The sequence below is a fragment of the Urocampus carinirostris genome, chromosome 2 (genome assembly GCF_059441175.1).
Source record: "Urocampus carinirostris isolate Australia breed hairy pipefish chromosome 2, RoL_Ucar_1.0, whole genome shotgun sequence".
NCBI classification, from domain to species: Eukaryota; Metazoa; Chordata; class Actinopteri; order Syngnathiformes; family Syngnathidae; genus Urocampus; species Urocampus carinirostris.
This window is the reverse complement of record NC_142350.1, coordinates 56,395,993-56,468,081: the sequence shown is the minus strand read 5'-3', so window position 1 is coordinate 56,468,081 and position 72,089 is coordinate 56,395,993. Positions and strand designations below refer to the sequence as shown.

The 72,089-nt window shown below is 38.8% G+C and overlaps 4 protein-coding genes across 5 annotated transcripts in view; all 4 read right to left on the bottom strand.

Annotated features, from left to right (window-relative positions):
* Positions 1-4,407, bottom strand: part of tbrg4 (transforming growth factor beta regulator 4) — a 15,276-nt gene extending 10,869 nt beyond the window's left edge. The window contains exons 1-3 of the mRNA XM_088327228.1: positions 4,203-4,407; positions 2,623-3,101; positions 1,493-1,813 (exon numbers count right to left, since the gene is read on the bottom strand). Coding sequence (XP_088183354.1) covers positions 1,493-1,813; positions 2,623-3,018 — 717 coding nt within the window. The 5' untranslated portion in view covers positions 3,019-3,101; positions 4,203-4,407. The remainder of the gene's footprint in view (positions 1-1,492; positions 1,814-2,622; positions 3,102-4,202) is intronic.
* Positions 4,408-11,378: 6,971 nt separating this feature from the next.
* LOC148372644 (DENN domain-containing protein 3-like) lies at positions 11,379-34,149 on the bottom strand. The gene is made up of 28 exons (XM_088328076.1): positions 34,035-34,149; positions 31,703-31,845; positions 31,447-31,636; positions 29,846-29,938; positions 29,525-29,640; positions 29,329-29,438; positions 28,221-28,332; positions 28,027-28,146; positions 27,852-27,950; positions 26,281-26,400; positions 26,016-26,131; positions 25,791-25,946; positions 25,606-25,702; positions 24,681-24,784; positions 24,321-24,478; positions 24,074-24,233; positions 23,055-23,250; positions 21,535-21,706; positions 19,057-19,316; positions 18,809-18,979; positions 17,093-17,222; positions 16,012-16,119; positions 15,783-15,922; positions 15,004-15,164; positions 13,785-13,918; positions 13,590-13,708; positions 12,002-12,139; positions 11,379-11,929 (listed from the first exon to the last, which is right to left on the bottom strand). The coding sequence occupies exons 2-28, from the start codon at positions 31,784-31,786 to the stop codon at positions 11,711-11,713; spliced, it is 3,783 nt and encodes a 1,260-aa protein (XP_088184202.1). The 5' UTR covers positions 31,787-31,845; positions 34,035-34,149; the 3' UTR covers positions 11,379-11,710.
* Positions 34,150-36,584: 2,435 nt separating this feature from the next.
* Positions 36,585-52,825, bottom strand: LOC148372643 (polyamine-transporter SLC45A4-like). The gene is given in 15 exon segments (XM_088327226.1): positions 36,585-37,995; positions 37,998-38,222; positions 39,539-39,607; positions 40,207-40,337; positions 40,777-40,857; positions 40,956-41,055; positions 41,183-41,302; positions 41,385-41,633; positions 41,725-41,880; positions 41,958-42,616; positions 43,697-43,876; positions 43,958-44,146; positions 48,184-48,437; positions 48,515-48,560; positions 52,680-52,825. Coding segments are annotated over 13 exon segments (2,439 nt in total). The 5' UTR covers positions 48,401-48,437; positions 48,515-48,560; positions 52,680-52,825; the 3' UTR covers positions 36,585-37,932.
* A 3,768-nt stretch (positions 52,826-56,593) lies between these two features.
* Positions 56,594-70,947, bottom strand: gpr20 (G protein-coupled receptor 20). 2 transcript variants are annotated; one of them, XM_088328075.1, is made up of 7 exons: positions 70,927-70,947; positions 70,745-70,859; positions 62,917-63,166; positions 62,584-62,850; positions 60,717-60,961; positions 60,444-60,654; positions 56,594-57,944 (listed from the first exon to the last, which is right to left on the bottom strand). In XM_088328075.1, the coding sequence occupies exons 3-7, from the start codon at positions 63,118-63,120 to the stop codon at positions 57,750-57,752; spliced, it is 1,122 nt and encodes a 373-aa protein (XP_088184201.1). In that variant the 5' UTR covers positions 63,121-63,166; positions 70,745-70,859; positions 70,927-70,947; the 3' UTR covers positions 56,594-57,749. The 2 variants fall into 2 exon arrangements, with proteins under 2 accessions (XP_088184201.1, XP_088184199.1); XM_088328073.1 differs by having other exon boundaries at positions 70,745-70,944.
* Positions 70,948-72,089: the final 1,142 nt, after the last annotated feature.

The following is a 72,089-nucleotide window of genomic DNA, read 5'->3' as shown; positions in this document are numbered from 1 at the left end:
TCCCGTCCATGCAAAGTATCTACATCGATCGAACTAGAAAACGGACACGAAAAATTATAGACGATCCCGGTCACCCTGCTCGCAGGTACTTTGATTACCTGCCGTCAGGTCGCCGTCTTCGCTCCATTGCGAGCAAGACTTCACGTCTTAAAGGAGAGTTTTTACCCTTCCGCTATCCGTATGTTCAACGGGAATTGATTTAGGTTATTATGTAAAGTATTATTATGACAACGGCGTTCCTCCGACCTATACTACTCTATTCCAGTTTTGTTATTTACATAGTCTTTCTTTTTAAACTATTCCATATAATTACCTTGTATTATACACTACAATATATTTTTCACTCTATTCTTTTTATTCTTTTAAATCTATTATTTTATCATTATTGAGTGTCCGCGTGTCGTCTGTGTACATTGTTACACAGAATGACAATACAAGGAAATTATTATTATTATTATTATGGTTAATACTGGCTGAATAAATAAATACAATACAAACTGTAGAGATAGGAAAGTCAATTCTACTTAAGTGTAACTTGTTTGTGAACTAAGGCGCGTCATTGTAATTTTTAAGCAGACTTGTTTTATTTGTCTTCATCAAATTTATGGTCCATCGAGTCTGACTGATCGAGACGCTCAACAATCACTACATCGAAATTTCAAGCAGTTTTCATACCCTGAAAACCCAACACCATAATTTCAGCATTTTCAGGCCTTTCAGACCTCTTAACAAACCTTGAATGATCACCTTTAAAACAAAGCTGGTATCCGCACTGATACCATGCGTTATGACTCACTCAACCCCTTCGAAAAAGTTTGAAATTAAACCACCTATTTTGGTATCGACAGTATCGACGTAGGACCAGGGTTGGGTAGGGTTACTTTAACTTGATTACTTTCAATTACTTTTGGATTACTCCAATACCAAATATGCTAATAAAAGACAAAAGAAACTAAATATGAATAAAATGACTAAAGTTTGTGCAGGCTTGGGGAGTAACTGAATACATGGAACGGCAAAAATGATGTTGGCAAGCTGTTTGGATTTATTTTCATTTTGTTTCTGTCGCATTTTATGGTAGTTTTGCCGGAGATCAAAGAGACCAAAGCCAGGAGAGAACGCTTACCATGTGTTTGTTAGTCATAATTTTATTCATATTTAGTTTCTTTTGTCTTTTCAGGAGGTAGAGCGCTCGTCTTGGGATCCCAGTTCGAATCCCGGCTCGTCCGTGTTACATGTCGAAGTGTCCTTGGGTAAGACACTGAACCCCTAATAAGCAGGTTAGCGCCTTACATGGCTGCAAGGCCGCTATTGGGAAATGTGAAGCACATTGTAAAGCGCTTTGGGAAGTCATTGACTTGAAAATCGCTATATGAATGCAGATAATTTCATTTCATTTCCTTTTATTAGCATATTTGGTATTGGAGTAATCCAAAAGTAATTGAAAGTAATCACGTTAAAGTAACCCTACCCAACCCTGCGTAGGACTTACCTTATCTTCAAGTCTGTCCATCAGGACGGGCGACGCGTGTTGCCCGCTGGAAAAGAGCACGCCGACCGTTTTGGCGTCTGAGATTTCATTCCAGCGAAATTCCAGCTGCTTGAGAGCAGCTATGATGATAGCGTTGTCCTGCTGCTCCGTTCTGCCGGACCCCGACTCCAGCAGGAAGGCCAGATGCTTGTAGCTCAAACGGCGGATTCTCCACAGCACCTCCGTTCGGAAAGAACTCAGAACCGGGTCGGCGCTAGGGAGGCCGAGGACCCACACAGCCCGCAGGACGGACACGAGATTGTTGTTCCACACGGTCGAGATCTGGGAGGTCAAATAGTGAGGAACTCCATGCTTTTTGGATTGTTTTAAGACGTTTTATGATTAAAATTGAGCCATGTTTCCCATACACAGGAAGATTCTGGTGGGCCACTCGGGTCCTGACACAGTCCTATCAACTTGTATTATTGAAACATAACAATATTTTCATATATAAATGCCAAGGTAATCAAACTTTTAGATTTCTTGTTGTATAAATAATTGTGTATATATGCTCTGTCAGTCATTAGAATTATTAATCAGTCAGCCCCTTCCCATGCTAAAGCGCCCACTGTTTGTCCCGTCCCGCCTGCACTACGATTTGACGGCAGGGTAAAATGTGACATGAGTGTTGCATTTTCTCCTAGCGGAACAGTTTTCAACTCTCGCCGACCCTAACTGTAGCTCATAAATTGCTTGTTATAATAACCTCCAGTAAGCCATCAAATATATCACTGCCTGAAAATAGCTGGAATGGGCTCCAGCACCCCCGCGACCCTACTGAGAATAAGCGGTGCAGATAATGGATGGATAAGGCCTTATTTTTAGAACAATGAATTCAATGCCTTTTAAGACTTTTCAAAATGTTTCAGGAACCCTGTGTAATGATATGGGACACAGGCTCTGGCATAATTAATCATCAAATGCCACACAGTGAAGAAAATGTGCTAAAAAAAATTATTTTGTCTGGAGAGCAATGTTGGCGGTGGAATTTTCCTTTTATGGGTCTTTGTGTCATAAAGGTTCCCGACCCCTGCTCTAGACTGCCCACCCACCAGGTGAAACGCTGTTGAGGCACTCAATTCCTCCCTTACCTGCTGAGTCATCGTATCCATGATGTCCTGCAGCCTGGGGTCGGTTTCAGGTTTGTGGTCGATGCTGTCGTGCGTCTTCTTCATCATCCTTGTCCACACCACAAAGGCACGAGCCGCTTGGTTAGCGTTCCCTCCGTGTCGTTCCCAAGCCTGCAAGACGTCCTCGGGCGCCGCCGCCTTCTCCAGCACCTCGTCTACTTCCGTGCGAGCGGGGACCCTCATAAACAAGTCCTCTCGGGACAGCTCCCGAGTCTCGCACATGCACCTCGCTAAAGTCCATGGCCAGCAACGAGTCCTGGGTGGTCCTGCGACCGGCAGAGGGATGCGGGCGGGGGCCGCTCGAGGGGAAGCCTCGCGTAGTAGACGGACGTGTCTGCCCAGGAGACGAGCGGCCATCGCTGCTTCGGAGGCGAACCCACAGAAGAAAGACGGGAACGGGATCACTTGTCAGAGGTCCAGTGCAACACTGCCAATGTGTCCTGAGAGACGAGAGTTTAAAGGGAAACGGTTTGATATTCCACCACTAAGATATTGCTGCTTTTTAACACTTGTTTTCGGTTGCACAACACAAAACATTATGAGGTGGTGAAGCACACGGGTAGTATGATCAATTATACCTTTCAAAGAAGACCTACTCTTGACTAAAAATTACTTTATCAAGCCAAGAAGCAGTTTTGATCTTGTTCTGAAAATAAAATATTAGTATAAAGCGGAATTTGTCCTCTATCAAATCTAATCCAAATCTATCTAATCCATTTATTCTATTTTACTAGTCTAAATCTATCTCTATAATTCATATAAACTACTTCATAAATCCCTTTATGTGTGTGCCTGCAAGTGATCTATAGGCACTAAGAAGACTGAACAGATTCACATGCAAATGTATTCGGTTGTACTTTAGGCCTCCGCGAGTGTCTTCAAACAAGTTTATTTTCAAGGAACCCCAAATAAAAACCAACAAAATCAATAAACGTCTGCATTTGAGTGGTCTGCTTTTGTGCGACCCGCTGTTTCCCAGACCACCGGCCACTCTAAGCAGCCAAATCCAATCTTCTATTGTGCTTGTATTTGATAACTCAGTTTTGAGCATAATCGTCCTTTAATTCTGAGTCACTGTATCCTAAAAAGCATGTTATTTTCATGCATGATAAAAAAAATACATTGATGCTGCGGTCAATACTAAGTGTATTCTAAAAGCATTTACTTTTACGTGTTTTAGTCCAAATGCTGTAAAACTAGTTTTTATTTCTTATATATAGACAGGTCATCATTGAAGTGTAGTGCAAATAAAGAACAAGACTAGAATTGTTTTGAAATAATCCAGGATCTCCCTAAACAGAGATTTTACTTCAGTCTTAATACATTTAGGACCTCTTACGTTGAATCGGAGCGACTTATTCGGGAGTGTCGCCCACAAAGATTGGGACGTTCTTGTTTTTGTCCCGACACTTATAATTAATAAATATAAGTATTTAGAAAACGCTACTTGCGTAAACAAGCACTCATTGTTTTATCAACCTAAATGAAAAAATTGTGCAAAGAAGGCAGTGGTGCCTATGCTTTCTATATGTAACGCTGACCTTGTGGAGAGCGAAGGCGACTCTACCAGGAGTTTCTACGCCTCTTCGGGGCTGCTTGTAGAAGGCAGCCGTCCGCCATGAATCGCAACACCATTAGTTGTCGATAAAAAGCCCACACGACAAAGAAACAATAAAGAATCTTGTTAAAGAAGCGGTGCTACACATGGAAATTCAACATGCCGTAGTTGTCGCAGAGAAATGACGTCAGAGTGTCATATAATGTGAGGGACGTCATATCCTGCGACTGCTGTTTTCCTTTTTCATACATTAGTTAAATAATTCCCTTCAAATTAAATTACTCTATTTAATTATACGCTATTGTAAAAATATGCATATACAATAAATTGCCGAAAACTAGGAAGTCATGTCTGAACTTGTCTTCTTCTGTTGTTTTTAATATGCAGCTTTTTACTGCTACCTATGAATAGGAACGCAAGCTACACCCTGCAGGAGAAACTGCGCTTCTATTTTAATAGAATTTGTTAAGTCAAGATTTTCTATCCAAAACATTTTTTAGAATCAATTTTGACAGCAGTGGCAGGCTGTGCATTTTGCACTAAGGCCTTCAGTGATGGCCTTTCGTGTGTTGCTCGCGAGCTCTATGAGCCGGTGTTATGCCGAGAAATGCATCCCTGCCGAGATTTGCATCCCTTGGCTACTATAACCACTTTTACCTCGTTTTATCTCACTTTTCGGGAATGTAATGGCGAACGTACAACCAAAACCACTTCGTCTTGCATTTGTTGGGAATGTTATACAATTTAAACCATTCCGTCTGAGAATGCACACCGTATATAAATCACTTTTGAGCAGGTAACATGTTTATTTTGCCTTTTTCTATTCAAATCGCTCGTATGAAAACTGTTATGCGCTCTACCGTAAAGCTTATTTCTGCATAATAAGCTTTACGGTAGAGAGCATAACAGTTCACAAAAGTGATTTATATACGGTGTGCATTAGCGTTCGATTACATTCACAAAAAATATAAAAACGGAAGGGTTTAAGTTGTATTACATTCCCGACAAATGCAAGACGAAGTGGTTTTGGTTATATGTTCGCCATTACATTCCTGAAAAGTGAGATAAAACGAGGTAAAGTGCTTATAGTAGCTAGGGAATGCAAATCTCGGCATAACACCGGCTCTTGGACATGCATGACAGGAGCTGGTTCACCACCAATCAAGAACCGGTTCCCTTCGTGACATTTATTTCTTTCCACTATGATTTGTTAGACCAGGCCTCTCAGATATTAGATAGGAGATTTGGGCTGATCCCCTAGGTTGCTGTGACCTTCCTAGCTTTTGCCCATCTAAAAGGGATTCTGTAATGCTGTTCTCAAATTTGTTTAGCATAAAAATTATACGATTTAAAAATATTTTATGTAGATTTTTGGACATCTGTAAAAATTCTAAATAATATTACCTGTCTTTTTCCAGGGATAAGAAAATTAAAGTTTATTATTGAATTTCATAGTTGGTTGTTTTACATGAAAAGTCAACATTTGTAACTAACATTTTGTTGTGTGTTTTTCATAGAATGAGTTATTTGACATTAAAGTTTCTTAATATACAAAAAAAGTTTAAATGAGTTAAAAGTTCACTGAAAAGTGGAACTATAAATGCTATTATAATTACCGTAAATTCCGGACTATAAGCCGCTACTTTTTTCCCAAACGTTCAACCCTGCGGCTTATTCAGTGATGCGGCCAATTCATGTAATTTTTGTAACGGCTGCCAGCGGTGCTCGAGTACAAAAGGTAAGATTTAGACCGGTGGAATATATGCGCAGAGGAAGACTGCAACTTCTTGGCTTGTGCATACAGTGGAACCTCGGTTCTAGACCATAACCTGTTCCAGAACCCTGTTCAAAAACCAATTTGTTCGATAACCAAAATCATTTTTCCCATTAGAAAAAATGTAAATGGTTTTGATCCGTTCCAACACCCTGAATGTTTACCTTGAATGTTTAACGTAAACATAAAGCTAACCCAGGCTAATCGTACACCTGCGTTATCGTAATCTTCCGTACGAAAGATTACGCTAACATGAACGTGTGAAAAAAAAATAAAAAAATCAGGTCGTTTACAAGTCATTTAGCACCCGGGTCTCCACAACAAGTGAGCGGTTCATTGGAAAGGGGGCTCCGTTCCAGCACCCTCAATGTTACCCTAAAAATAAAAAAAAGGGCTTAAACACTTTGTATACCTATATTAAAAGCGAAAGCAAAACGAAGCACCTTATATTATTATCATTAAAGCTTTGAAAACTCTCTCGGTGTACCGTCTTTCTTTGAAAATATGTCTAACCATGTATAATATGTATTTAAAACTGTAAAATTTTGTAATGTATTTATTTCAGACACTTATTCTGATGTTTTGCACGGGCGGATAGAGAAGGGGCGAAAAAAACGCGGGCTGACGGGAAGTGGGGACCGGTAAAAGTGAATGTTTGTGGACGCGGCGAACAATAGTGGACATATATTCTTCCCACCCTTACCTTTGGAAATGTACACTTTTTTCCTTGGATTACTTTCAACGGGACCCGGACTCTGCAGGTCTGCATCAAACCTTAAGTACCGGTATCATTTTCCGTTCATTTTGCCGGCTGTGATTTTTGGACTGTGTACTTTTATGAAGGACAATAAAATTGTTCAAACCAAACCAAAAATTCAGTTCCAATCGCGGGACTTAAAGTCGGGTTTGGGTTATTTATGTGTTTGTGTTACGTTTTTTTAATGTGGGCGCGTGCGGCTTATAAACAGGTGCGGCTTGTGTAAGTACAAAATCGGTTTTCCTCTTAAATTGTGGTGGGTGCGGCTTATAATCAGGTGCGCTCTATAGTCTGGAATTTACGGTAAGTGGAATAGTAGATTTTAGACCCGGGTGGATTACCGCCCCCTAGCCGACGTTTCCCAATGGTGTCCTTATAGTGTCGCCAACTCAAAATTTGAATAGCTAAACCAACAGCGTTAATGCTACAAGGGCCTTCAGAATTGTTGTTGAAGGCCTCCGGGCCTTGTAACAAGTAATGGCTGAAATGTGATAAGTTAAATGCTTGTTTATGAAGGCACACATCTGGAAGCAGCGTAACCTGAGGGTGGGGGGTGGCAATAAAAAGACGATGACTGACAGTTTGGAAATATTTATTTAGTAGTCAAGGACAAAATATAATTACATTTCACGATTCAGATATTTTTTAGGCCAGCATGAAAAACATTGTAGGCCCTGACGGCCTACCGCTTATAAACAGTTACTAGTATAAAAATAAGATATCTACGATAAATGTGTGATTAGGTGCAAAGAACAGCATTGTATTTATGAATTATTTACAAACCTCCGTTTTAAGAGTTCAAATGTATGTTATTAGTGCATGTCAGAGATTTGGTGGGGAAAAACAGAGGTTGCAAAACAGTTTTTTAAATTTACCATCTTTTCAACCACGAAACAACACCAACATATTCAAACAGTGGACTTTTTAAACTGACGTAGTGTATTACTTAGCGCCTCCTAGTGTTAAAAAGGTACTTTAAACTAAAGATGCATACTCATCACTTGCAGTCATTGTTTACACGTATACATTAAACTCCTTCTTTTAAATAATACTTAAATAACACTGATAAATCTAAGCATAAGTTTTTTGATTAAAGGGGCATTGTTTAACATCCAGTGCCTCCTAGTGGTAAAAAAGAAAACTTGATTCATTAAAAAAAAGATATAAAATTCAAATAAAAAGCAAAAATATAAGTCCAGTCATGTTTATTTGTATAGCCCTTAATCACAAGGAGTCTCAAAGGTCTGCGCAGACGACAGGTGATTGAAAACCAGACTATTATGACACCATCCCCTGATCTAAAACCTACACGAGGGCAAGGAAAAACTCAAAAACGCCTGTATAAAAAAATTGGTATGGTAATACACAAAAACGTGTACTATAACCACATTCTTCAGTATACAGAATCTACCACTCATAGTAAATTTGCTCATTACCTTACTTAAGATCCTCCAGCCTACCCACTCATTACTCCCCTAACTCTACTCTATTGACACTTGTAACTCCTTGACGCAATCTCCAATAGAAAAAGAAAGTTCCATCCACCAGCTCTTCTGTTTCCACCCTTCTCTCTCCCTCTCTACACCTAAATCATTCCCCTAGGATCAGTTGTTTTCCTCATTTCAGCTCCCTAGTGCCTCCAACTATCTGACCTTATCCGTTTATCCAAGCCCTCCTCAGGTCTCATCCCTGATCCAATCATGCCTCTCTTTGTGGGTTCCCCTCATCTCTGCCATTATCCATTCTTCCATTTTTACAAGTAGTGTCCTTTTTGTCTTCAAAATTGCTGCTGTTGCAATAATTATGAAAAAACCTGGTTCAGATCCCAACAATTTCCATAACGTCAGGTTCACTTTCCATTCTCAAGCTCTTTAACCTGAGTGCCGCTTTCGATACAACTTTCGACCACATTCTCCTCAGTACTCCCCTCAAATGGCATCACCAACAACTCCTCTAATGGTTTAATTCCTACCTAACAGACCGTATTCAGTTAATACAAGGTAAGCCCTTCTCCTTTGACCCCTCTCCGGTTATCACAGGTGTACCTTAAGGCTCTGTCCTGGGGCCTCTTCTCTTTAGAACCAACCTCCTCCTTCTAGGCAATATCTTCTGTAAATTTAACATATCTTCCCACTGTTTCGGGGATGACACTCAACTCCACAGTGCCAAACCCTTCCCTCAACTGCCTTTCTGAAATAAATCATGGTTCACTGCTAACTTTGTAAAATTAAACAGCAATAAAACTGAATTTCTTCTTATTGGCACCAAATGCACCCTGTCCAAAGTTGACCCCTTCACTCTCTCCATTAACAGCTTGTAGTCTTCCTTCCCCTCAGGTTGACAACCTGGGTGTCATCCTTGAGAGTACACTCTCCTTTCACTCTCATAAAAATAACATAACATCAGTTTACTTTCACCTTCCATCCATCAACCCCCACTTGCCATCTTTGTCCATAGCCTCGTCACTATCTTAATGACTGTAATCCCATTCCCTTCGGCCTACCTCTAAAGTCCCTCAATGAACTTCTGCTCATCCAGAACTCTGCCACCAAAACCTCCTCTCACCACCACGTCACCCCTGTCCTTCAACATCTCCACTGGCTCCCGATAGACAAAAGAATCACTTAAAAAAAAATCCTCCTGTAAACCTAGCTGAGCTTTCAGCTATTCGGCTCCCCAGTTCTGGAACTCACTGCCACTCTGTCCATCTACCAACTTTTTTGACTTGCCTCACGTTACATCATAAACTGCTTCACAACGGAAACCCCATTTTTCCTTTACTTTGCTTTCATTTTTTTGTAATCATTGTCCGTTTTTATTTTTGGTTTTGTTGATATCATTGTTTTTATTCTATGTACAGGGATATCGGGTGTCCTGAAAGGTGCTTTGAAATAAATTCTATTATCATCATTGTTAAAATTTTCCCAATTCAAGAAATTAACATTAATTTTACAAAACATAAGCCTCAAACAGAGGGAGCGGACATGATTGTCCGCCATTTTGGTATTATGGTGCAGTTTGGGTAATGTTTTTCATCCTTGCGATTTTTAGCATTTGTTTTTGTTAGCACCATACCATACAGCGTCATCTAGTGGTAAAATAATACACACTTACCCTTTAAATAAATAAAATATTTAGAGGGGGAAATGAGATCATTTTAAAAGCAATTTACATTTCATAGATTTTATTTTCAAAGCCCTTCAAATTGAAATACAACTAATAAATCAAAATCACAACAACATTAAAATAAAGGCTCAATAAAGCTGCAGTAAATATTGCATTATGAACTACGACACCCGTCTCCATGGGCTGGTCATAGGGTGCCTACCACCCCCACACTGGAAGCCTAATTTCTATTTGTTTTTTTCGTGGGTAATGTGTATTGTACAACCACCGACACCCCTGCCCATGTATTTGATATGCCCGCCTTGAGACTGATGTCTAGCGATTGCTCTGCTCCTCCTCTAACCTCCAGTATGTGCCCATGTAACCCCACAAAAGAAAGTTATAAATAACTAAAAGACATCATAGACATAATAGCGAGTGCCGATAACCAATCTTTCGTCATTGCTCACAGAGGGCAGAACACGCACGTCGAAGGAGAGAAGATGAGAGACAGAACCTGCGATTATACCAATCGTTAAGAGACGTTGCTTGGAATTGGGAAACCGAATCCATCAGTTTCTTCATCCAACTCAACCGGTAACGGTGTGATTCACAAAAGGCGAAAAACCCGATCCAAACAAGTTTTGATTCCGTTCTTTTTATGTATTGAAAGCTTGCTCTGATGCACTAAGATTATATTGTTTGTGGTAACAGATTTAAATCAAGTTTGAGACCTCCTTTTAATATGTATGTTGATTGTAGTCTTATATTGTTACTTGACTTTCGTGTTTCTTGACAGCTCGCCGTTGTCAATATGTATTCTTTAAAAAAAGACTGAATACATTTCTTTTGAAACTTTTGCAAAGGCCAGGTTTCTTCCCTACCAGGAAAATTCCTCAATCCCCTGGCCAATGGGAAATCTCAGATCTGAGTGGCAAGCTACCCCAGACAAAGAAACCAGCAAGGATCCGATTTATTATATAACTATGCATCAAGTTTGCAGTAAGAATTTGAATTCTTCTTGGATCTTGACTGTGGACTCATGAACTTTGTAAACCAGCAATTCCAATGGATCTGGGATTCCCTGAATAGGAAAACATTGGAATTGTATTACCTGTGCTTATTTGATGAACCTCCTCACCGTTCGTTTGAATTGATTGAATTTGAAGTGTATTATTATGTGACTTTAAATTTTGACACAAAACAGATTTAAGTTGAGGTTATCAAGCAAAATTAGAGTAGATGACCGGTCATCAAGGGCAGCACGGCGGCGCAGTGGTTAGCGCGTGTGCGGCACAGTTCTGAGGTCATGGGTTCAAATCCAGCTACCAACCTTCCTGTGCGGAGTTTGCATGTTCTCCCTGTGCTTGTGTGGGTTTCCTCCGGGCACCCACATTCCAAAAAAAATGCATGTCAGGTTTATTGGCCGGTCGAAATTGTCCCTCCCTGTGTGCCCTGCGACTGGCTGGCAACCAGTTCAGGGTGTCCCCTGCCCACTACCCGGAGATGGCTGGGATGGGCTCCAGCTCCAGCACCCCCCGCGGACACTACTGAGTATAAGCGGCGCAGATAATGGATGGATGGATGGACCGATCATCAAACTGAAGTAGATATAAAACTGGGATGGTGAACCAAGATTACCCACACTTGGGATTCGTCATCTTACACATTCAACCAAATAAAAACGTTGTTTTACTATAATGTATTTTAATGTCTATTGTCGTGTAGACTGTTCATTTAATTGCCAGCTTTTGACTTAGGGTTTCCTCTGTTAATTTGACCACTCATCAAACCTTCAAGTAGAACTAGTCCAGTAGCTATTCTTCCCTCTGCCAAACAGCATAGATGTTACACCCTACTCTACTTTCCAGATGGCAATTTTGCCATCGCGGTGAGCAGAACCGCTAAGGACGTAGCGGTCCTCGGCGGAGCAGAGCGTCTGTATGTTGTCTGAATGGGCCTGCAGCTCTTTGGCCACCTCCAGCGTCTCCGGCTGCACCACCACCAGCTGCCCCCTGGGTTGACCGTCACAAAGACCGCCCACACTGCTACCTCCACAGTAGCCCACCCAGATCTGAAGAAGAGCGTCACGGATAAGATATTGATGACAAAAAAGTACCTGACCAGTCCCCCAAAAGCAGCTCACCTGGTCCTTGACCCGGATCATGCAGGTGACCCCTGAGCAGCCTGTGAGGGGGATCTTCTTGAAGGTAGCCCTATGGCCATCAGTGTGCCAAACGTACAGGTCACTTGCGTCAGCCAAGCCTGTCCAAAGTTCTCCTCGCTGGAGCAAAAACAGAGGAAAGAAATATCGAGTTAATTGGACCCAGAGGTAAGATGAACGGTAAGATGAACTTGATTTGCAGGACTGGACCCAAGCAAACCCCAAATTTCACATTTTATTTGTGGGGAGTCCGAAGAAAGACAGGTGATTTATGATTTTGTAACGGAATCCAAGTTAAACAAGACTGTATAAACATTGTCATTGTTTATATTTCTGTGTCCGCAAAGGTTATATTAACAGAACATTTTCCATCATGATTTTTTTTTAAGAGTTGATGTTAACATTTAAAGGTGATCAGTCATTTTGACGGGTTGAAAATCAGACCATTTACCACATCGGCATTAGGTTCCTAGGATTCTAGCACTTGAAGAGAGAGAGAGGGGGAGAGAGAGAGAGAGAGAGAAAGAATAACAATGTTAGGTGGACAAAAAAGAAGAAAAAAAAAGCAAGAAGAGGGAAGCCTGGCCCGACCCGAACGTAATGATTAACATTATAGGCCCGACTCAGGCTCGGGCTTAAGACCTTAAGTCTGATTGGACCTGCTGCTGCTATGTAGGGCAGTGGTAATCAACTGGTGTGACTTCAAGGTATATTTCTGGTACTACGTGTTTTTAACAAATATTTTGAATGTAATCAATTAGTTCAATCTAATGCAGTATTGAAACATTTAATTTTTTGAAACATTTATTTTTGGAACAATAAGTAACACATTTCAAAAACTGAATAAAACACACACAAAAAATACTGCATTGTTTACATTATTTCCTAGTCAAATAAAAAAGGCTGAGCAAAATTGAGAATTTTTTCTTTTTGCGTTGTGGTCACTTCGAGTCTCCATAATTGGTACTCTTCCTTGTACTTAGTAGCACTCGTTTTCAGTTGCTTTACACAATACAGCGACATCTAGTGGTCAAACATTACACAGCGTACCTCTGAGCTCACAGTTCATCTTCAAATACGTACAACTTTTTAACAAAATTATTAATGTATATTACCTGCTGAGCAGATAACTAAGAAACAAAGTATTGCAAAAATGTAAAAAGCAACATTATTTAAGATTGCAAAAGACAGATAATTTAGAAAATCTTGCTTTTTTTAAGTATTCCTTTTTTGGACAAGGTCTCTAAAGCAGTGGTTTTAAAATAGTATTCCTGGTTTTTCTTTTGGGTTGGTACAATTGCACCTTCACAATGGGAAGTAGTGTAAAGCTGTGTATTGAAAAACGCGGCGATTCATTCATATTGTCTATGATTACAAAAAAAAAACATAACTAATTTAATCTCTTTTTGTTATTTTGTTGTGTGTTTGTCGTGGGGAGACAGGGGCGCGAGAAGATTTCTTCTTCCAAGAGGGGGCGCAACGGAAAATAATTGAGAAGCACTGTTCGAGAGGAACTTGTTATCAAAAGAAGACAGCAGAATAATTGATCCAAAAATAAAAAATGAGTGACCTCTGGGATGACAATAAAGCAGCTGAATCGACTTGTCTGTGCTTGGAGTTGCTCAGGCAGTTGCAGCCTTCTTTGCGGGGTCCCGCTTTTTTTCAGCTCCACGATGCTGTCGCCGCAGCCTAAAAACGCACCGCAGAAAATAATGCAGGGAGTCTCTGGAACATTGGTGCGAGTTTTTTGCCAGTGTGCGCTTACAGCACCACAGAGTATCGCCGTAGATTTGGATGGAGGCCAGTTTCACACAGTTGACGTGGAACTGTCGTTTGGCCTTCAGGCTGCAAGAATCCCACTGCAAGATTGTCCCGTCGGCGCTGCAGGAATACAGCTCACTACTCCAGACAAAGAGGAATAAGAGGATTAGATAATCTTCACAATTATGTTTAATGTATGCCACAAACATCCTGCCAAAGTGACAAATTTCCGGTTCGTGTTTGTTTAAAAATGGTGTCAGCAACTTGAAATTGTGCTACTCTCCGCCGCCATCTCTGGTCTTAAAGTCATAATTGCAGCTCTTTCCTCAAGTACTAATAAACTCATCTTTTTGGGCACTTGGGTTGGCGTTTGGACTGCATTTGAAACATGATTTTTCTAACTTTTACCATTTCAGGCTATATGAACAAAAAACCTGGGAACAAGCATAAAATCACTCCCCACCCCTCATGCATGTCAGCTTTATTGGCTGGTCCCAATTGTCCAGAGGGGGTGAATGGGCGAGTGACTTGTCTGTCATTGTGTGCCCTGCTACTGGCTGGCTAATATCTTGAGTCCCGGAACACGATGCTAAAAGTAAGATAAAAGCAGATAGGTGCAGTGAAAAATTATAAAGGCTTGTTATACTTAGTTGGGCATTGTTAACACGTATTTAAAAGCAAAAACATTTAACTTTCGACCTTAAATATTGGAACAATGTTTGTGTAGTGCAACTGAAAATGAGTGTTGAAAAGCACAAAGAAAATACAAACTGCGGAGACTCAAAAAAAACAAACTAACCCTTTTCCCTTTATATTTTTGCGTGGCCCTTCACAAGGTTTTTGTAGGTAACCTTAGAAGCAAGCTGGCGGAGAATCATGTTAGCTCCCTAAAGGATAGCCTCATGTTATGTAAAAGACATTATTTGACCTACGAGTATTGATAAAAATGCATGTTTATATGAGGTCATGCATTTTTGCTCATTATTGAAAGCAATATTTTTGTAACAATTTATTTTCTTTAAGTATTTTATATATAATTATATATTATTAAGAGGGGCTAAATAATGCACAATGTATCCTTAGAAAATAAACAACATAATATTTAACATTGACAACATTTTCCACCAGTATAACACAAATTTTAAACTTCGAAGCATTATCATTTTCGATTATTATTATTTTGCATCCGACCTGTTGTCTCTGAAGCATGGAAACATATCTACCTGCTGCGTTGATCCCCTGGGTCCATTGCGAGTCCGGTCACCTCATGTCGGTGCTCAGTTAGCTGCTTGTTGCAGGACAGGTTGTGAGTATCGATGATGTATATGACAGAGTCCTGGGAGCCGATCCACACATGGTCGTGCACCAATCCCAGCATACAGTTCTGTTGAAGACAAACCAGATTTCGGTTTCTGCATACAGTATTGCACTTTTTGACATATTGCCATATTTTAGGCTTTAAACCTATAGATCAAAAACTCCAAATATTTATTAAGAATCAACACCATGATAGACACATTAACGAAAATAAACCATTATCTGCATCGCTTATCCTCAGTAGGGTCGCGGGTGGACTGGAGCCCATCCCAGCCGTCCTCGGGCAGTGGTCCGGGGACACCCTGAGAACTGGTTTCCAGCCAGTCGCAGGGCACACGGGGACAGACAATTCGCTCGCTCATTCACACCTAGGGAGAATTTGGACCGGCCAATTCACCTGAAATGCATGTTTTTGGAATGTGGGAGGAAACCGGAGTGCCCGGAGAAAAACCACGCAAGCACGGGGAGAACATGCAAACTCCACATAGGAGGTTCGATCTCATGACCTCACCCACGCTAACCACGGCACTACCGCGCTGAAAAGAAACCAAATATATTCAAAATGTCCTATTGTGCTAACACATACAAAATTGAAAATACTTTTGCTAGACACTCCAGCTACCCTGACTAGTAAGGTCTTTTCGCTAATAATGTTAAGGATTCCGTACGGCATAACTAAACTCACCAGTTGCGACTCGCCGACATGGATGGCGTCCTGCAGCATGGACCAGCTCGCAGCATCGAATACGACCACTCGTCCCCCGCTGAGGGCCACCCACAGTTTGGGATTCATCTCACCTTTGGAGTTGTCGCATGACAATTGGCCTAAACGAGAGAACATGAGCTCACTTTCAATAAAAATACAAATATCATTACTATTCAGGAAATTATAAACTACGAGTTCAAATTGGTACCTGGAGTGTAAAGCAGCACATGTACGGTCTGAGGCTCTGCGAGGTCCAGAGACGGGTTAATTTTGTGTTTTAGTGTCTCGGATGTTGTTTTAGGAACCATCATAGGCACTGTATTAAAAAAAAAAACATAAAAATCATTTAAAAATTTGAGAAACAATGTGCAAAATGAGAAGAAACCTCAATAAGGGAATTTCTGTTGAGTCAAGAACATTAAAAGTTAATCCATTGCCAGACAATTGACACTTTTGAATCAATTGCTGCAGAGACAAAATCAAAACACTTAAGGCAAATAAAACATCTGTAATTGTCAAATACGGTATTCAACACTCTAAAAAACTCCCTTTCCAATATGGCTTTTATTTTCAAGGCATACTGAAAAGAATAACAGTTATTTAAAACAGTGAATTACATATAATGATGTGTGCAGAGGTAGAGCATATTCACAATCAGCAAATTCCAGCATATATATATATATATATATATATATATATATATATATATATATATATATATTATTATTATTATATGGTAAGTATTAGCTTTATTATTGTAGTAATTTTGTTTTACATATTATCTTTTTGTTTATCAATGGTTGAAGCGCCACAGTGAAAAAAAAATTAATTACTTAAGTATGTGTTGCATTACTGTACTTTTATTTTACCTTACTCTTTCCTCAATGCTTGCAGCTAGACAGTAGAGAAGTTCCAATTAAAAACTACCGTAATTAATAATGAATTGTGTTTTTAACATTACTCTATTTTTTCTCAATATTTTAAATGGGAAAAATCTGCCATTGGGAGAAAAATTGTTTTTACAGTGTCAAAGATTCTTAGACTATTGGAAAGAAGCAAAACTTTGCATTCATAACAGATTTATGAGTCTAATAGCAGTTTCCGTTTAATGACTTATTTTGAAACTCTGTAAACTGAAAATGACCGAAGGTGTCATGTTTGTGCCAAAATTAAAAGGGAAATTTAAGACAACCAAGAAAGCTTTGGTTATTCAAAAAACAACACTGACTCTTTTTCCTAAAGACAAGATGCATTGTAATCCGACAAGAGTTTTAAGCATAAGGGAGTACCTTCGTTTTTGACTTTGTCAAAATAAGCCAGCTTCGAGGCGGCATGGACAGATTTTGGTGTCTGCAGGCATCCCACCACGGCATCCATCAACAGGACATTAATCAGGGCCTGAGTCATGTGCTGAGGGTCCTTGGCAGAAGAAAAGAGAAAATGATCTTAACAGTTCAACTTCAATATAGAATTTTTCGGACTATAGTGTGTACCTCAAAACCCCAAATAGGCCAGAAATTTGAAAGTGCGTCTTATAGCCCGGTGTGCCTTATATATTGGAAAATCCTGGTGGCTTAAATTTAAAATGCATTCAGTATTTTCTGTGTGTTACTAAATGAGGTTTTATAGTATACAACAGTGATGTTTTTCGCTGACAAAAATTGCTGAATTTTGCATACAACGGAAAACGAACCCGGTTAGCAGCAGTGAGCGCGCCGAATCCTAATCACTAGACCACCAGTGATACACGATGCACATGCAGTAGAAGAAAAAGCATTGGGTTTAATCTCATTATCACACTATTTCAACTCAGGGTACCAGAGACAAATGTTAAAAAATGGAGCAGACCGTAAGTTGTCCTGGAAGATAGAAATACTTTTGATTCATTATTGGATACTCCAAAAAGTCGTTTCCCTCATCGGGCTTCCTATTCATATATTTCTGGAAGACTTTGTTTTCTCTGTTCTCTAACATTTGTTTCTGGCACCGTGAGTAAAAATAGTGTGATAGTGACATAAAACCAAATGCCTTTTCGTATGTCATCTGTGTCATTGGGGGTTTAGAGGTTAGGTTTTGGTGGGGTTCGATTCCCGTTGCATACAATGTTTTGCAATTTTGGTCAGTAACATTTTTAGATTGATTAATTATTGCACCAATATATATACCGTGAGAGTATAAAATGCACAACGGTTGTACACGAATAACTACGGTAGCTCATATATATGAAAATACCTACAACAAAAGACTATTTTTGGAGGTTGTGCCTTATAATCCGGTGCGTCTCATAATGCGGAAAATACGATACGATAATACCTTTTTACATGGGTTGCATTCCAATAAACTATTTTTATAAATAGCTTCTTGTACTGTCAAATAATAATAATTTATTAATAATCTTGCAACTGTATACAATTAAGGACACGATCCACATGATACTTTGTCGCAATGGTGTGGATGTTATGGAAAACTATATTTACTTTGCAGTCTGCAACCTAAAATGTTGAAAGAGCTGTATTGAATATTTCTGGAGCCGCAAAAAATTAAGAGCCTTATGCAAGTCTTTTAAGTATGATACAGTATGTATTTATATATATTATATTCATTGTAAAACATGAATGTGTTTTATTTTTACAGAAACCATTTATTTTTCCATTATCAAAATGTTTTGAAAAAGTGCCAGGGAGCACTTGGGTGATCTAAAGGACCACACGTGGCACCAGTGCAAGTTTAGCGGGTGAAGAAGTCCAACTTTATTGGTGATAGAAAGCATCTTCCTCCGCCTTTTGGTTCTTTTATTGTTACAGTGCATTTTGTTGACACCTAAATATTATAAGTTTATCAAGCAGTGAGTGGGCCCCAACGTCATAGATGTACAGCCAGAACAAGTAGAAAAGGGGCGGCCGACTGTTTAGCCAATCAGAATGTAGAACACAATCCGCCAAGTAGCAAAACCGCAATAAGTAAACTGCGATACGGCCAGGCATTACTGTGCTTAATTCTCTCACCTTATGTTGATCAGCCATCTTGCGCCCCGCCCACATCTCTTTGACCACAAGATTCCAGAGCTCTGTTTCAGTCTTCAAGTTGGCCTCAAAGGTCCCCAGCCCGCCACAAGTCCGAATTCGCAGAGAAGGAATGCGCAGCAGCAAAAAAGGAGCCGAGGCGATCTTGACCTCCTGCGAGTAATTCTTTCTCAGACAGATTTTGCCAGGAAATATGTATTGCTCACATATTCACCTACGGGTGGTCCCACCTCTATGTCTCTGAACAGGGTGATTTCCAAGAAGCCTGGCTGACCCTCTGGAAGCAAGAAGAGGCGCTTCTGGGTCATGGCGATCTTGCCCACGCCGTGAGAGGTCTTGACACAAGACGACAACTTGTAGACGCATTCGCTGTGGTCCAGATGGTCGATGACTTCGGCTGGGAGGTTGACGTCAAGGGCCTCTGCTTCGCTTTCCTTCCAGAAAGTGTAGAAGCCTTTGAAGAGCTCGGGGTCCACTTGCTTGGATTCACCTAAACAGACATCGGAAGTACATGTTTACAATACGTAAGAGTAAATGCTTATCCTAGAGTGCCCTGTCTCATTGTAAACAATATTCCCTACGTGGTTATCACTGATAATAAAAATAGCGTTGTAAAGAAATCTAATTCTACATGTGAAGACAGTAAATAAGAAAATTAAGATTCAAGAGGAACTTGCAGGAGTACTTTGGGCACAACAATGATCAGACCAATTCTTGTGTGAAATTTAAACTTTCGGAGACCCTCAAAATAAAGAGAAAGGACATAAACGGATTTCAAAATTGAGGACCAGGAGAGGAGACTTTAGAAATTTGAATTCCATTCCCCTCAAAGCCATCCCTCAGCCCTCTCTTTTATGAAATCTTCAAGGTTACAAAAGACACATCACCCCTAAGGGGAGTGGAAACCAAAGAATGGCAACATGATTGGCCGATAGAGACAAAGATGTAGTAGTCAAAACAACAAAACACAGTGTACAATAATACACAAAATAAGGGACTGGTATCTGAAATCTGCTTTGGATTTGTATACAGCATTAAAAAGAGAATAAACATTAACTTGTTAGACAGGTAATGGCAAAGAGCGATGTCGGATATCAACAAGTCTTGTGTAATGAAACAATATTTGGTTACTTGGAGCCACGGGAAAATATTTGGAGCTGGCAATACTTTTCAAAGATGTGTTGACTGAAATCACGAATAATCACAAAATAATGATTATAACTTGTTTGTGTTTTCTGTGATACAGCAGAAAAAGACATTCTAAACACTTGGCAGAAGATTATTTTAAGTATTACACACACACATACATAACATAAGATGTAATGAAGACTCATTGAAACCACAAATGGACCAGCTGCAGCCTTTTTGAAAATGGTCCTGAATTTATTAAGTCACAAAGTTAGGGTGGGCTTTGCAAGAAAACATTGCACACCCGTGATCTATACCAATATCTATCTGTATGATGATATCCGTGCATTCCAACATTTGACGTCATCTATTGATTTGTAATTTAATACAGAAAAATTGTATAAAAAACTTGTCAACGTGAAAGTTGTTTATTTCACAGTCTACATAATGTACTTCATGCTCATAGCAGATTACAGCGGAACAGATCATAAAACAGTTTTTAATTGGACCACGAATACATTTTGTACCACAAGAGATGCATATAATTTCAAAATTATATGCATCACTTGTGGTTTGAATGGAATTTGTGCTGTGCGGTTGATTCCCTAATCCAAATGTCAATGCTTGGAAAATGCGCTGCAAATGAATTTAGGCTGTGGTTCGCCGCTGACTCAACCATTGCTATTTTACGTAACGGGGTAAAAATAAGTTGAAATGGTGGGTCACTGGCTACTTAAGTTATGTCGTAGGGTATTTCCCCTCTTAGTGAATTGCCCCTTCCATGAATTTGGTTAATTCTGTCTCATTTCACGCTAAAGGTAACATCAGGCCTAAAAAAAATCCAGCCCGACCCTATTGGCCAGCAGGTATTACAGCCTGACCCAGCCCGAATCTGACAAATTGACTGGAACTAAAGGACCGAGCCAGAAGCAAACCTAAATTTTAATATCTAACTTGTGAGGAGGGCGGCACGGCGGGTGAGGGTTTAGCACGTCCGTGGCAGTTCTGAGGTCATGAGATCAAATCCAGCTACCAGCCCGCCTGTGCGGAGTTTGCATAATCTCCCTGTGCTTGCATTTGTTTCCTCTGGGCACCCTGGTTTCCTCTCACATTCCAAAAACATGCACGTCAAGGTTAATTGGCCGGATGAAGTTGTCTCTCGGTGTGAATGAGCGAGTGAGTTGTCTGTCTCTGTGTGCCCTGCGACTGGCTGGCAACCATTTGAGGGTGTCCCCTGCCCGAAGATAGCTGAGATGGGCTCCAGCACCCTTGCGACTTTACGGATGATAAGCAGTGCAGATAATGGATGGATACTTGTGAGGACTTGGGAGGAGGAAGAGGAGTGCTTCTCTGAGCACAGGGGTTAGCATGTAAACAAGGGGTGCCTTGGTGAAAGGGGATGGAATCCATTGCACGGATCCTCCACAAAGAAAAAGAAACAATGACGAGTAGATAGCTAATAAAAATACAATTTAAAAAAAGTCAGTGAGAGAGAAGCCCGGTCTGGCCCGACATTTTAGCATCAATCCGAACCTAATTTAGGGCTCGGGTTTAAGTTCTTGCCTCTACTTCATGCTTACCTGCTGTGAGTGCATCGAACAAGCGATAAATGGTGGCCACATCTTTGACAATACCGCCCTCTTGGACGCGACGGACAAACTCCTCTCGGTCCAGGCATCTTCGGGGGAGCTCAAACTTCTTGACGTCATCGTCTTCAGGCCGTGCCGACGGCTTCTTGTTTTGTGACTTCATCTGAGGAATGATAATCCCCGTTGAATAAATTATTAATAAATACATAAAATGATAATTCGACATTTGAATAACATATTGCAATAAATCTTTGATCATATGAATGAATTATCAAATGAAATAAATAATTTTAATTAGCAAACAATAATTTTATAGCCTGTTTCAATAGTTTTGTAAAAAATTAATTGTCAATATCAATTGTTTACAAGACATTGCTTGGAAAACTAAATTTCTCCTTTTCTTCCTTTTGACTACACCCAGTGACAGTGGGATTCATAATGGAAGAAAAACACTATCTGGACAATGTTTGTTTCCGTTCTCTTGGTGTATTGAAAGCTTTCTTTGATGCACGGAGAAAAGTTTGCTTGTGGTAACACATTCTAACATTCCTCTTAATATTTGATGTCCCTGTTCGGAAATTCTTCGATTACTTGGACTATTGATAATAACGGTATTCCTAGTGACGAGCTAAACCAGAACTTAACAAGGATCTGATTCCTGATTGAGGTTGCAGTAAGAATTTGATTATTCCTTTGATCTTAACCGTAGACTGCGATGCCCATGGATTTGGGATTCCATGAATTGGCAAACATCAGAATTGTGTTTTCTTTACTTATTTGCAGAATCTTTTTGACATTTATTTGAATTGTCATTGAAATTTGAAGTGTATTATTGTGTGAATTTAAATTCTGACACGAAACAGATTTAGGTTGATTCTAAAATCGGTGCACACAAAATTACATTTTGTGACTCATAATAGGTTTGTCAACCAACATAAGAGTAGAATATCAGTAAATACATTTCAACAGGATAAGTAATCCAAGATTAACCAAACCTGGGATTTTGCATCGAGCTTAAACCAGGTAAGTGTTCTTTTACAATAATTTATGATAATTGTTGTCTATTATTTTGGGGCGGCAGTAGCTCAGGAGGTAGAGCGATCGTTTTAGGATTAAGGGATCCCAGTTCGAATCCCGGCTTGTCCGTGTTACATGTCGAAGTGTCCTTGGGTAAGACATTGAACCCCCAATTACCCCCAGTTAGCGCCTTACATGGCTGCACAGATCACGGCCGCTATTGGGAAATGTGAAGCACAATGTAAAGCGCTTTGGGAAGTCATTGACTTGAAAAGCGCTATATAAATGCAGATCATTTCATATTATTTTGTCCATTGTTAATTAAATTGTTGGCTTGTGTACAAATGAATTTGGACCCTGGTAATTACTCTACTAATTTTACCACTCCTCAAACCTAAAACTAGTTCAGTAGCCTTTCTTCCCTCTGCCTAACAGTATAGGTGCTAAACATGTCATTCTCTGAAAGCCAACATGGTACAAATAGAAATGCCTACCTTTAGGATGAGTCTTTTGATCTCCGGCCATCGATTGGCTTGCCGTTGTTCTTCTTGTATGAGCGAGTCCACGAGCCTCGCTACAACTTGCGTTGGGAAGATTGCCGTGTCCGTTTTGTAGAGCGTCTGGAAGTCACCCAAGGCGTTGAGGCGACGCAAGCTCAGCAGATTGGCAAAACCGCGCAGGTAGAAGTATCTTAGGGACAACAAAAAAATATTAATAACCTGTACTGTTACAACCTAGCTACAAGCCAAGGCATTTGAGGTGCAATCTCTGTATTAAAAAATACCTTGCACAATTTATTAGTGTCAACTGTCAAGTATAGATTGTTAAAAGTTAGTTGAAATTTAAGAAAATACAAAAATGTGGAAGCTACTAATTCAGTACAAAAAACAAGGTTGTCAAAATTACGATTCAGGGGTACTTAGCACCCTGTCAACTATTTTTCAGCAGCCTACATGCTCTAAAAATGTGCTCTATGTTTTGTAAATAGCCAAAGAGGACAATCCAAATTAACTATTTATTTAATTTGAAAGTAACCCTTTCTATTATTAAACTGATCTTTTTTTTGTATAGCCACATTGTGAATGTGAAGCAAAGAGGCCTACTCCAAACCTTTGGCACAAAAGAGTTTTTTCCCAGTGATTTAGGATCTGGTGGGAGACGACTTTGATGACCTTCATTCATAATGGTGTCATAAATCTTAACATTGTTTTGTATTGTGAATTTTTCCATTTTCAGAAAGGCTTCAAAACTAATTTAATGTAGTTGATGCCAGTTTTTGTACATATGGCAGGCCACAAAAAGGTAACTGGTGGGCCACGTATGGCACACAGTCTAAATATTATTGCATAGGGAAAATTAGTTCTTGAATGTTTGTTTTCAATGTCAAGTCATGCTAAAATTGCATGCTTTTCTGGTCATATCCACAAAAAATGATGACTTCCTGTGAGCAGAATCTTGAAAAAGTCCTTTTACATCATGGTCGAGTGGATCTTTTAAACGCAGTAAGAAATACCTTGCTATAAGAGAAGAATTGTCATTAGGGACCGAGTCGATGGCCTCGCCGAGAAGTTGGATCAGCTCACTGTAATAACTTTGTACAGCGTGGAAGGACAGACAGTCGTAAAATTCCGGGAGTTTGAATATCTTCACTGGTTTAGGAGGCACCCTTGGTGCTGGCATGAAAACAAGTCATGGAAGAGAAAAAGAAAATAGTTGTTGGTTTCAATTAGACCATTACATCACTTGTTGGGTGATCTCACCGGGCTCAGACATTAAGATTCTTGTCGGCAGTGAACTTCTTGGTAAGTGCGTAGTTTGGTCTGGTTCTCCCAACTTGTTGTCAGTGAGGGAACGCTTTCTCCAGGCTTGGATCTCTTGCATTGTGGGTCTGCGTGGGGATTCAACTGATGCTTTCATCCTGGTTGAGAAAGAACCGTATGTTTGGTATTGGCAAGTTCCAAATATCCACAAGTTGGGAAGATAGCAAAGGGTTGAAATGATTAGCCCACTAGTAATACAAATCATGTAACCAAAAATACAGACTGCAATTCAACAGACTTTCATTTTTCTAAAACAAATAATTCGACACGATACACTGAGACACAAGAATTCATGTTTACTTTTGCATCTCTGATCGAGTGCTGATTTCCATGCGAGCAAAGTTGTCCATCTTTCTGTTGAGACGGTCCCTGAGGAATGAGTGGAAGATGTGTGTCTCCAAAACCTGTAAAAAGAATACAAAACCATAGCAGCACAAAAAATGTGAACAATAACACTTGAATTAGGCACAATTATCTGACATGTTGATTTTTACTTTTAGTAGAATGAAAAAAATAATTAATTTAAAAAAATATTAGCTAGATTACACAGGACTTAAGTTTGTGTCCAGTGTGTTTTTATGTCATGTATGTCAAAGAAATTAATTTAAGGAAAAACAATGGTGAAGCAATCCACTATTTGGGTTACTTTGGCCCAATTTCTTGTTTTCCAGAAAAAAAATCCACCTCAATTTATTGTTTTGTTTAGAAAAAGCCCCAAAATGAGTTTAGAGCAAAATTTCACACCTCATTTTTTTAAATAACTACCGGAAAATCAGTTAATTTCTTTTACATAACAAATAACCTGTGATTCTTTTGACAAATCCAAGCAGAAAAACTGTGAACAGTTTTAAAACAACACTCCAAAATGTGCGTTATATTGTACAAAATGAACCAATGATCAGCCCAACTAAAATCAAAAACTGAATGGGGTAATTTTACTTTCATCAATGAAAACAAGGGACATCCTTTATAAAATGCCCCAAAAATATTTGGTTCTGCTGAATGAACAGATAAATACAAATGGGTAATTAGTTTGGAAGCAACCTCAACAAGTTGATCGAACCTAAAACACTGGGTTATCTAGTTCAAGTAAAAAATATATTGTGTATTTTTCAACTAAAACAGACAACATATCAAAATGATCCAGGGTAAATTGATTAATTTTTGACACATTATGAGTTGTTTTTACTCCAAGTAAATATAAAGGATTACAAAAAGCATTTACATTCTTGTAGAAAAGTTGTTCTGTTGGCTCTCGGCTTTTGAGGAACTCTTCACTGTTGAACACACGGTGTTCGTAGTTCAGGTGGCTGCTAACAGGCCTGCAAACATGTGGCATTTCATTCGTATCATAATCGGCTAGGAACTGATTTATGAAAAAGCTACAACTTGACAGAACTGAGTGACAACCTAAATATGTTGACGATGAGTTCAGTGGTGATGCTCTGGATGTCCCGATTCAGATTGCGCTGCCAGGCTCGTCTCTGTGCGCGCTGTTCCTCGATGTCAGTGTGGCTTGCCCGCATGCACTGGTCCAAGTCAAAGTGAATCTGCAGAGATTGACACCTACAAAAACACATGTATTGTTTAACAAAAAGTATTTGTGCATATTTGCAGTGCTCATTGTTTACTTACCTCTGTGTGAAGCATCCAGCTGCATATGTCGGAATCTCCGGCAGGTCAAGTGTTTCCGAACAGGAAGTAGACACGCTTCCATTATCAATGTTGACGAGGATCAGATCATCGGTTTCCTGCATGGATACAAACAACGCACTATTTTAACAATTTGCCGTGAGTTGAACTCATCCACTGTCAGCCCAGTTCAAAAACGTTTTGGACGTCTATAACCGTCAATGGCAGTAAATGGGTTAGCTAACCCCACAGTGTCACAAGCTCTCACCACGGCGACTTCTTCAAAATGGCGAAGGTGGCATCCCATGAGGAAGGCAGTCGGTGCCATGAGGAAGTCCAACATGCCTCTGGCCAGGACAGGAACATAAGGATGTTGCCAGGATAGAGGCTAAAATAACAGATAAAATGCATTCAAAAGTATGCACCAAGGCAAAAAAAATGAGGGATGCTTTTTTTTTTTTTTCTCCAAAACTGATACCTTCAACTTACTGGCACTAATCAATACCTTTAGTATTTTGATACATACAATGCCCTAAAGAACAAACACCAATTATTCTAAATATACAACCGTCCTTATTTGTTCATTTAACATGATAATACAAAATACCAAATGGAACCCTAGCCGGAGACAAAAATAGTTCAGTTTTCCGATTTGTTTTATATATTTTTAAACTTACTTCTTTAGTGGTTCAAATGAATACATTTTCTTATCATATAGTATGGATTTACTAATAAAAAGGATTATTTTTAACATTTGAATAACGATGTGTAAGTATTTATTATTAATTATAATAAATAGTTATCTAGGCTCAAAACAAACATTACATTCTATAGCATATGAATGACCTATATTTCATGTTGATGATGTCTGTGCATTGTATCTTGATACCCTTGCAATATTTATTGCAGCCTGGTCATCATGGAGGGGGATTACTTAATGTGCGGCCCCTTCTCAAGGTTTCTTTGTCTTCCTTATGCTGAAGTTTTAAGTTTTTCCTTGTTCTCATGTAGGATTTAGATCAGGCGATGGTGTAATAATAGTCTGAAGTCTGAAATAGTCTGTGCAGCCCTTTGAGACTTCTTGTGATTGAGGGCTATACAAATAAACATGACTTGACCTAATATTCAAACTGCTATATTTCGTCCTGTACAGATAAATATTTTAAGTATTATTCTGCTAAAAAAACGTTAAGCGATTAAATGAAATAAGAGGAAAGAAATACCATAAAACAATCAAAACTGTCTTTTTTAACAGATGGCAAATAATTTTGCACATGTTAGGTATTGCTTTTCTATTAAATTATCTTCCTATTTAACGGGTAAAACAAGGTTATTCATATTCGTCCATTTTGATTTATGGACGTTTTAGTTTTTCGATCTGTTTATCCCAAAACAAGATTAAAACGAAATTCAAAATCCGTAACTTCATAGCACAATTAAGACAATGTAAAAAAGGCTGAATAGAAAAATCCAGATCTTATCTTGATCCCCTTTAATGTCTTGCCACTTTTCTCAATATGTTCAAGAAACTGGATGATGACAACACAATAAATAAGTCATGCCATCTTTCTTAGTAAAATACACTCATATTATAGTCCCATGTCTCAGTAACAATACATATTTTTTATTCGAAAAGATAGAGATATATATCACTTTATATAATACACAAAAGAAAAATGTTTACTTAAAATCTTAATGTCAAACATGCAAACCAATACCAGTACCTATGCCTCTTATTATGCCCTGATATTGAACAGATACAATATTAATATCTGGTATGGATTCTAGCCTATTGTATAAATAATTGAATACATAGAACGGATTCATCAATGAGCGCACCTGCAGAAAAAGCAGCAAGCTTTCCGCCACTAATGTCAGTCGGGCCAAGTTGGCGGAAAAAAGCACCACCCTTTGCTCCTGGAGGAGGCAAGATAACACCTGCACAGAGAAGCCAAGGTGACATTTCTAGCCCAGCAGGCCTCAAGCATCGAGGAGGTTTAAATGTGTGCACCACCTGCAGGAGAGCATGCGGGCGGAAGCAGGCCAAAGGCAGATGAAGGTCTAAATCCACAGCAGGGGAATCTTTATCGTCTTGGGATGGTAATTCAATGGTCAGGGGGTGTAGGGTAAACATCTGGGTTGGGTTTTTTTTACAATCAAGTTCAGCAATTGAGAATTTTTTTGGTTTAATGGTGTCACAGCAGGTACCAAGTGAAGTTCTCCGGGAGGGGGGATGGGCACCAGTGCCAACTTGGCTGCAAACTCCTTCACCTTGTCCTCAATGTTCAAAAAATGACATGCTTGCAGCTCTGTAAGAAGACTGATAAGGGGAAAATATATTTTTTTAGAAACCATAGAAGCACTTCTGAGACCATGTCCCTGTTCTTTACAGAATTTAATAGGAGCTTGTTCCACTAACCGTGGGCACTGTGCACTCCCTTAACGCTGCAAAAGCTGGTTTATACCTAATTGTGTCTACTCTGGGCCATACATACTTTATTGTTACACAGCAGTAGTCTCAAACTTGCAGTCCAGGGGGCTATTGCTAACTGCAAGATTATAATTTAAGACCCCTGTCTTAATGACATTTTTATGTAGGTGCAGCCCACGCAAATTATGGATTAATTGATTACTAATTTTTCTCATAGGAATAGAATGTCATTGAAACCCTTACAATGCATAATGAAATAAATACGTGCTATACTTAATTGCAAGAAGTTAAAATACCACTTCAATTTCTAATATTTTTTATAATCTTTAAATCTTATTTTGTGAGGAAAAAAAAAAAAAAAAGATATATGAGAACAGTGCACAATGTTTCCTTGTGAAAAACCCAATTTGAGCTAACCTCAACCTTGCTCTGAGGGCCTACAAATAAATTGTGTTTGTTATACAGCGTAATAAAACACTAGCGATGAATATTACTTTAAAAAAAATACCAGCTTTTTACAAGGTATTGGTACTCACACTGGTAGCTGTTATCAGAATCGGTACCACAGTTCGTTACGGTGGACATTAAAATTATGGGACCAGAAATGAAAGGGGTGGTAAATAAATAAAAGCAATGTTAAGGATTCTTTTTTTTTTAATATCCTCAATCGTTTCTTGAAGCGTGAACGGAATTTTATTCACTTAAGGTATCTGTGTAATGCATAAGTATTAATGACTATTCAGGATTTAGGTATCAGTAATGGTGTAGGTCCAAAAAACAATCCCAAATAGTTCCACAGGGGGCTACAATTGTGTAATGATGTCCTACTCAGAATTAAATCCCACTCCACCATAAATTCAATATAATTCCTTCATTGAAACTCACCACGACAGGCAGTCTTTCAGCGCAGTAAAGTACGGATACTTGGAAATCACACAGAAACCGTAGGCACAGAACAGTGTCGGTGTGGCACTGTTCTGACAGGACATCCACTCCTATAACATGCCGCAAACACAATTGCAGAGCAACTCAACTTTATCTGGCCTCATATTTTAGTCAGTTCCTTTCTGGTGTTTCCGACCTGAATGTGATGAGAACATTGCATGACAACTCCATGGGACTTGTCCCCGAAAACGTCAGTGAACACTAGAAAATGGAATTGGTCTTCTGCCTTTACATTGGTCACTCGGAGGCCGCCTGGGGAAGTAATTTAATTTAATTTAATCACAGGAGAAAAATAAAACCTAGAAGGTGCATGATCATGCAATTTTCTGTCATTAACGATGATAAAAGTCGAGCCATTTGAACTGCAATGGCAGTAACTTTGTGAGCCATTCCCAGCGATTTGTTACAAAAGGTTATATTAATAGTAGTCAGTCATCAAATGGTTAAAATTTATTACCAGGAAAACATAGTTGGGGCAAAGCCGTGAGGTCGATGTCTTTAGGAACTGTGATGTTGTCGCTGCCTTTTCGCTCATTTGCTGAATCTTCACCTGCAAAAGATCATTCCAAGGCTATCACCATGACACATAATTATGAACAATTGTAATTTTCAATCATGCATCATATACTGTAAAAGTCCCATTGTTGTTTAATTCAGATAATTATGCTCATTTTAAGGAATATTTTTTTTTTCATTTTGGTAAACATAAAATGACAATATTGTGATAAAGCTCCTTAATTTCACTAATGCAATAAAAACAGTGTTATGCATTTTGGATTAATTAAAAATAAACAGAAATATTCAAAGTCTTTAATTGTTTTAACATTGCTGATTATGGCAAAAACTCAAACAGGCTATTTCAAAATAATACAAAATCATAAAAAAGTATACTGGTAGACTGTTAGCCATAATCAGCGATGTTAAAATAATAAAACCATTATAATATTCTAGTGGATTTGTAATAAATCCAGAATATTTTGTTTGCTGTTTGCTGTTGCATTACAGAAAATGACTAATGATGAATAATGTGAGCTTTTACTCCCCCGGGTGGAGTTAAAGAGCCTCATTGCATTAGGAAGAATTGATCGCCTCAGTCTGTCCGTGGAACAAGACTGTGACAGAAGTCTGTCGCTTAAGCTGCTCTTCCGTTAAATAGCAACAGTATCTGCAGTTTACTTTTTGTATTCACAATTTATTTGAAAAAAGAAAAAATAGTTTTCAGTTTTGCTTTGTGGTCCAGAAAATAATGTAACAAGCTCTGCATGGAATGAGAAAATTTAACCTGGAAAGATCCTATGATCTTTTTTCTTACTTCTCCTGGAAATTTCTGGGTATATATGGCACAAACTAAATAAATTAAGTCAAGTTTATTTGTATAACCCTTAATCACAAAGAGTCTCAAAGGGCTGCACAGATCAAAGACTATTGCAAACTATTATTACAGACTATTGACTTACATGAGGGCAAATGATACACATATTATCAACATTAAGTATAGGTTATTCAGATGCTATAGAGTAGAAGTGTGTGTTAAGCTTAGATTTAAACATTTGCACTGAGGTTGCAGGTCAAATCTCAGGGGGAAGAGCATTCCACAGCACCGGGGCCCGGATGGAGAACGCTCTCAAACCTGCGGATCTCTTCTTGGCTCTCGGGATCACTAGTACACCAGCGTTTTCAGGGCGAAGGCTCCGTACGGGAACATAGGGGGAAATTAAATATGAAAGATTGAGGGAGCAAGTCCATGTATGATTTTGTATGATACCAACAAAACCTTAAAATCACATCTTAAGCTAACAGGGAGCCAATGCAGGTTAGTTAAAATCGGGGTAATGTGATCAAACTTTCTTGTCTTAGTTAAAAGCCTCGCTGCAGCATTTTGTAACAGCTGAAGGCTCTTGATTTTGGACTTCTGGAGACCAGAGAGTAGTGCATTACAGTAATCGAGACGGTAACGAACGCGTGAATTATACTTTTAACTATATAAAGACCAAATAAATGTAAAGTATTTAGAGAAACAAGTTTGGATACTGAAATGTTGCGATGATATTCTTAAACCTTGCATGGACGTTGCATTTAATGATACTGGTCGCTTCTTCTTCTTCCTCAGCAAGGAACGATGCCTTCTCACGCGAGGCTTTGCCGCCTCACCCCCAGCTTGCGGCTTGCAGACAAACGGCGGCGTCAGGACATGCAGGACCTCCGGTTCCAAAAGCACATCCTCTATGTATCCATGGCACTTCACAGTCTTCAGGAAAAGATGCAATCATCTTCTTCAGACCGCTCGATTGTTGATTTCGAATGTGCAAAGTACCTGACAGGCTTCCTGCAGTTTCTCACTGGACGCTCCCACAACCACACATGCCTCCAGAAGCGGAGACGGAAGATGGTCTGACATTGTTGATGCAGCTTCAAATTGTGAACAGTCGTCGTGTCAGCTGTCATACATGAACTGAGCTGCGAGAGGGAAGAATAAGTGGGAGGGTGCTGTCAGGCAAATTAGACACAAGTAATCATGTCTTAACTTGTCATGCAAGGTATTAAAAATAGTTAATGATTTTCCATGGGCTCAAGAATAGTTGGAAAATATCTCATTGAAGCGTTGCATCGTCTACATTCAGTTTTTTTAAAATTATTGGTACTTTTTGTCTTTTGTGCTGTAATGGCTTAAAATACTTCAGAAAGTCCCATCTTGATTTTCACGGGAAACAACTACAAAGGCTGTTCACAGACAGATCCCCTCTCCCACCCTCCCATTGGAGATAATTACATACAATGATGAACTAAGTTTGATCAATATAAACGCTATGGGTTGCAATAATGTGCGAAATGTAAGTTTTTTTTTAAACACAACTTACAAAGAAGTCAAATGACTTTCATTAAGTGGCAACAACAAAAGCAGAAATATTCAAGAATATGTAAGGTCAGTGTTTATTGAAAGTTAAACACTTTGTGTGTGTCTGTCTTCATTGCGCTTGGACTTAAATGAATCACAATAACCTAAAAATATCACCGTTTGTCTGTTATTTTTTTCCTCGTGTTTCTTTGTTTTATTAACAAATTAATTGCACAAAAGATGTTCTTACTCCAACACCTTTTATTCAGAAAATGACTACAATCCCTTGCTTTTCGAAGTACCGTATCTATCCAGAAATCGGTATAAAATGTTAGTTTGTAATTTTGCAGTTGGATGCAATGGGAATTAAATCCTAGTCACGGCAGTAAAAGCACAGAATTCTAATGACTGGACAACCAGTGGTGTAAATAACAGGTGAAAAGGCAGTCGATTTTTTCTTATAATTACACTATTTTAGTCACAGTACCAGAGATGAATGCTACTTTCATTGTGTGTGTCACAAATTATATTATATTCTTCTATTCTAAGCATTGTAAATGACAAATTTGGTGTCATTGTAACATGTGAAATGGTCAACAAAATTAACGTTTGTCTCTGGTAACAGGACTGAAGATAGAGTGATAATAAGATGAAAAACCAATGAGTTTTGTGTCATCTATATAGTGGTTATAGTTTGTTGCTCTCAGGGCCACAACCTAGATTGAGATCACGTTAATAGACCAAGGGCATAAAGCAATGCACATTATACAAAAGTAAATGTGGTACCTAAAAAAATGTACATGCTTATAATTTGAATGTTTTTAGTAGTTCTTATACAATCATGAGAAGATGTCCACGCAACACCAGCTAAATGTCTACCCAATTAACACTCATGTTGCGTTAGGCCTTTTAAGGTTATAATGCGTCTCAGGGGCCATAAACTCAAATCACACTGGAAAATATGGTTATGGATGGGTATAATGTTTGTTAGGATGTTGTATTAAGTATGTTAGGTGGTAGTCCTTTGTTTTTGGTGCTCAGGACTCCGAGTTATACTCTGGGTCAAAATGTACCCGCTATCAACGATTGGTGTGCCAAATCCTAACACAACACGAGGGTTAAATAATTAGTCAAATTAACCCAAGATCATCTTTATATAATCCAACACATGCCACATGATCATGCAAATAGAACAGTAATTAAATATTGGTGCATAAGAAATATTTTAATGCCATTTTCTTTCAGGCCAAAAGTTGGAATCCATAAGGTAATAAGATGATGACGCACAAATGAGGAAATCAATCCAATGAAATAACACTTGTTTACACCCTATCGGCACCTAATGCTGTCAAAAGATAAGAGTGCAAAATGTATTTGTTCAGTAAACCATATTATTGTTGATGTTCCATAACATGGTCCCTTAATGGGAGCGCATGACAGTGATGATAGTACTGTTTCATTGCACACACCAGTTAGGCATTTGTGATGTCCTCTTTGTATTCACATATCACAATCCTTTTCAGAGGCCGGCATAGAATGATACATATTGTTCTCGGTTTATGTTGGATACACTGAAACATTAAACAGGTTGACCTATTTTTGCTTTAGTGATCTGAAATATAAGAAACAAGCTCTTAATCAGTCAAAAATTTAAGATTAAGAAATTCCTCTTTTAAACCAAATCACAAAATATATTTTCAGTTGGTATTGGTTATTTGATGCAGTTGGAAGTTTTTTGTAACTTGACCTATGTTAACACATTCAATGAAAAAAAAGGAGAGCTTGTGTGTGTTGGCTGTGCATAACGAACCTTTATTCTTCAAACATCCAATACCTGTCCAGCTGCAGCATCAACTGAAAACAAGAAAACCCCAAAAAGGAAACCTCTTGCGGAGTCGTCCTGGAAACGTGTGCAACGATCGAAGCATCATCTCCACATAACATGCTTTAACTAGTAGAAATGAAAGTTAAACAGACATACTTTCAGAGAAACGTGTAAAATTACTCACCTGTTGAGAAATAGCAAGTGTTCCAAAAACACCGAAACGCAACTCCTTGTTGTTCTCTGATCAAGCAGCAGAGAGCAGCATTACACAAACTTTCTGGGTGTTAAATTTGAAGTCTGATAAATTGCAGTTTTGTTGAATAGTGACAGTATCAAACCCTGACAATATTGGAATGTCCTGTTAAAACTCTTTATATTAGTTGTTATCACCCCCTGAATCTAGTGAGGATAAGCGGTGCATGGAATGAATGGATGTTACCAAAACCTGGAAATGGGTTTTCATCAATACTGCTGCATTTGTAGACACTATATAATAATCATAATTTATAACTTTAATTGTAGACTTATTAGACCAGTCCGTTCCATACCACAACATACTTGCTTTAACTGGGTTTTCTCTACAGCTCGATGGTCCTTAATGTTTTTGTTTCCTGTCTTTAATATAAAGAATAGAATGTTTGAGGCAGGTGTGCAATAATTAAGTAACCACAACAAAAATGGCTATTTCTACCCACACTCACACACCTAGATTAATTGTTTAGTCAAACAATACAATACAAGAAACAAAGGTATCATAAAATTCAGGAAATAAAGAAACTCTGCAAAGAGTTGTGGAAATTTGGAGGCCTGCCTCACTGAGATAAGAGTGGATGTCACTCAATTTCTTGCGTCTTAACTCTGAAAAGACCGAAATGTTAGTTATTGGTCCATCTAAAGGCTGTGACTTACTCTCAAAAACTACTGTGAAGATTGACAAATGTCACATCACAGAGTGACTCAGTTAAAAATTTAGGTGTCATATTTGACCACGATCTGTCCTTTCAAACACATGTGAAGAAAATTACTAGAACCGCTTTCTTCCATCTTCGCAACATTGCTAAAATTCGTCCTATACTGTCTCAGTTGGATGCGGAGATTATAATTCTTGCGTTTGTTACCTCCCGTCTCGATTACTGTAATGCACTACTCTCCGGTCTCCCGAAGTCCAGAATCAAGAGTCTTCAGCTGGTACAAAATGCTGCAGCGAGGCTATTAACTCGGACAAAAAAGTCAGATCACATCACGCCGATTTTGGCTAACCTGCAATGGCTCCCTGTTAGCCTAAGATGTGATTTCAAGGTTCTCTTAGTATTATACAAAATCATACATGGACTTGCTCCCTCATATCTTTCAGATCTGATTTCCCCCTGTGGTCCGGTCCGAAGCCTTCGTTCTGAGAGCGCCAGTCTTCTGGAGATCCCAAGAGCCAAGAAGTGTTCCGCTGGTTCGTGAGTGTTCTCCATCCGGGCACCGGTGCTCCGGAATGCTCTTCCCCCTGAGATCCGTTCTGCAACCTCAGTGGGAATGTTAAAATCTAAGCTTAAAAACACACTTCTACTCTATAGCATAAGAATAACCTATTCGTTTCTTGGACAATATCTCTGTATTATTTGTGATTGCAACATCCTTTACTGTCTGGTAATCCTGAAAGGGGATGCCACATGTGCGGTCCCTCTTCATTTTCCTCGTGTTGAGGTTTTTGAGTTTTTCCTTGCCCTCATGTTGGTTCCAGATCAGGGGATGGTGTAATAATAGTCTGAAAAAAATGTCTGTGTAATAACCTGTGAAGCCCTTTGAGACTCTTTATGATTAAGGGCTATACAATATAAAAATGACTTGACTTTTTCTTTGTTCGAAGTGGATTTTTTTTTAAGGATTTCTTAAATGTCCAAGGCTTTTGTAGTAATTTCCCAATTCATTTGTGGAAGTGGTTGCTGGCACGAGGTAAGGTAAATTCACTCATATAATATAAATGTAGATTAGATTATGATAATGGATAAGTAGTCTATCTAAATAATTGGGCTTGTTGGGGCGGCAGTTCGTTGAAAAAGCACCAGGGAGCCATTAGGGAATGCCAAAGAGCCACATGCAGCTTCAGAGACTCTTGTACATGAAGGTAGATGTTTATCCAATTATTAGGTATTTTTGGGGGTGCACCGACACAAAACCCAGCTAAAGACACTTTGCGAGCTTAGAAGTCACTAACAAATACACACACACGCAAATTGGTATTTATAATAAAATAATGGAGCCCGAACGTTTTCTGTAACTCTTCACAAGCTTTCACACACTTTTGCTGTTAATTTGCCCTGTTCCTCCATGCCCATCTTCTCTAGATCAGTGATGTTTTGGGGCTGGCAACATGGATTTTGAACTCCCTCTACAGATTTTATATGGGGTTGAGATCTGGAGACTAGCTAGGGAACTCCAGGACTTGCTTCTTACAAAGCCACTCTTTTGTTGCCCCACTGTACAAGCAGCGATTGATTTAAAAATCTTCCTACAGGTTTATCAAGATTTACAGAACATTGAACCTCAGGTGACGTGTCATTTTATTGCACTGAGATGGATTACAACTACAGTAAAATGCACTAAGATTGGTGTCAACAATGAATGCCACAAGACAACTGTGAGCGGAATGATTTGTTTTCAAACAGCTTCAATATTTTATATAAAAAACTGTACAACAGTAAAAGAAAAACACCCCAAACATTGTTGGTTAACTCAACTCAAAACAGAATGGCAATAGGTAGAAATCTTAAAAAGTTCTTTACATGTGCTCAAAATCCAAACTGTTTTCACACACAAACACATTAGAAAAAAAAACTCGTGTCAGGCTTCTACATGTCACTCGTACTGGTAGGATAACAGACAAAGAGTTCTTTGGTGGCTAAGAGCATGATAACTGCTTTTGAAAACATAAAAAAATAAGAAGCGTCACATCCTGAGTTGAGACAAGACATGTCGAGTATATCATTGCATGACCTAAAATACGAAATGAAAATGTATTGACCCTTCTGCACTCACAGGCACTTAAAGAAACATACCCTGCTGCATAGAGGATTTAAAAATCCTGAGTAACCTTGCATATCTTTTATCCCTCAGGCTTGGCCTGGTTGCTATTTAAAGTGTATTTCTGTTCTAATCCAGGAATATAATTAAAAAACACAACAGGTGGTAAAAAAAGAAAAAAAGAAAAAAGCAAACCTCTATAATTCAAAGGAAAACATTTTGGAGGGAACAAGTCATTCGCCTAAGTTTACCCCTAGCAAATGTGGGCTTGGAAATGAACTACGACTGCACTTCATTTGTATTCGCACAACTGGCGTATTGTATTATTTAAGATACAATTAAATGCCTTAGGTGACCGCACTGTGCTCTCACCAAATAAGAAAACAGGTTAAATTAAGGCGCCAGAGCTGGTTATGCATCCTAATCACAGTTAAAATAAAACCAAATGAATCTGTGCAAGCGCAAACAACGACAAACTAAGCAGCTTCTCAGTGAAATCTAAATGACTGCAACATCAATTGACATTCTTTTTAGGCTGAACGAGAAAGTCGACAGGGCAAAGTAACCTTTTGACTGCACCGCAATCCTCTAGGAATTAGCTGGAAAGCATTACGCTACACTTCAGCGTTATCGGTTCTAAAATGCAACACAAAGTGCTATTTGAGCTTCTCATAGAGAGGCTCTGCCAATTTAAAAAAAGAAAACAAACATTCTAGTCAGAATGACTTTCAAAGTCGTTTAGTCCAACCAAACCTTGTTAGTCTGAATATGCTGAGGTAGCATTGGGACACAGTAACGTCGTGATTAGTTTTTTTTCCCACTACATCATCATTCGTTTTTTTTTTTTTCAACACTTGTGTATTGTGCAAACTCAGGTGACTGTCTGTCTCTCAGTATTCTTAAGCCCTTCTCTGTTTGTAGCTGTTAAAGAGCCAATTGCTCACCACTATCTTCTCTGTCTGGCAAACAGGCCAACTCCTGGTCTTTGGAATCCTTTCCCAGGCATTGGGGATCCTCTTCAGGGTAAATAACGAGAAAACAGGCGGCGAGGAAACCGAGGAAAGAACTGCCGGATGCCACCATGGGAATGACTCTCACGCTGCCGACTGCCTTGATGACCGCTCCCAGCGCCGATGCGACCAAAATCTGGCTGATATACACCTGGACATATACAAATATTACATGAAGTTGAGCAAGCTTTCATTTATCTTCTAGCAATTGTGCTGATTAGTGCTGTGGGTGTGTTTGAGTTGATACATATTGACTTAAAGGGACGCTGTGTATGTTTTCGCCTAGTTGTAAAAGAAAATAATACCTTATTCATTCATTTAAAAACAATATTAATTTGAATAATGAGCAGAAATACAATGACTTTCATATAAACATGCATTACTTCAAATACTCGTAGTTCAAGAAATGTGTATTTATTTTACATAACATGAGGCTCACCTTCAGGCATCTGACATGATTGTCTGCCATCTTGCTACTAATGGTACAAAAAAAACACCTTGTGCTCAGTAAGGGGAAAAAAATGTTTCTCTTTGGTCAGTTTAAGAATCTGTAGTTTTTATTCACTACAAGATAGAGCGACATCTAGTGGTCAAATACTACAGTGTCCCTGGTGGAAACACGGCTGTTATGGCTTAGAGGAATTTGTGTATTTCATAGATTTTATGTTCCATTTAAAGTTGTACTTATTTTCTAACTTTACGTACGAATCCAGTTTTTTCCTATTTCACCAACTCATTCTGCCTTGTTTATCACCCTTCCCCCTTTTACTTATAGCTGAAGGTAACCCTTTCTCTAGAAATTATGAACGTCCTCCTGCTCTTCACTCTTTTTTACTCTTCCTCATCTATCTTGCAACCACATCTCCAGTGCCTCTGTGCTTTTTCTTGTCTTGCAGTGCCCTCTGTAGACATTCACTTTCCATAACACAACACAACATAAAAACAATTGGTTAATTCCATCCTGATTGCTTCCAGCAGGTCTTAATTTTGTAGGAGTGTGAGCACTTCTGAGCGGATTTGTTAAAAGGGGCTTATGTCCCTTAGTCTTCCACTCTACGTCTTGTTGAAGGTTTGGACTTTCTTACCCTCACTGTGAACGGCTTTTTTAGCGTAAGGAAGAACATTTTAAAGAAAGTGATGGAAGCGAGCTTTGTAAATTTAATAAATAAAAGATTTTGAAATCTAGGAATGACTGTGTTGCTGATCTTCATGGTCCTTGCGGATGGTAAAATTTATGATCTCCATGTGCTATGGTCCAATATATTGTGACTACAGTATAACATTCACAAGTCATTTTGGTCTTTGTTACATTTATGGTTTTTACATTTTAACATAACCAGAGCCTCATTGAATCCAAGTAGCTGACACTGGATGTGAAAAAAACATACTAAAACTTTTTTTTTTTTTTTTTTTAAACTTCTGAATATTGAATGTGTAAAACTGAAACAGAAGCAAAGATGAACTTACTTGACATGAAAGAATAGCACAATCAATACCAAAACCTCTTCTAGTGTTGGCTGGACTGTGGTGGACGAACTGAGGAAAACACAAAAATAAGAGCATGCCATTTCAAAAATAATTTTTCTCATTAAGACAGTATGGAGTTGTAAACGGTAAGAATTTTCTTCAGTCCTGAAACACACTTATATCTGAAGTCATCTTTCCCCTAAGAAATAGGGGTGGAAAATCCCCCAAATTGAAATTCCTCTGCTATTTATGAGCATAACAGCAATACAATACTGTATTTATACTAACTCAAAATGTCAGACAGAAAGACAAACTGTTTCAATCTTTGAATGAATGGAAAAAATTAATTGTCTTCTTTATGGGCTTTTCTTACAATAGTTGTGCCCAGACATCCATCACTGAAAGGCAACAACAGTGCCACATTTTATACATGTTGATTTATAAAATGCAAATACATACAAATCCTCATTTGTTGTGTTTGTAACAAGTCTATCTCACTGAAATTGTGGTAGACAGTCACATTCATCTGCAGAAACAACACTCGCTTTGAAGCATGTAGGCAAAGCTAAAATGTTGAGCCAAAAATGAACTTGAAAGATGTTCAATTACTCAAACCTGAAGGAATGGTTACACAAACATTCTAACAAGTTCTCAGAATATATCGTTACCTCTTTAATTTCATGATACTGTCCTAGTAAGGCATACGGACAGTAGGACATGCTCATTGAGATGACGCCCATGCTGCTAATCATAATCATGGCAACGTAGACATTTGGAAAGATAGCCATCACAGCAGTTCCTATAATTAGAAAAACACAATAAAAACATAAATACCACAGTATTATATTGTAATGTTGTATTGTATTTTGTTTATCTTTTCAGTCAGGTTGCAACATCATATCACAGAATTAACAAATCCCCTAAAAAGAAAAAAGGGATGACAGGTTAAAGCCAAAGGCTTATATGGGACCTGTCCCTAAAATAACGTCGGAAGCGTAATCAATCATATAGACAAATTATCACAGCTAACATCATAACTAGAATCATTTGTTAATCCATTAAAAAATGACCACATTATTGAATTACAATACATACAGATTTTGTTTCTTTTCAAATAATTCTCTTCCTTATTCTCCAATAAAAAGAAGCCGTTTTTGAAGAAGCGACCGTTCTTGTCCGAAATAAGAATGCAGCGAATGTAGAATATTTCTGCTATTTGTTGTGTTATGTATGCTCACCTATTGCAAAACCCAAAGTACCTACGATGTATATGACCTTGATGCTCAGATCAAAATTATCCAAGTACTTCTGAAGGATGGCTGGTTTGAAATAAAAAAAAAAAGAAATTGGGGAAATATATATATAATCACTTCAGTCAATTGTCTTAAAAGGCTTATATGTATTGGTGCATTCATACCTGAGCAAAGAGCTGAGGTTGCGGCATTGACCACAAGCCCCCAACACCCCATTTGAACCCCACTGTTATAATTCTGGAACTCTGTGGAATTGGCCAGTGCCTGGCAAAACAATGAGTTGAAAGAGTTTTATTGGGGAATTTACATACAACGAAATACAAGCAAATACAAACTTTGTTAAATCTACTCATGATAACTGCGCTACTGGATTTCAAGGGTTTGTGTGTACCTTTGGGTTACCATCGAAGATGACTTGTCCCATGAAATCTGTGTAGAAGACAGCTTGAGCTATATAGGCAAACCATGTGACCAAGTGACATATACACAACCTCCATAGCTGCTTTGGCATCTGCATAGTGTAGCATTGGAAGACATCAACGAAAAAACACATCGACTTTTTGTGTTTAAGAAAGGCTCCAACCATTCTTTACCTTAAACATTGACAACCATAGTAGTTTCACAGTGGTGCCCTGGCTGGGTTCGCTGTCGCTGCTGGAACCCTCTGAAGTCAGACTATCATCAGACAATCGAAATGCTCTCCTATTTCGATTAAGCTGCAAGTCACTCAGGTCGTTCAGACTACGAGAAGTAGTGATTGGTTGTGGGCTTGAGGCGTTATTCCGTCGCAGTCGATGGCGCTGCGATCTCACTCGTCCATAATAGGAGAACGTGAAAGAAGGCTGAAGAAACAGTAAAAAGGCCAATTTAAAATCACTAGGCTTTTTATGTATTCACAATTCTCCATAAAATCTATTTGAAAATAAGTTTTACTTGTCGGTAAAAGGTGTGTTTGTGAGGCCGTGGAGAAGCTGTGGCACTGAGCTGCCGGGCGACTGCTTTGTTGGAGGTGTGATTTTTGGTTGCATTGCCGTTCTCAGTAGAGGACAAGCCAGTGCTGACACCAGCACCATTAGCCAGCTTTGCCTGCTTGCAAGGAAAGAAAAATTGAAACCAGCCAACCCCCACTCGAACTTCTAATAAAACGACATATACAGCAACTCTACCTTTAGTTTCATGTGTGAACCGTCAGAGACAGGACTAACTTCAGAAGGACCATTCATCTGACCATTAAACTCAGATGCACCAAAATCTCCAGATTGCACAACGGTTGTTCCATCAGAAAGATTGGCGGGTCCAAAGGGATTCAAAGATTCAATACTCTGAGTTGATGGTTTGAAAGCATCTTCTAGACTTTCCTGGATTTCGGGTAAAGCCAGGGGTGTGTCTGGCAGGAAAAGATAGACCTCAGGGTCAAGGTCAGGATCTAGCTTGATTTTTGTGTCTGGCATGGCTAAGACTGAATCGCTTTTACTCCGCATTCGCTCCATAACAAGAAAGTCCATATCCTTGACCTTGGGATTTGATTTGCCGTTTTCGCTGCAAAGTGGATCCTCTTCAGTGATGGCTTCGAGAAGCTGTGGGGTGTGGCTAACAAGTCGGTAAGATGACTGACTGATTGAATCCCTTCTTCCAGTGATGTTAAGCTGCTGGGATGGCAACAACTGTCTCTCTGGGATACTGAACATGTGCAGTATGACAGAGATAATGAAAATGATGGCTGCAAAAAGGAAGAGCACTTGCTGCTGGGACTTAAATGCTTGTCCCAAAGCTGTGCCAGTCCAATCGAGACCACCTAGCATGTAGCCTAATGCCCCACCAAGCCCTGCATAGAACAGAAAAAAATAGCTTATTTAAAAAAAAAAAATGGAGTTCCCCCAAAAAAGTATATATATTTTTTGTCTTACCGATTTTTGAAAATAGTTCTTCTAGTAAATATAAGAAAAACAATATTTTAAATGTTTACTCTATTTTGAAATATCTTTAATAGTAAAATAAGGAAATAAATAAAACAAGCCAATTTTTTCCAAAGGTTGATTTATTTTTTCTTTTAGAAATAAACATTTCAGCAAACGCTGTTACAGGAAATTGAATAAAAAGGCAAAATGCACAGGCAATATTAAATTGTTATAGTACGAGCAGTTAGTTTCTGTTTCTAAGTATCTTTAAAATATCTTCCAGTAAAGCTATTTATTTCAGCAATGTACTTTGCCATATCCGGGCTTACAATTCAATTTCTTCCATTTTTGTAAAGGCATTTTTTTGCTGATAATTCATTTTAGTTTATTTCAGTGGCTGTTTAGAAGCTTTGCCAAATCCCATTTGTTGGACGATTTATCCGGCCTACCACCAATTTCTGAGTATGTCAAAAAAGAAGTGAGTCTCTAGGTCCCCTTCTATAAAAAATTATGATTTTTTTTAAACAAATGCAAACCGAATGCTCTCTCTGGACACTAGAAGGCAGTGTTGAGTTTTTATAGAGTGGTTAGTTGATTCTGGTATAAAACGGCATTCAATCAACCGTTAAAATAAACCAGTTCACACATTCCATGCTGAATATGAAAAATGTTTTTACAGTTTATTTAATGTATAAATGTGTTTTTTTTTTTTTTAAAGAAATGATCCCTTATCATCTCTGATAAGAATATTTAGAGCAGGTTATTAATGTAGGCTGAATGATAAAGCATAATAATGAAAAACAAAGCTCAAAAATTTGTAGTTGAGATTCTTTTCCTGATCGGGCCCTCCTGCGAACAGAAAGTCTGGCTCCGGCCCCAGAGCCAAACTGAGTGACATCCTGGCTTTATGGACATCACAAAGCTCAATCGAATCAAATGACTGTATGCTGTGCATCATGTTGGTGACCTTGGCCATAAACCATATATGTTCGCGATGAACTCATTACCTGCTGAAAAGGCGTGGATATTTAGGGCCATATCTTGCTCGTCTGTGTTGGCAACATCAAGAAGATATGCTCTGATGGGGCCATCAGAAGCATCAGCAGAAAAATCAAGCACCACGACACCCAACACTGTGAGGATGATTCCCATTGGCTGGCTACTTGGGCTATCACCAATGGAAAGACCTCAAATATATTTAGGTAAAAATCAATGGAGTTAATCTGCCTGGGGGGGCGACATTATCCCAATAAAGACTTGGTGCTCACCGATTAACGATCCGTTAAGGAACAACGCCATACCGAGCAGCACACCAACACACAAAGCCAGTATGAACGGCCTCCTCCTACCCCATCGTAGCGTGCAGCGGTCGCTGGCTGAGCCCATAACGGGTGTAAAGATGAGACCAAAGATAGGACTGAGGAACCAAGTAAGACTGTAGTATTGCTCAGGCAGGCCTAGAACACACCAACAAACAGACAAACGCATACACAAAAGAGTCAATTGATCAAATAAATCCTTATCCCAGGAGAGGTCACAGGACAGTTTACAGATGACTTTGACAAAGGAACCTTATAACTTTACTCTCTATCACAGGGCACAAACAGTTCAAAGTTGTGGTAGTTTGCATGACTTTCCAATTTGTTGAATTGATTCTTTATTAGGCAGCTTTGTGAAGACGTTTTGGAACTATTGCTACTGAAGTCCATATTTATTTCCGGTTGACCTGGAGTTGAGTGGGAGACATTGTAACTACAAAAACCCAAAAAAAACAAATTGGTCAGAAATTTGAATGAGTGCCTCATGAACTGGAGCGCCTTATATGCGGACAAAATTGGAAATGTATTACCAAATTTGTGCAATTTTATCGCTGGCCACAATTGCATAACAATGGTGGCAACGGGCATCAAACCGGCCACGAGGGATATGGATGGTTGTTCACAAATGCATAGCATTGGATGTGACGAGAAATTAACACAGATCATGGCAGGAAGAGTGCTAGATCCTATCCACTAGATCACTAGGGATACAGACATTAGACGAATATATCACACTACTTTAACATACCTGGTACTGTGACAAACAAATAGAGAGAATGATGTTTCACTTTTTTCTCATCTCAAATAAAGCATTATAAGAGAAAAATATTTTGAATGTGTGCGGGCATGCGTTAATATTTCTGGTGGGTGGGTGCGCCTTATAATCCAGTTCACCTAATAGTGCAGAAAATAAGGTAATACAAAAAAAGAAGTTTGGTCCATGCAATTTAATAATAATAATAATAATAATTTCCTTTGTATTGTCATTCTTTGTAACAAGTAGAAGCTTTCTATAATATACCTTGTTAAATGTATTGTAGAAGTGCAAACATTTGGTTACATTAATGTACTAACATTGACATCCATGTCAGCCAGCCTTGAAAAACAACAGCCAAGATTTTCCATCCCTTGTAGAGAAGTAGAGCTTTGTTTTCGTCTCCATTGGATTCCGAGACAGTCAGCTGGCTAGTTCTCACGGGAAGGACATGTTACCCACGCTGCCTTCGTCTACTGAGGTCTTCGATATCCTCTTAAGTCAACACAGTTGCAGCTACAGTTACAAAGCTTGGACGTCCCCCCATCATTTATGCAGTTTAGGGCATATATTTTGTAATTCATAATCCTTATTTAGTCAGTTAATCAATGAATAAAGAATTTTAACCATCAGAATAAGGCCTTGCATGGGTAGTTGCTTAAACCAACACAGAAAATGCCATTTAGAATATCATTAGGTAAGGATAAATCATGGGACAAAAGAGAATTATTACTTGCTAGAAGTTCATTAAAAAATGCAAGGGCAAAACAGCCACATTTATTTTACATGGAAGAAAACAGTTTTTTAAAGTAAAAAAAACACAAATAAATACTGCTAATTCCTGACAAGGTCATAATTGGTAGTGAGTACGAACAGACAAGTAAAGCTACAGCACATTAATATTCCCGTACCGCAAAAGTAACATGAAAACATACAGTTAAAACTAGAAATAATAATTGATAATAACTAAGTCATTATTCATCAAAAAGTATTTATCAAAAACTATTGCAAATGAATCAGCGTAGTTAAGGCAAAGTGCATGTGTAGGATAAACCCCCCAAAAGACAACATGAAAACAAACTGAGTTTGCAAAATGCCCTGCAAAGCTGGATGCTTAGAAAATGTAAATGCCACTGTAACACCCTGAATAGGTTTCAAAACCTAATCTTTCAATATTGCAAACGTAGGAGAAAGACGTCAAGCTGAAATGTGCTGCGTTGGACATTCCTGGCATTCCAGGAAAACTTGCCTTTGTTCCATTTGCGATTGACATTGTTTTAAGCTATTGCTGGGCATTGAGGTTACATGCTTACATGCAAGGCATCCGCTATGTCAGTCCAGTTCCCAAAGGCTAGAGCTTTTATTACCGTTGCAGATCATTTTAAGTGCCGACATGGACATTGCTAAAAGCAGCCGCTGCAATAAAATTATCACAAAATCAAACATTTACGCTGGAGTATTTGACAGCAAGCCATGCCGATTTATGACTTTTACTTAGTTACCTTGTATGCAGCGCAAACAAAGCCTTTCACATGTTTTGAACCAAAAGCAAATAGTCAGTTACCTATGAGCAGTTTAATGTCATAGAGCAAGATTGTTTACTTACCACACACATAACAGGGCTTGTGATGTTGTAATACTCACTAACAGTGTTCAGACGGTCTAAGGACTTTAAGCACTGATACATTAACTAGTGAAAAAAATCTGAAAATTGTAGTAAAGCCAAAAATTCCAATTTCAAACTTTGAGGTCGCTGACCATAATCGGATAACCTAATGAATGCTGGTGTTAGAATTTTAAAGTCTGGAAAAAAAACAATATACATAGAGGGAGTACATAACAGCAAAGACATTAGATGAAAATGTAATTCAGAGGAGACATATTTTACAATGAACAATATAAAGCAATCCATCCATCCATTATCCTTATCCTCAGTAAGGTCACGGGGGTGCTGGAGCCCGTCTCAGCTATCTTTGGCCAGTGGGCAGGGGACACTCTGAACTGGTTGCCAGCCAGTCGCAGGGCACATCAAGACGGACAACTCACTCGCTCATTCACACCTAGGGATAATTTGGACCAGCCAATTAACGTGAAATGCATGTTTTTGGAAAGTCGGGGGAAACCGGAGTGCCCAGAGGAAACCCACGCAAGCACAGGGAGAACATGCAAACTCCACACAGGAATGTTTGATCCCATGACCTCAGAACTGTGTAGCACATGCGCTAACAAATGCGCTGCCTCAATATTACCAGCTCAGTAGCCTAGATGGTAAGGCGCCCGCTTTGAGACTGGGAGGTTCGGGTTCGCGCCCCGGCCGAGTCATTCCTAAGACTTAAAAAGTGGTCGGCGGCGCCCTCTGTTGGCTGCGGCTGCATCGGCTCGCTACAACGGGTCAGGTGCAATCGACATTTCGTTCTGTGTACATTGTTACACAGAATGACAATACAAGGAAATTATTATTATTATTATTATTAAGCCATTCACACAATTTGATATCCATTTAAAGACTCCTATCATTACGGACGGAGGCCTAGAAATCTACTTGAAAAAAAAAAACACATACATATTCACAGCAACGTTGTATTATCTGTTAACACACAAACAAACTAAATTACAGAACAACAAAAAATAAAAATAAATAAATGAAAGAAAAAATATAATAATAAACATGAATTGGGAAGAAAGTTATATAAATATACCAAAATGTTTATATATAATATCATAAGTGTTAATTGACCTCTGGTTAGGGGAAAGCTTTATAGATAAAACACGCACTGTTTAATTTCACATTTGAAGGCGATGAAAGATATTTTTCCATTTGTGATTTTGCACTTTTGAATATAATATTTATCTATAAAGATAATGATTGGTTGGATGGATCTCTTAACCACTAGGCTATTGAGGCACCAGTTCCTGTGTGTCTTGGGCAAGTACAGCATGGTGGCGCCCATCCCTCACCAGGCCAACATCACAATAAAAGTTCCTTTTGGCTCTGACTCATATTTCAGCCATAAATTTCCAGCAGTACATCCTTCCAAAATTGGTTTAATCCATTGTCAATCTTATTAACTCTAAAACTACAGGTTTAACACCAGAACTTTTTGAACGTAGCAAAATTTACATCTCACAGCAATATCTTTCTTAAACGATTTCACTGTGGGGACTCCGGAGGGGAAAATTTAATGAATATTTTAAATGAAATATTTCGCACGGTGTTTGTATGCATCTGAAATGGTGGTCTCATCTCATTTCATGGGCTCCAGCACCCCCGCGACCCTACTGAGGATAAGCGGTGCAGCCAGTGAGAAGAGATGAAATGGTGGTGATTTTAATAATAACGTTTCTAATGCTAAAGAAGATATACAACATATACGCGTCCAAGTCCTGTCAACTCATGCAACTAAATTGGCAAGTCAATTACCTATCTGCAGTAAGACTGGTGTGACCAGGGCAGTTTCCATGGCATAGCAGTATTCTCGTCCAAACATCACTGCTCCGTTCATGACCCAGCGGTGAACAGGGATCCCCGTGCCACTACCTTCACCCGACGCCTCCTCTCCATCCTCTGTTTCGCTTTCGCTATCTTCTTTCATAGACTTCCTCTTCTGGCCAAGGTCTGAAGCTGCAAGTTCTCCCATGGGGGCTCTGTTGTCCAGTTAAAACTTGCGTATGGGTCTAAGAGCGATAAAATGAACATCCGTGAGCTTATTTTCATTTTCATGTTGACAACTTGCATTGGCTATGCTACCCACCTGAAAATGGCTGCTGATGAAAATCTTATCCTACTCATGCTCTTTTCTGAAGGTTTCACAAGTAAAAATGATCAGCAGGGAGGCAACGGGATTTCTCAGCATAAAATTTTGAAAATGGAAAGGGTAACTATGGTTACGGTGGCAGCATGGGGTAATGGAAGATTTCGAACTGTGCAAGATTTTAGAGGCGGTGTCAGCAGAGCGTGTCCATCAGCAGCAAAAAATGGTTGTGGGCGCAAATGTGTTCTTGACAAAGACAACAACCTTTGGAAAACAAAATATTTTTGCAAAGATGACCTATACTGATTTAAGATTATCACCCTAAAGCAGCATTTGCATTCTTCTGCAACTCTGACATGGGAAGTTTGTCATTGTCAACTGGTATTTTTGCAATACTTACTGCTGTTATTTCCTATATTTAATGTTGACTGTATAATGTCTGTTGATGCTCTCGCATCATCAATAGCAGCCTGGTAGTCCTGGAAGGGGGATTACCTCCTGTGCAATCACTTCTTAATTTCCCTTATGCAGAGTTTGTTTTAGTTATTCCTTGCCCTCATATAAGCTTTAGAACAGGTGATGTGTTTTTATACAAATAAGTGACTTGACTTCACTGACATAATACATTAAGGCCAACAATCAAGATTAAACAATCAACCTTTGTGCATAAAACATGAAACATAATTGGAGTGTTAACAAACTTTGCTGACCTTTAGCCTACACACTGCTGGGTCTCGTGTTTGGAATCACAGCAAAAACGTTACTCTTTTATGTGTGTCTGTTCTGTGATGCAGCTAAAGATTCAAGTAAAAACTGAATTGATACATTGGAAAGATAAGCACTCAAGTATATACCCTCAGGATGAAAGTTAGTAATTTGATGACGTACACATCTTCGGATGAAGCCACGTTTGTATTTTTTCACCTTGATACCGAATCGAAATAAAAATTATCTTTGCCAGAGCTAGTCAATCGCATGATTTGTTTGGCCCAGTTTTGTGGGGAGGTAATGAGGCACTTGTTTGAAGCTAGCTCAAACTTTTCCGTTTCGATCTGAAAGGCAGATACATTACCAGGGCATAACTGAAGCTAAATATTAACAAGTATTTGTTTCAGAAACTGAAGTAGGGACCATTCCAAAGTCTTGTAGCAGTTTTTTTGGTAAGATACTGTACTTTTAGCTAGAGTTGGGAGTAATGAGTTACAAAGGAACGTCTTCCTGGAACGCAATTACTTTTCTTGGTAAAGAGTACTGTAACTTGTGAATGATACAATTTTGTAAATAAACTAGCGTTACTCCGCTACTTTTTAACAGCATGGATTTAATCAGTTCCCCCTCCGCTAAAAAAGCAATGTACATTCTTCAATCCGCCAGCAACACAACGCTGAACAAATCAGAGATGATGGTTGAGCTACCTACACACAATTTAATAGTTATGGTGGCGGCGTCTCAAGCACAAAGTACAAGACCGCGTAATTTCTCCCTGCTGATATTCTCCCTATCGTATATACTCACATCCAAGCTACATTTACAACTATAAAATAAAGCACTGAAATCAGGGTTCAGTTTATATGGGCATATTTGGTGCGTGTCACCAGTAGCGAATGGCAGGCAGCGCGACTTACACAGGAACAAAAAAAACAATGGGGCAAACTTGAGCACACAATTTACTGGAGGTAGAGCGCTCGTCTTGGGATCAAGAGTTTGCAGATTCGATTCTCGGCTCCCCCGTGTTATATGTCGAAGTATCCTTGGGCAAGACACTGAATCCCTAATGCCCCCAATAAGCAGGTTGGCGCCTTGCATGGCCGCTATTGGTGTGTGAATGCAGAGCATTTACCATTTACTGTAAAAGAGTGCTGAATTTTAGCCTTTTTCTTTTTTTCTGAATGCACCATTTTTTAACAAGTCACTGGGTGACAAAAACACAACTCCAACCTCTAATGCAGAGCACCTAGCAGGGAGGTAATGGGTACTAGAGCTGCACGATTTTGAGAAAAAAACCTAATAGCGTTTTTTCAGACCAGTATTGCAATTTCAATGCGACTTTCGATTTTAAATGGAGCATTTTCTGAGCTAGTTTTGTAATTTTCGTAAGTACTTAACCCTTGGATGCATGATCTACCTGTACATACATTCCTCAATGAGTGGAGTTGGTAATAAGTGGGGGAAAAAATACCAATGGGATCATATCATACACATGTTTTATAAGGAATGCTTGGAATGTCAGTATGACAACTTTTTTTTCCGAAGATTTTGAAGAATAACAACCCATTGCATATTTTCTTATCCCACTCATGCATTCAAGGGTTAATACTTATAACAGGGCCATCAGACAGTTGAGATGCAATCACAGGTCTGTATGATGTCACCAATCACAACTAGACATACCGTTAGAAAATGTATAAAATGCTAATGTTTAGTTTTTCAAATGGTAATCAACTTGTGCCTTGTGCTATTGTCCCAGCTGGTTTCCAGTTAGGAGGCCAATGTTACACTTTTTAGCAGGTATTTAACTGCAAAAATAAATTAGGTGAGAATAACCTTCTATTTCTGTGTGTTCCAATTTACTAACTTAATCAATGTAAGTAGCACTTGCAGTGATTATTTCAGTTGGAGACATACCTGGAGAAAAACAAAAGGGTCTTGGACATTACTCAGAAATGGAGCAATACATCTTCAAGATATTTGAAGACCAAAAGGATATGTATTGTCTCAGCTGTGTTCATGAAATGAAATGATCTGCATTTATATAGCGCTTTTCAAGTCAATGACTTCCCAAAGCGCTTTACAGTGTGCTTCACATTTCCCAATAGCGGCCTTGTATTGCAGCCATGTAAGACGCTAACCTGCCTTTAAGGGGTATTAAGGGTTCAGTGTCTTACCCAAGGACACTTCGAAATGTAACACGGACAAGCCGGGATTCGAACTGGGATCCCTTAATCCCAAGACGAGCGCTCTACCTCCTGAGCTACTGCTGCCTCATTTGCACGCCTTTAAGATTGCACAATCCAAGAAATATTAGGGTTTCACCACTCTGAGGGACTTTCTCCCTCATATCTTTCAGATTTAATTTCTCCTTTTGTTCCGGTCCGGAGCCTTCGCTCTGAAAATGCTGGTCTACTAGTGATCCCAAGAGCCAAGAAGAGCGTTCTCCATTCGGGCCCCGGTGCTTGGGAATGATCTTCCCCCTGAGTTTTAATCTGCAACCTCAGTGGAAATGTTTAAATCTAAGCTTAAGAAACACTACTATTCTAAAGCATATGAATAACCTATATTTTACGTTGACAATATCTGTGCATTATTTGCCCTCATGTAGGTTTTAGATCAGAGGATGGTGTCATAATAGTCTGTGGTTTGCAATAAGTTGTGGTCTGTGCAGCCCTTTGACACTCTTTGTGATTAAGGGCTATACAAATAAACATGACTTGACTCATCGGGTTAGTGTACACCTTTTCTTCTATTTCTTCTATTATGTGGCTATTTGGGGAAGTTTTAGTATGTCTGCTTCTATGTGAGTATATACGGTAATTTGTAACACAGTAGAGGTTACTTGAAGAGTGGAGGGTAACAAAAAATTACATTTAAAAGGATGTCACTAATTACTATTTTCAGTAATGCAACCAACACTTCTTATAGCAGTGCAGTATTTTATTCTGCTCGTGTTGCAAAGACATAAGGACGCCTTATTATTTGTCAAAGTCTGGTTAATGCACATCTTATATAGGAAACACCATTAACAATTCTCTTAATGATCAACGTTTGGAAAAACGTGAAGGTTTGTCAGACATCACCTAAAAGGGATGCAGCACTAACAGTTGAGTAAATTGCATCTTTCATTATTTGCCAGCTGCGAGGACGCTTCCCACCTTGGAATGAATGGCATCAGTGGGAACTGTTGAGCCAGTCGAGACATGTTTTTATGGCAGAAGCTACGTCTTTACCTGTTGACGTTCTGTTTTACTCTTCTCTTAGCGTTTTTTACGGTAGCACGAGGTTAACACTGTTAACTTAAGAGTCATAAGAATTGTCGTCATTCATGTCAGGTCCAGCTGCCACTTACCCTTGACTAGTTAGCGTTTAACTTGAGGCGCTAACCTGGCGTTTGAATGTAATTTGAGTCCTCCTTCGTTTGTAAGGAAACAGCGAAGATGCCAACACGTACCTGTGGCTGTTATTCAGCAAAGACGCCGCTCCTTCGTCCTGAAATATGTTCGATACCGCGGACAGCGAAGCTCTCAGTTGGGGCTAGCGGGTTTGGCTAACCCTTTGGTAGTTTAATGTCCGACTACAGTTAACCCCCCTGCCCCCCTTCCAACCTCACCGGTTTCCACAGTAACAAAGAGAGGCGTGGCCAGGATAAGGCGCTCACGTGACGTCAAAATACGTCACATTTCTGGACGGTGACGAATTAATGAATTTATAAACAAATCGAGTTTGGTTCACTGAGAAATCCAGGGTTGGGTAGGGTTACTTTAACTGGATTACTTTCAATTACTTTTGGATTACTCCAATACCAAATATGGTAATAAAAGACAAAAGAAACGAAATATGAATAAAATGACTAAATTTTGTGCAGGCTTGGGGAGTAACGGAATACATGGAACGGCAAAAATGATGTTTGGATTTATTTTCATTTTGTTTCTGTCGCATTTTATGTTAGTTTTGCCGGAGATCAAAGAGATCAAAGCCAGGAGAGAAAGCTTACCACGTGTTGTGAGTCATCATTTTATCCATATTTAGTTTCTTTTGTCTTTTATTAGCATATTTGGTATTGGAGTAATCCAAAAGTAATTGAAAGTAATCAAGTTAAAGTAACCCTACCCAATCCTGGGGAAATCAAATGACTGTTTTTTTTTAAGATAACAACTTGGTAATGGGATGTATTTGTAAAATAACGATCCTAAATAATGTTTATGTTTTGCACTGGTCTCCAACGTGGTGCCCACGGGCACCAGGGTGCTACGTAAGGACAGGTGAGGAGCATTCCTGAAAATAGCTGGGTCATTGAGGATTTCTCATGAATGTATTATTATTTTATGGGTTGACTGAGGGGCAGCACGGCGGGGCAGTGGCTAGCGCGTGTGCGGCACAGTTCTGAGGTCATGAGATCAAACCTCCTGTGTGGAGTTTGCATGTTCTCCCTGTGCTTGTGTGGGTTCCCCCCAGGCACCCCAGTTTCCTCCCACATTGCAAAAAACATGCATGTCAGGTTAATTGGCCGGTCCAAATGATCCCTAGGTGTGAATGAGCGAGTGAGTTGTCTGTCTCTGTGTGCCCTGCGACTGGGTGGCAACCAGTTCAGAGTGTCCCCTGCCCACTGCCCAAAGACAGCTGGGATGGGCTCAAGCACCCCCGTGACCCTACTGAAGATAAGCGGTGCAGATAATGGATGGATGGTTGACTGAGTCTATTTAACTCATTTTTTAATAACTATCTATCTATCTATCTACCTTGGTCATATCCCTCAAGAGGGGTGACCGACAGCAAGACAAACATACAATAACAAAGAAAATAAAAGGGAAAAAAATAGCAAAAAAACTCACACAAAATTTTTTGGACTATGGCCAACCCAATTGCCCAAACACCAAAACAAGTTAGGCACCTCGGCACCTAAGTTGGTCATGCTTTCGTCCCTCCAGATGAAATGGGACACCAGAAAGCGGCCATGTCACTTGGGTCAGGGTGACACAACACACTCTTTTGTTCAACAGCAGGGCCCGACAGCTTTCACTGGTTTACCCCTGCCGCATTATACAGGTGCCCAGCCCATCCTTAAGAACGCGTCCACAATCCCAATATCCTTTCACAACACCTCTCCACTCCTTTCTATCACCAACAAATTTTGAATAACTAACCTAGTAATAAGATGCAGGTCGGTGCCTTGCATGGCCGCTATTGGTGTTTGAGTGTGTGTGTGAATGGGTAAGTGTGAAGCATATTGTAAAGCACTTTGGGAGGTCTTCAGTGACTTGAAAAGCGTTATATAGACACAGTCCATTTACTATTCATAAGATGATATTTTAGAAATTCAAATACAGTGGAACCTCGGTTTTCGAACGCCTCTCAGTTCGAACAATTCGGTTCTCGACCAAAAATTTCGAGAAAGTCTTGCTTCGCTTTTTGTTCAAAAAATCGGAGTTCGAACGCCGGTCGGTACGCTAGGGGCGATACTGAGCGGCGTACGGGTGTAGATTGCCCCCACCCCTCGTGAAGAACTCTTGTCACGTGAGCACGCACTCCTTTTTGCTTTCGTTATTAATATCGGTGAACGGAGTGTTTTAACCACTAATTATGCCTCGGAAGAAGGTCGGTGCAAGCAGCAAAGTTGCTACAGGTGAAAAAAGAAGAGTAGTGCGTACAACTATTGCATTTAAGAAAGAAATAATAGCAAAATATGAAGAAGATGTGCGAGTTTCCCTTCTTTCGAGGGAATAGAGCATGGCTTCTGCAGACCACCACAAAGGTAAGAAATCCTATTCATAAATATTTTCTTTATCCTTTAACCGCTCACCACTTGTTGTGGAAACCCGGGTGCTAAATGACGTGTAAACAACCTGATTTTTTTATTTTTACACGTTCATGTTAGCGTAATCTTTCGTACGGAAGATTACGCTAACGCGAACGTACGATTAGCCTGGGTTAGCTTCATGTTTATTTTCATGGTAAACTTTCAGGGTGTTGTAACGGATTAAAACAATTTTACATTACTTTTAATGGGAAAAACGATTTTCGGTGATCGACCAAATCGGTTTTCGAACAGGGTTCTGGAACGGATTATGGTCGAGAACCAAGGTTCCACTGTACATAAATTCAAGCTAATGAGTTTCATGGACACAAAAAAAGTATTGATAATTATGTTTAAGCAAATACTAAAGAGAGTATGGTGAGAGTTTATTCGTGTATTAAACACATGTACTGTATTTTTTCATCTATTTATTTTATTTTACAGGAAATACAAATAACTAAATTCCAATTTCCATGCGAAGAATCTGCATTTTTGAGCTAGCTATCTGGATACCTTTTTAGCTTTGTAGTTACAGGTACTACTGTTTTAGCTTTTTTGCAACCTATCCATATAGCTTTTTACACTTTTGCATGCTATCCAGCTAACATTTTTTAGATAAATTTTGGCCCCCTTTCTAGCTAGCTAAGGCGTTGTTTTTAGCTTTCTATCCGGCTGTTTAGATGGATTTTTACTCTTTTAGCTTACTATCTAGCTCCCTTTTAGCTTTTTACATGTTTCACGTTCTAGCTAACTATCAAACTACCTTTTTAGCCATTTAGCAAGCCATCTAGCTAAGTAGCTATTTAAGAAAGTATCATCAAACTATGCGCTCTTTGCGCTAATTAATAACAAAAAGTGTCTCTCAGCTTAAAAAGCTTAAAACTCCCCGATGTTTTGTGTCCTTATTATATATTTGTATAACATTGTTTCTATGCTAGCTAAGTGTAGCGCAAGAAGCCATTTAAAGGGACAGTGTGTATTATTTAGTGCCTCCTATTGGTAAAAACGTCATCAAAAGCAATATTGATTGAAAAATACATGAACTATCATATCTGCATCTTTTTAAATACTGGCAGGTCGAGAATGTGACAAAACAATGTAAAGCTTCAATGGTCAAATTTACTTCAATGATAAAATAAAAGACTGATTCGTTCAAACATAACAACTTGATAATATAATATAATATCAAAATAATGTTTTATCCAAAATAATGACGTTTCTGTCCTTATTATATAGTTCTATAGCCATGTGTTTAATGTAGCTAAATGTAACACAAAACGGCATTTAAAGTGACATTGTGTATTATTTAGCGCCACCTACTGGTAAAAAAAACTTTCATTCATTTGAAAAAATATTATTTAAAAAACAATGTTTTTTAATGTTTTTTAAATAATGTTTTTTAAAGAAGCAAAAAATACATGAACTATCATACAAATCTGCACTTTTTAACACTCATAGGTTGACAAAGGTGACAAAATAAGAGATTGAATATTTACTGCAATGAAAAAAGTAAAATACTGATTTGAGATAATTTGAAAATAAGATATAATGCTAACCCCTTTTTAGCCCAAGTAATTCTGTATTTCTGTCTACATCTTATAGTTCTATACCAATATCTGTATGTGATGTAGGTGTTACACAATAAGCCATTTAAAGAGACAGTGTGTGTTATTTAATGCCTCTTAGTTGTAAAAAACTTGATCAAAAACATTATTTAAATGCAAAATTAAATTTTGAAAAAAGCAAACATACACGAACTATCATATTAATCTGCATTTTTTTTCAATACTCAGGTCGAGAAAGGTGGCGAAATAAGAGGCGGGAGGAGGGGGTGATTTTAAAGTAAATTCATGCGCTTGCTCGCGGTTTTATTTTATTCTAGGCTGAAAATGGCGAGAGTAAGAAAGGGACTGTTTCTAATACAGTCAAATGCCAACCCAAACCCCCCAAAAACATGAAAAAGGAAGACTCTATTCGAGCGCGTCTATGAAAGTCACGTACTTGCACACGCAAAACAGAGGCTTCAATGATGATTTCAGATAGAAAAATGCGTAACAAGTAGAATATTATGAGGTAACGGACACCACCTTTAAAAAAGGCTGGTATCAGTATTCACCCATCCCCAAATATCACACTGCATAATTCGCTTTTATCCTATTAAATAACATATCTGGAGAAAATAAGTAAGTATAGCATTTATAACATTTTGAGTTTGGTCAAATGCTTTCTTTACTGTTATCTAACTTCCCAGTGGATCGCTGTATTTTTAAAAATTGTAGTAAAACATGATCTGCAATGATTCAATGATGTTCAAAATGTCTCAACGTCACTTAAATGGTAAAATTATCCACCATAGAGTAGTAATTATTTTGTACACAGATTTAGGAGTCGGTATGAAAGACTTTCGCCTCCGAGCAGTGCTGCCATCTGGTGTACAAAGGCAGGCATTGTTCCTCGACGTCCTCTTAAACTCTCTTGATGCAATAAATAATCCAAAAATCCAAACAATGACAGGTGGATTTTTTTCCTTCTCCATTTATGTTTTCCATTAGGATCCTTATGTCATGACAAAATCGGATTTGTGACCATTTAAGTCTTCATAACATTGCTCCTTTGTGAATGCCAGCCCAAAGTGAGTCTTCATCATCCAGGTCATGGATTGTTCTTCATCAATGCTTTAAATTGATGTCCAATACGATGACCATCCCCGTTTAGGTTGCAAATTCTTCAAGCGATAAACAATTTGTGAAAACCTGGTGTGTCTTTTTGCGGTGAAGGTGGAATAGTGGCCATCATGATCACATTATCGGGTACGGCCGTGGCGGCTTCCCCTCCTGAGGCCTTAGAGCTGTGCTGCATGCTGATGATGTCGCCGCTGCTTTGCTCCAACTCTGCACGCCGGAAAATATTCCTCATGGTTGCCTGAGAAAAAAAAAGAAAAAGTGACCACCGGTTATGAATGAATAACTCGATAGGAGTGCTTTTTAATTTTCATAAGCATGTCCCTCTTCATCTTTATGGTGATACTTAAAAGTGGATTTGAATTAATATCATGCTGGCGGTATGGGTTTTTATATTTCTACATGGAAATTCTCAAAAAGTGCAGTTATTACAAAGTATTATTTACGTGACAGGCACGTGTTCTATAAACAATTAAATTACCCGTAATAATGAAATAATTACTTGTTTAATCATTTGTAATACCTTAGATCCATGTCAAGTCATGTTTATTTGTATAGCCCTTTATCACAAGGAGTCTCAAAGGGCTGCACAGACCACAGACTATTGCAAACTACAGACTATTATTACACCATCCCATGATCTAAAACCTACATGAGGGCAAGGAAAAACTCAAAAATCTCAACATGGAGGAAAATAAACCTTGAGGTAATCCCCTTCCAGGATGACCAGGCTGCAACGGATGTTGTAATAACAAATAATACACAGATATTGTCAAAATGTGAATTTCCCTTCGGGGATGAACAAAGTATCTATCTATCTATCTATCTATCTATCTATCTATCTAACATGAAATATAAGTCATACATAAGCTATAGAATAGAAAATTATTATTTTTCTGATTAAAATTGAATGGAATTGATGAAAATGTTACTATCATCCAAATTTTGCATTTTTGATTGTTAAAATGGTAAATAGAAGGCAGCCAATAGTGATACCTAAGAACAAGTCAGGTAATGCCACCGATACCAACGGCCAGGATCAGTAGTCGCCCTACACCACAAAAAAAATCTTACCTGTTGTTCATTTCAAGAAAATGTGTTATTCTTTCAAGATATTTATTCTTGCTCTTTCAATAAAATAAAACAAGTCCTCCTTGATATGAAGAACAGTAACTTTCGAAGCAGACGAGTGATTTTAAGAAATATTTGTATCAATATTTGACATAAATACTCAAATTAACAAAAAATAATAATATTTTTTTCTGTTTAAAGTAAAAATATTATTTTCTTGTTATATATATATATATATATATATATATAATATATATGTATATATTCAAATAAGCAACATTTCGTGCCAAAATGGTAATGATTATTTTTGCTCCGTATTGATACTTTAATGCAAAGAATGTGTGCTTTTGTAGACCAAATAAACCCAGCACAAAATTGACTTCCAAGTAACCCAAAATTTTGGAATGGATGGAACAACAGCGTCCCCTTCTGGACAGTTTCCGAACGTACCAATTCACCATGTACCATAATGAAATCTAATAACATGAAGTTTTGAATGTACCGCAATTAAAATGTCCAAGGCCATCAATTGATAAAACAATTTTCTCACCGTACGCAGTCATGTTGATTGGAGGGGCATTCTCAAGGACAGAGCATTACGCAGATTTCTCACTTCTTTGGCTTTTTAACAAGTTTAGTAACTTCATGACCCGATACTCTGACTATCAGATATCCAAGACCACGCCCGTAGAGGCATGATCAGATATCTAAGACCACCCCTATTGAGGCATGATCTGGTCAAATGTCCCTGGTCCATATAAAAAGAGGAACTGATCGATAGTTTGCTCTTTTTTCTACTGACTCACATGACAGTTGCTCGGCGCGGCCGCGCAGGCCTGCACTGTGGCCTTGAGTTCAGCACGTGGACCACAAATTGCAACCAACCGGCGCACAAGACGAAAGCTCTTCGTAACAACAAGTAAGAGGATGGTTTCTCATATAACACCGTGTCTGCTGGTTCTTGGGAATGAGCGTTTTTATCTGTACAAGGGAATCTTCCCAAATTGACGAGCATTATACCGGGAAACTTTCTTTTTGTGCTAGTAACTTCCAGACTTTCAGCGGTCGAGACCTCCCATAATCTCACTAACTGTCCCTCTAAACAACTCCAAAAAACAACACCTACCCCAAAAGACGAATGATGGAAAATATTAGGTGGTTTAATAAAACACAAAAGTATGTTGTATTATACAAAATAAGCCCGCTCCCAAAAAGGTGGGTGTTTTTTTATTTAAAGTGACAGTGTGCATTATTGGACAATTAGATATCACAGTATTATGTAGAGCAGTGAAAAAGAAAACAAACTACAGAGACTTGAAGGAACCAAAAACACTTCCCCCACTAGCCTTTTGCAAGGTTTTGGGCTACCTGTAGCAGCAAGATGGCAGACAATTATCTGTTCCCTATAGGTGGGGCTCGTGTATTTAAAAAAATGCACATTCATGTGATGGTTTATTTATTTTTGCTTATTTTTTAAATCAATATGGTTGTGTTTTTACCGAACGACGTTTTTTACCACTAGGAGGCGCTTAATAATACCTTATGTCTCTTTCAGGAAAAAATATATTGGACACAAAGCAGAACGTGCACACAACTTTTTTAAAAACAGCCGAGGGATGTTCTCCTGTGTGTTAATTCATATATTTTTTATATCTTTATCTAATCGTACCTTGAAGTTGTTGGTCACAAAGCAGTATACCACAGGATCCATGCAACTATTCAAACTGCTGAGTGTGACGGTCAGATGGTAGACGACGGCGTGGTGAGGCATGTCCGGGTAGAAATACACTACCACCTCTCGCACATGGAATGGCGTGAAGCACACCGTGAAGATGAGCAGCACTGTGGCCAGGAGCTGCACGGCCCGCCTCCGTCTATTCCTGCACAGGCAACACAAATTGAATACAACACACAATTTATTTACAATCACTTGCCTTCGTACCTGCTCTGCCGCATGAGGTGGTGACCGGCAAGCGCCCACACGATCCTCAGGGTGAACACCACGATGACGACGAGGGGGAGGAAGAACTCGGTGAGGGTGAGGAAGAAGAATTTGGAGAGGCAGCAGCTGGTGTGTTGGAAGGCCGTGGATAGGAAAGAGTAGGTGACCACGATGGCAAACATCCACACTGAGACACAAACGCATTTGGCCACACCGGCGTTACGCCATCGACGGGATGCTTCCACCTTTCAGGATGTGAAACGACATTTACAACACCAAATAAGATTTAGGAGGGAAAAGCCTGATCGCCTCTGCTATTAGCCTTCTAAACAACAAGCCCCGCTTACCAATTTAATCAGTACACCCCCATTGTCCCACTGTCATGTATGTTTGTCAATCTGCTGTTATATCTTTTATTTTTTGGTGTACTGTAATGCCTGTCGTTTATCTCCTCGTACAATTGGTGGAAGGGAATTTCCCGGAGGGGACCATCAAGTTAAATGTAAATCAATCAGGAGAGGGATTGTTTAAATCCTGACATCAGGGATTATCAATTAAGTTTGAACATTGTGATGTTTTGAAACCCGATACAAAATGAATGATTTATATGAAAAAATATTTTGGGGCAAAAAAAAAAAAAATACCTACTAATAGAAGATGCAAAAATGGAAGTTTTAGAGTTATCTTTGTTAAGTATCTAATGATTCCGGTCTTACAATATGACATCTGTTACCTGTGGTGTTCCGCAGGGTTCAGTACTTGGCCCCCTTCTTTTCAGCATTGACATGCTTCCATTAGGTGATGTTATTCGAAAGTATAATATCCATTCCGTTGCTACGCAGATGACACTCAACTATATCTTCTGTTGGAGGAATCTGCCACAATAAACTGTGGAAATTTGGAGGCATGCCTCACTGAGATAAAAGAATGGATGTCACTCAACTTCTTGCACCTTAACTCTGAAAATACTTAAATGGTAGTTATTGGTCCATTTAAATGCTGTGACTTGTTCTCAAAAACGGCTCTGAACATTGACAAATGTAATATCACCCTGAGTGACTCAGTCAAAAATGTAGGTGTCATATTTGACCCCGATCTGTCCTTTCAAACACACGTTAAGAATATTACTAAAACAGCTTTTTTCCATCTTCGCAATATTGCTAAAATTCGCCCTATGCTGTCTCAGTCAGATGCGGGGATTATAATTCATGCGTTTGTTACCCCCCGTATCGATTACTGTAATGCACTACTCTCCGGTCTCCCGAAGTCCAACATCAAGAGCCTTCAGCTAGTTCAAAATGCTGCAGCGAGGCTTTTAACTAAGACAAGAAAGTTTGATCACATTACCCTGATTTTAGCTAACCTGCATTGGCTCCCTGTTAGTGATTTTAAGATACTGTTGGTAGTATACAAAATCATGCGTGGACTTGCTCCCTCATATCTTTCAGATTTAATTTCCCCTTATGTTCCGGTCCGGAGCCTTTGCTCTGAAAATGCGGGTCTACTAGTGATCCCAAGAGCCAAGAAGAGATCCGCAGGTTTGAGAGCGTTCACCATTCGGGCCTCGGTGCTTTCGAATGCTATTCCCCCTGAGATTCGATCTGCAACCTCAGTGCAAATGTTTAAATCTAAGCCTAAAACACACTTCTATTCTATAGCATATGAATAACCTTTATTTTATGTTGATAATATGTGTATTATTTGCCCTCATGATGGTTTTAGATGAGGGGATGGTGTCATAAAGTCTGTAGTTTGCAATAGTCTTTGATCTGTGCACCCCTTTGAGACTCTTTGTGATTAAGGGCGTCACAAATAAACATGACTGGACAAGGTAAATAGGATGCTTTCCTAACCACCCACGTCTCACCTGCACTATAGCGAGGTAGCGGTCCACACAAATGCAAGTAAGGAAAAGGATGCTGCAGTACATGTTGACAAAGTAGCTGAAGATATGTAAGTAGGAGCAGGTAAGGCACGAGCCTCCACTGTAGTAAAGCAGAATGCGGGTCGGGAGAGAGAGATTGACCAGCAAGTCTGTCACGGCCAGATTGATGGTGTAGATCACAGAGGTGCTTTTCTGTTTGGTGCGCAAACAAAAGACATAAAGAGCCAACGTGTTGAGCACCATGCCCACCTGAAATAGGAAAACGGCCTGGGTGAGAAAACACTCAGCGTTCAATCCCATAGCAGGGTTACATACCAAGAAAATGAGAGAGTTGATGACCATGAGTGCTATCCAGAGTGGGTAGAAATCTTTGTAAAGTCCCTCATCCAAATGGGACAGTTTTTGGGGATAGGCCTCCATTCTACTTTTGTTGTTTGAGCTGGACACATCTGCCTGACTGACAAGGGTGTTGTTTGTCATAGTCCATGATGCTGTGCTGCTGGAGCTCACATTTATCATGACTGACACAAATGATGATGATAAGGTTGTTGATTCTGGCGATCACCTACACAACAAGGACAAAATTCCTGTTAGAAATGCAAGCAGATAATGTGAAAATAAATTATGACATTTATCTCGGACAAGGGTCATTAACGTACCAGGTAGCCCCATGAGAACACCTGAGTAGCTCACGAAACAGTTCTGAAAATAGCTCACCAGTTATGGCTCATTGCCATTTTCTAGGAAGTTTGACTTTCAACTGGCAGGAGAAATCAGTGACATAATCCGTGTCTTTAAATACATAATAACTTTTTGGCAGTTAGGTAGAAGGACTAGAGATTGTGTTGAATGGTGTCGAGTTGCAGGAGGTAAATAGTTTTAAGTATTTGGGTGTGTATGTGGCAGCAGGCGGTGGTTTGGGGGTGGATGTCAAGAAGAGGGTAGGTGAAAAGGTGCAAGGCGTGTGTTGAACGTGTTGAGGGATCTGCAAATGGATGCAAAACGAGCATTGTATGGAGGTGTGGTGGTACAAACATTGATGAATGGCTCAAATGTGTGGGGTTTGAGAGTAAATGTGGTTAAATGTCTTTGAAATTAGATGTTTGCGTAGTATGTGTGGAGTAACACAAGTGGACACGTTAAAGAATGAGAAACTAAGGAGAAGAACTGGTGTGGTGATAGAGCTTGTTGAGGGAGTTGATGAAAATGTTCTGAACTGATTTGGACATATGGAAAGAATGGATGATGGCTGTTTGACTAAAAGAGTTTTTTTTGCAGAAGTGGTGGGAAATAGAATAACAGGAATGCCCAAATATGGTGGGATTGATGTGTGAAACGTGCTCTGGATGTGAGGTCTGTCAATCTAATCATTAGATTGACAGAGGTGTCAAACTCATTTTAACTCGGGGGCCACACGATAGAACAAAAATTCGGTCGGGGGCGGAACTAGTAGATTAAAGAGAAAGAAATAAGAGAAAGAGGGAGGGAAAAGGAGAAAGGACAGGACAAAGAAAGAAAGGGAAAGAGAGGGATGGAGAGAGCATGAAAAACAAAAGATAAAAAGTTGTGAGAGAGGGGGGAAAAGAAAGGGAGAGGAAGAAAGAAATCCAAAGAGAAATAGAAAGACAGAAGGAGAGAAAAGAGAAAAGAAAGCTGCGAGGGTATGAAAAGAGAATGAGAAAAGAGAGAAAAGGAAAAAAGGAAGTTAGAGCAAAAGAGATTAAAAGACACAGAGAGAGAAAGAGACAAAGAGCAACAAAGGAAGAGAAAAAACAGAGACACAGAGAGTGAAAGAGACAGAGACAGAGTGGGTGGAAAATAAAGAGAGAGATAGAGAGAGAGAGAGAGAGAGAGAGAAAGAGAAAAAAATACAAGTACAGTGTCTTTGTGAGAGGCACCTGGCTTTGGCAACATCAAGTTGACATATTTCAACCTGCAGCTTGTTTTTCTCTTGCGCTTCTCTGAGTGTTGTCTCGCGGGCCTGATCTGGCCCGCTGCCTGTGATCTAATGGATGCAAAAGTGTGTGTGCTATGGCTGGATGTGATTTGCGAAGGATAGTTAAAAATGACGCGGAGTTGATAAACCAGTGTTTTGCTGTCAGGCCTCTCTGGGATGAAGGGTTGCATTGCACAGCAACTGTTTGGTGTCAGGTTGGGAAGAGCGAATGGGAATGAATGTGATTTTGACTCTAGCCACATCCCAAACTTTATAAAAAAATCTATGAATACTTTTCTGCAAATATTATGTCAATTTCAAGTTTCTGTGCTGTAAAAACTGGGGGGTATTATAAATTATATTGTAGATAGATAGATAGATAGATAACCTTATTAGAAAAAAAAAATAATTTCCAAAAAACAACAAAACCATTCCTATTACTTTTAAAACTAACTGAAGATTAAAAGAGAAAACAAAAAAAATCACAATATGCAATATCCCAAGCAGCCATTCTGCCTGGAGTCTGTTCCCGTGACCCCTTAACAAGATAAGTAAAATGTATAAATGAAATGATTTGCACTAGCCAGCATGGTGGCCTAGCTCAAATGACCAAAGACACAACAGTATTGAAGACAATTACCACCCAAACTGGATTGATGGCACAATCTCAAAGACTTTAGCCAGAGTCATTGATGCTGTGCAGTGTCTCATCAAATCATCCTGAATTAATATTTAAATGTATACTCTGCAGAGTATTTATTTAGTATCTGATTGAAAGCAAACCTACTACAAAACATGCATACTTTCCTACTTCAAAATGTCTGGCACAATCTCAGCCCTCTTCTTGAGTGTGGCCGTTGCTGCTGGCACGGCTACAATAACAAAACGAATGTAACCCCATCTTCAGTTTATTTGTTCTATCTATTTATAATGTTATTTATTGGCTCATGACAAGGAGAATACATATACAGATTGTTCATCCGTAGTTGTTCTCATAATGAGGAAGATTCAGATATGAGCTCACCGCATAAACAAGAACACACTGTTATGAATAGAGGCAGAAAATAATTGTATGAGATGGGGGTGAGAATTTTCACATAGACACATGGATTTGTTAAAAAAAAAAGACTCAAATGAATGGATGAATGAATGAATGGATGATCCATAAACCTAAAAGTATTTCACAACACATCAACATTGTGAATGTTTCTCTAAGCATATATTTCCAGCCAACTCATGCATCATTCGATGGATTCTATTTAGACTTGAGAGTCACATTGCACGCTATTTCAGTAAGATGTGAAGAATTAAATTCGCCATTCAGGAAAAACAAGAATATAACGGCGCCGCAAAAGCACTAACTGTCTAAGACGAAATCTTTCATCTTTACTGCTTTGCACTTATTCATTGTAAAAAGCAACAAGAGAAACATTGTTGAGAGGCGAATAAATGTGCTAAGCAATACATCTTGGTGACCTTTACTTGTGTACAACACAAACAAGTTTTCAGCTACAGGGAACTTTTTTTTTGCAGATGGTGATTCTCTATTTTAGCTCTTGATACTTATAAAGATTCACAATGTTTTCCGTAGGAAAACAGACAGTTCTTTGAAGCCAATGCAGTATAATTCATTTTCTAGTTCAGTGACAATATGAAGCAATGTTTCTTTACATTTTTGAGCCAAGGCACAATAAATTTCATTAAAAATGTTGATGTACAACGTTTGCTGGATTCATATAAAATATATAATTTCGGAAATAATTTTATAAAGCTTTAACTGACACTAAGTTTTTATTTTTATTTTATATTATATTATCACTATTTTATAATTATATTTTTAATTTTATTGGCTGTTAATGCAACATCCATTGCAGCCTGGTCTTCCTAGATGGGGGATTGACCTTCTCAAGGTTTCTTCATTTTTGAGTTTTTCCTTGCCCTCATGGGGGTTTCAGATCAGGGGATGGTGTCATAATAGTCTGTGCAGCCCTTTGAGACTCCTTGCGATTCAGGGCTATACAAATAAACATGGATTTGGGTTTATCTTTGTGGTTACTGAGGCTCAGGAGATAATACAGGTCACTTTAATTTTATTGTATATTCAGCCTATTGTTCTGGTTTTGCTAATTTTTATCTTGTTTTTCTAGAAAATATAAATAAAAATAATACTTAAAAAAAAGCAAAAATGATTTGCCAGTGGAGCATTCAAAAAAAAACTTTCTAACTTTTTCAGGCTTTCTATCCATCCTTTATCTGCTTGTCCTCTCTAGGGTCACGAGGGTGCTGGCGCCCATCCCAGCTGTCCTCAGCCAGTAGGCAGGGGACACCCTGAACTGGTCAGTCGCAGGGCACACAGAGACAGACAACTCACTCGCTCATTCGCACTTAGGGAGAATTTGAACCGGCCAATTAACCTGACATGCATGTTTTTGGAATGTGGGAGGAAACCGGAGTGGCCGGAGGAAACACGGGGAGAACATGCAAACTCCGCACCACAAGGCTGGTAGCTGTATTTAATCCCATGACCTCATGCATGTTTTTGGACTGTGGAAAAAAAAACCACGCAGGCACGGGTAAAACATGCAAACTCCACACGGAAAGGCTGCGGTAGCAGGACTCGAACCCTAAACCTCTGCACCGTGGGGCTGCGCACTAAACACCCAACCGCCGTGCCGCCTCTTTCAGACTTTCTTTTTAGAAAATCAGAAAACAATAATTCAAATCAGCAAAACTGCATGCAAAAGTTTTACTTCAATTTATTTGTTTAAATTGAGCAATTCCCTTTGGCACACTTGACAAACTCTCACGGCACACTAGTGTGCCCTAGCACACAGGTTGAAAAACACTGATATTGGGATTTAACATCTACTTTAAATTCAGTTTTTGGAGACTAATTTTACATAATTATAGAGATGCCACAGAAAGATGTCACGTGGTAAAACATTCATAAAATTCCACTCTAATGAAGGGATACATTTATTTCCTGAAATGTTTCTATATTGTGCCACATCTAATAGATTAAAAACAACCATTTTAAAAGTGTTTATTTTCTAACAAAGAGATGGAGTTATACTTGAAAAAGACGCTTTCCAACGAATATAAAGTAAACATTGCCATCTAGAGTGACTTTCTATGTATTCTTGGAAAATGATTTGCCTGGCCTCCTAATGGACTTTACATTGATATATTGCATATTTCAAAGCAATACATCTAATCATGCTGCCACCACTTTGCTGTGTAATGCAGCAATGATGCAATTTCTGCAAAGAGTCCGTCGGGCTCCGTTGCACATCACAAATAAATTCAAGCAGTGTGGGAGTCTCTCTTTGCTCGTGTATAACTGCTTTTGAGGTCTCGTGAAACAAAGATCTCACACTGTCCAGCATTGCTTTATTGCATCTCAGATAGTCCCTTAAGGCTATTGGCACATTTTGTCGTTGCAGTAAATTTGATTTAAGTCAAGTCATGTTTATTTGTATAGCCCTTATTCCCAAGGTGTCTCAAAGGGTCGAGGATGGAAGGAAGAAAGAGAGATTAAAGAAAGACAGTACTGAAGGAAGAGATAAAAAAAGGACAAGACGAGAGGAAGAGAGATGGAAAGGATAAAACTGAGAGAAGAAGGAAGGAAGGATGAGAGAAGGAAGAAAGTAAGTGAGAAACATCAAAAGAAGAAAGAAATACAGTAAGAAGGAAGAAAAAAGAAATAAAGAAGGAACAAAGAGGAAAAAACAGAGAAAAAAGAAACAAAAAGAGCAAGAGAGAAGGAAAGAAACAAAGGAAGAGAGGAAAGAAGGAAGAAAAAGAGAAGGAATGATGCAAAAGAAGGGGGAAGAAGGGAGAAAAGAGGAGAGAGAAAAGAGATAAAAAAAGAGCAAGACAGAAAGAAAAAGAGCAAGACAAAAATAATGAGAGCAAGAAAGAAAAAAAGAAAGAAAGGAAAGAAAGAAAAAAGGAGCAGAGGAAGGAAGTGCATTGAAAGTGCGAACAGAAATGCTGCTTTACGCAATTTGGGATCCAACACAACATTTTCATGTTGGATAGAAAACGAATATTGCAACTCGAGTAATTCTGAATCAAAATTTCAAATCGGAAGGAAAAAATTCAAGTTACGACACATTCAAAGTGAGAGGTTGACCCGACCAGGAAGTGAGTTTTGGAGATGGATCGGGGGATCACCAAGTTTTTAGGATCAGGTAGTGAGTTACAGCTACAATCAGAGTTCATCTGAGTGTAAAACAGTCCAAAATAAACTGCTCAAGGGATTGTTTTTGTTCATCTACTCAACTGAACCAAACTGACTATTTTGCTAAACAGTATTCACAATCGAAAACCAGAATCCTCCTCCAAACCGGGCCTCTATCCAGTTCCATCAGTGAAGAAAAATACAATCTTTAAAAAGTGGAGTTTCAGTATTGGATAGTGTAAGGAAACAAAACAAGAAAGTTTACTAGGATCTTCAGAATATAAAAACATCAAAGTTACTCTTACACAGGCTTGACTACACATTCTTTCTTACATTTAAGTGTCATTACATAAGTGTTGTTGCATGAAAAGTCCGCTCGGGAGGTCTTCAGTGACTAGAACCGCGCTATAGAAATACAGTCCATTTATCATTTAACATTTAGATAAAACATAATTCATAATCTATACAAAGATATAGAAAAACAATGAATACTAAAATCAGAATGAAATAAATAAAACAATTTTAAAAGATAAAATTGTAATAAAGGCATTGAGAAAAACATTAAAATAAATCAGTTTTAAATAATACCTTTACCACAGGTGTCAAACAGGCGGCCCGCGGGCCAGATCAGGCCCGCTGAGGGATTGAATCCGGCCCGCGAGACAACACTCCGAGAAGCGCAAGAGAAAAACAAGCTGCAGGTTGAAATATGTCAACTTGATGTTGCCAAAGCCAGGTGCCTCTCAGAAAGACACTGTACTTGTAATTATTTCTCTCTCTCTCTCTCTCTCTCTCTCTCTCTCTCTCTCTCTCTCTCTCTCTTTTCTATCCATTTTCTTCCACTCTGTCTCTTTCACTCTCTGTGTCTCTCTTTTTCTCTTCCTTTGTTGCTCTTTGTCTCTTTCTCTCTCCGTGTATTTTAACCTCTTTTGCTCTAACTTCCTTTTTTCCTTTTTTCTTTCTCTCTTCCTACCCTTCGCGCTTTCTTTTCTCTTTTCTCTCCTTCCATCTTTCTCTTTCTCTTTGGATTTCTTTCTTCCTCTCCCTTTGTTTTCCCCCCTCTCTCACGACTTTTTATCTTTTGTTTCTTATGCTCTCTTCCTCTCTCTCTTTTTCTTTCTTTGTCACGCCCTTTCTCCTCTTCCTTCCCTCTTTCTCTTATTTCTTCATCTCTCTTTATCTCTCTCTTTAATCTACTAGTCCGGCCCCCGACAGAATGTTTGTTCTATCGTGTGGCCCCCAGTTAAAATTAGTTTGACACCCCTGACCTATACAAATGAATATAACTTCCTCTATTAAAATTAATTCAATAAAACATGAAAAATAAAATTGCTTATAGTTTTAAATAATTAATGTATAATTTATAAAAATAAGACTAAATGATAATGATTGATAAATCAATTAAAAAGAATATACATTGTAATGAATGAGTAAAAACACCAAAATCCTCCTCCAAACCAGGCCCTTATCTAGTTCCATCATGGTCAGAGAAGCAGAATAAAATCTTTAAAAAGTGTACTTTCATTTATACAAATGAATACAAGTTCATCTATTAAAATTAATTCAATAAAACATGAAAAATAAAATTGCATATAGTTTTAAATAATTCATGTATAATTGATAAAAATAAGACTAAATGATAATGATTAATAAATCAATTAAAAAGAATATACATTGTAATTAATGAGTAAAAAAAACACCAGAATCCTCCTCCAAACCAGGCCATTTACAAGTTCCATCATGGTCAGAGAAGCAAAATTAAATCTTTAAAAAGTGTACTTTCAGTATTGGATATTGTAGAGAAATAAAACAAGAAAGTTTATTAGAATCTTCAGAATAAAAAAACTTCTCTTACACAGGCTTGACTACACATCCTTGCTTACATTTAAGTGTCATAAGTGTTGTTGCATGAAAAGTCCACTTGTATGAAATAGCATATCAAACAGGTTTTTAAATGCAGTTAGAACTTCAGCTCTCAAGCTATCATAAGGAATGACACAACAGAGTAGCCGTCTTAAACGTACCTCATACAATTAGCCCAGCAGTAGATTTCCACAGTCCCTGGGGTGGCTTCAAATCCTCGCTTCAGTGATGTTTTCCAAGTAGGGCTTTGCATTCATTGTCCCAATTCACCTTGCCCTACACAAGTTCAAACAAAATGACATCAACATCATCACCATCATCATCTCATCTCCTGCTGTTCCACCTTTAGCCAAGCCTAATATCGAGCCATCCTCCCTACCAGTGGTTTGTCCTTCTCTATCTATTAACATGCCTCTTAACTCCCCATCTCCCCTCCTTCTCTGTCATTCCTTCGGTTTGGTGTTTGAGACAGGAAGTCAGAGGATCTGTTTATATTATGATCAGACACGCATGCATTATGGACGCAAATGATGGCCTCAAAGTTCACTCAAGCCGTATAGTTCTGAGGTTGGGGGTTCAAATTTGAGTTCCAGATTTTCTGGGTTGCGATTGCATGTGTTTTTCTCATATGTTTGGCTTTGTACTACTATAAAAATCGTGTTTGTGAGTTTTAAAGAATACTAAACTAACAATAATGGAGCTTTTGATTCTGTATATCTATATTAATATATATTTTGCAGTCCCAGTATGTCAAAACAATGTTATTGTGTTTACAGACTATGAAAAAAAGAATACATGTACTCCTGTTTTTCTTTACTTTTCAGATGGCAGCTATCTTGCCACTTTCTCTCGATGAAATATGGTTATTCAACGTTTTTCTTCCCCATTTTTTGTTTTGTTTTTATGGACCTTGTCCCCTATACTCATGGTTCACGGATCTCTTAACGGCTCGGATCGTCGGGTTACAAATAAGGACGCAATTCTTGACAGCTTTCTCCATTGCTGACGATTCTTGGCCTGTTGTTGGGTCGTGGCAAAAGATGGCACCAGTCCAATCCCTAAATGTTGTTAGCCCAGTTTTTCTTGGTCTTCCTCTATTTCTGCCCCCCAAGGACTGTGCCCTGGAGAATTATCTTGGCCAGTCCCGATGATCTTGTGACGCGACCATACCGCTGAAGTTTCCGCTCGCGCACAGTTGAAAACAGTTCTCATGTACTTCCCTCCAAAAACATATCAACGGCTTTACTGATTATGTCTCAGCATCCCAAAGTTGTTTTACAGTATCAAAGATAATTTTCAGAGGACAAGAAGTAGCATATGGATACTCCCTAACAAAGTTTAAAATAGGCAGATTTTTCTTGCCTAATAGTCGGGTGCATCGCTTTAGGTGTCCTTTAAAGTTAAATATTTTTACTATTTATTAAACAATGTCCAGCAGCTGAGTTCAAAGAGCCCTTATGCTTCTTTTCCACTGTGCCTAAATGTTTTATTCTAATCAGAGGTGTT

Excerpts from the sequence above, each read along its gene's own strand:
- LOC148372644 (XM_088328076.1), bottom strand. The coding sequence starts at position 31,786 with ATGTCAGACCATCTTCCGTCTCCGCTTCTGGAGGCATGTGTGGTTGTG. Across the intron at positions 26,132-26,280 it reads ATTTTGAAGAAGTCGCCGTG|GAAACCGATGATCTGATCCT; the intron begins GTGAGAGCTTGT and ends GTATCCATGCAG. Across the intron at positions 12,140-13,589 it reads GCTTTATTGTCATCCCAGAG|CGAGGAGAACTTTGGACAGG; the intron begins GTCACTCATTTT and ends TTTTTGCTCCAG.
- gpr20 (XM_088328075.1), bottom strand. The coding sequence starts at position 63,120 with ATGATAAATGTGAGCTCCAGCAGCACAGCATCATGGACTATGACAAAC. Across the intron at positions 60,962-62,583 it reads GCTACCTCGCTATAGTGCAG|GTGGAAGCATCCCGTCGATG; the intron begins GTGAGACGTGGG and ends ACATCCTGAAAG. Across the intron at positions 60,655-60,716 it reads CACCTCATGCGGCAGAGCAG|GAATAGACGGAGGCGGGCCG; the intron begins GTACGAAGGCAA and ends TTGCCTGTGCAG.